The sequence below is a fragment of the Hyperoodon ampullatus genome (assembly GCF_949752795.1).
Source record: "Hyperoodon ampullatus genome assembly, chromosome: 3".
In the NCBI taxonomy this organism is placed as follows: Eukaryota; Metazoa; Chordata; class Mammalia; order Artiodactyla; family Ziphiidae; genus Hyperoodon; species Hyperoodon ampullatus.
Window position 1 is genome coordinate 105,780,265 of NC_136916.1, and position 68,392 is coordinate 105,848,656.

The following is a 68,392-nucleotide window of genomic DNA, read 5'->3' on the forward strand; positions in this document are numbered from 1 at the left end:
AGAAAGTGGGCCAGTGGGAGCGGGGTGATGTATTCCTGGCCTCAGTGCTCTTCCTAAGTGCCCCTGCTGTCTCAGCCACCACCTCTTAGCCCTCACCCCACCTCTACTTCCAGGCCCCTGCAAACTCACCAGAGCAGCTTCTCCCACTTCAGAATGACCCCGACCTCAGCACTCCTCTGCTTTGCCCTAAAGCATTCGAAGGATTCCTTCTCACTCTGCCATTTAAGTTATTCCTGGTTCCCTTTGTTTATTTCCTGAGTCCTTGGTTACCAGTGGGGTATTTTCTAAGGGAAAACACATGCAAATCAGGAAACATCATTCTAGAGACAATGTCTGTGTATGAGTGTGTTGAGGTGGAGCGGGGTGGCATTGTGGGTGTGCGGAATGAAGGGGGTTGATGGACAAGGATGAAGAGAAAAAGGTGGGAAGGAGGGAGGCAAAGAGCCCCCCAGATGGGGTGGCCCCTGGCTGACCTGAGTCTTCGGGGGCCAGGCCCAGCTGGAGCCTTGCCAGAGCGCACATACTCCCTCCTGGCCAACAGTGGTCCATGGAGCTGAGACTGAATGGGCTCACCCCCTGGCCTGAGAGTGGCAGCTCCCCCTGCCGTGGTCCTCATGCCCAAGGCCCAGTGAGTAGGGGTGGGGGCCAGCTGACCTGAGAGCTGGGTGTTCCCGTTGGCTCTTCGATGAGGCTGTCGCCTTGCCCCTCCTCTTCCTGGCTCTGCCTTCTCATTCATGCGATGGGAACAGTCACCCACCACTTCTTCCGTCAGGCCCTGCACATCCAGCCAACAAATTGATGGCTCCAGGCCTTCCTGGCAGCCTGTGGGGTTAGGCCTGTATCCCTAGCCTGAAGAGGGTCAGGGAACGTTCAGGTATGGGGGGCGGGGTGGCCCCCGGGGAGGGTGGGTAGAAGTTAGGGAGAAGGTAATGGATAATGAGAAGTCATAGATGATTGTGGTCATAGAAGTTGGGGTCATCGAAGATGAGGAAGCAGTCAGACAACAGAAGGGGTCAGAGAACAAAGAGATAGAGGGAAATGTTCACTAAGGTCGGTGACCAGGAGGACATCTGAGAAGAAAGGGAAGAGAAGAGACAAGGCCATGGGTGGGAGCAGCGGGGATCGTAGAAATGAGGCCTCTTGGAGAGAAACCAGGATGGTGTTCCCTAATTTTGGGTACCAAGCGAACCAGGGAAATTCCAATAATGCCTGTTCTCAAAGGCATAGAATAGCAGGATACTATTGCTTTGACCCATGCCCGGAAAAGTATAAAGAACAAAGTTTACCCAATAGGTTATTGGGCTTACAATGATGTGAATCACAACTTCCGTGAGTCTAGCATTTAAATTAGCTTTTGAAAACACTTGCAAGTTTTTTGCGTTTTTTGTTTTTGGTTTTTGTTGTTGTTGTTTTTGTGGTACGCGGGCCTCTCACTGTTGTGGCCTCTCCCGCTGCGGAGCACAGGCTCCGGACACACAGGCTCAGCGGCCATGGCTCACGGGCCCAGCCGCTCCACGGCATGTGGGATCTTCCCGGACTGGGGCACGAACCCATCGGCAGGCAGACTCTCAACCACTGCGCCACCAGGGAAGCCCTTGTTTTGTTTTTTAATCTCAGGTCACACCCTCCAAAAGGTAGTGGAAAAAAATTTGAATAAACAAAACAGGTTTGCTGCAGATAAAACTAGGACTCCTAAACTGCTCCAGTCAACCTGCTTCCACAAGGCCCTGCTGTCAGCCAGCGCAGCACCCAGGCTGGGCCAGCAGCATCCGGCACGTACCAAGTGAGTGCACAGGGGCCTGGCTGGGACGTGCTGAGCAGGGCAGGAGCAGAGATGTGGCTAGGGTGGAGGAAGCTCTCAGGTTTGGGGCTGGGGACCAGATGGGGCATGAATCCAGGAGCTCAGGGAACAGCTGGGGGAGGGGGCACCCAGACTAAGTGGAAGCAGTTTTCTCACTGACCTTTTCCTACAGGTGGTTGCATTTTTGGCAATGGTCTTGGGAACCCACACCCTCCATTTGTGGCCCCAGAAGGGCTGTACCCACTGGCCCAGCTGCTGCCCCAGCAAAGGACAGAACCCCACTGAGGAGTGGCTGAAGTGCAACACTGTGCTCATGCCTCCCCCAGAGACCACCAGCCTTGCCCACCACCCAGAATCCTGCAAGGCCAGTGAAGACGGACCCCTCAACAGCCGGTCCATTGCCCCCTGGAGATACGAGTGAGTCTGCTGGCCCCTGTCCCCTCCCGAACACCTGCTCATGTGCTGGTCAGCGTGTGTGTGAGGGACCAGGGGAGTTCCAGACAATTCCAGCCTACCTGCCCCCTTTTACCTCAGGGAGGTTATCAAGTTTGGGTGTTAGACAAGGCCTAGCTCTGACTCTTATTGGGTGACCTTGGGCCAATCACTCAAGCGTTCAAAGCTTAGTTTTTTTCATCTGTAAAATGAAATAATATTCCACAAGCTAATGATGCAGATCATAGGAAATAAGATACGAAAAATCTGTACTTAGTACAGAAAATGTTGGTTTCTTCCTTTCTTCTTCTTCCTCTACTTCTTCCCCGCCTCCTCCTCCTTCTTCTCCTTCTCCTTCCCCTACAATGGCTGTGTTTTTCTAACTAAAATATCAGAGAATAATGTACAATACAGGCACGAAGCAGCCCAATACCAAATGCTACTGCCCTGAGCCATGAATGGGTTATAATTATACCCTCCCTCTGCTCTGGGCGGGGCAGCTGGGTGGTTGGAGCCCCAGGCTGGTTATCTTTGATCATGAGCAGTCTTATTCTTTTGCTGTGTGCCACACACATAATCCTCTATTTGTGTCATGATGTAAAAAAATGTTAGGAAGCCCTGAAATCGGGACAATGAATAAAAATATTAAAAATTAGTGCCTTAGGGATCCCAAACATATTTCTCTTGCAGTCTTGCATCCTCACGGGGTGTCTGTGTTCCCATTCTCTGTAAGTCTAGTTCTGGCTTAGCCTTGTCTTTGGGGATGGATGGAGAAGGTCAGTGGGTAGGGAGGGGTCAGCTTTGATTGAGACTAGATCCAGGGTGGCGACTGTAGGTCACTATGCTTTGAAGTGGTCTCAGAAGGCTGGCTAGGTTCTGGGCTAAATCTAAAGAGGTGGGAGCCCCTTTGGGGAAGCTGGGTACCAGATGGCTGACTCGGCTAGGATCTAGACCCCTGGTTGGGAGGCCGTGAACCCCCGATAACCACTCTGCTGTTCTTCCCCAAAGCGTGTTCTTTGCCACTCTTGTCCCACAAGCTGTTCCTCAGAAAAAAAAAAATGATGATGTCAAGTAAGTGGGGGAAAAACTGCTGCAGGCCCCACTCCTTGGAGGTTCCCAGTGTGCCCAGCACCTTCACGGCAAGAAGTCCGCAGAGAAGAGACCATTAAACTCAGCGCTTCCCAGACTCATTTGGCCACAGACGCCTTCTGCTGCAGTGTATTTATTGGGGAATGCCACTCTGGGAAATGCCACACTAGCTGAGCCCCAGTTTGCGAAGTCCTGTCTATTTGGAGGATGGTTTTACAACCTAGGGACTGTTTCCCTCTGGGCTTCTGGGGTCCCAGACCTTTGGAGCACCTACTTTTCATGCCTTTTAGGGACCATGAAATCCTTTTAGAATAAGTCAATAAGCCTTACCACACAGTCTTATGTGTGCTTATAATACATGCACAGCCTGTGTCTGGAGGACGGGCAGGATATGGCAGATAGTGGCTTCCTCTGGGGAGGGGGACTGGGGAGACAGACTGTCAGCCTTCACTTGATGCTTTCTTATACTTGGATATAAGAGCAGTTTTTACTTTAAAAATTTAAAAAAAACCCTAAAAAATAATAACAGTTACAAAAAGGAACCTCAGGCTAGAGCCCAGTGTATGTATCAGATGGAACCAGTGCTGGTCTGGGGGAGCTGCTCACCTGCCCCGCCTCCCTTAGGGCTCTGGGACCAGCTGGAAAGTCACTCTTCTATGCCCGACCCTCACTGACAGTTGGGGGAAATAAAATCCAGGGAAGAGGGGGTGACTTGTTCAAAGCCACCTGACATGCTGGTGGGTACCAGAGCTGGAATAAGAAGCCAAGCCCCCAACAGTCCTGGCATTTCCACCCTGGGCCCTCGCTGCTCCTGGGCAGTCCCCTGTTTGCCGGCCAGCCTTACCCCCAGGACCTGACGCTTGCCACCCCTGCAGGTTGGACAGAGACTTGAACTGGCTGTAAGTGGCCTGTAAGATGGGAATAAAGACACAGACCTACTAGAGAATGGACTTGAGGATATGGGGAGGGGGAAGGGTAAGCTGTGACAAAGCGAGAGAGTGGCATGGACATATATACAGTACCAACGTAAGGTAGATAGATAGTGGGCAGCAGCCGCAGAGCACAGGGAGATCAGCTCGGTGCTTTGTGACCGCCTGGAGGGGTGGGATAGGGAGGGTGGGAGGGAGGGAGACACAAGAGGGAAGAGATATGGGAACAGATGTATATGTATAACTGATTCACTTTGTTATAAAGCAGAAACTAACACACCATTGTAAAGCAGTTATACTCCAATAAAGATGTTAAAAGCTAAATAAATAAATAAATAAATAAAAGTGGCCTAATTTGTCTTTGGCATTCCTGGTGCCTGAACATCTTGTGGTCCCCAGCCTGGTCCCTCTTCCTCCCCACTGTCAGTCCTCACCTACTGCTCTCTCCCTCTGCCCTCCAGAGTTTCCGCTGTGGCCCCCCATCCCTCCCCTTCCCTGGCTCCCTGGCCCAGCCCTAAACACTGGGGTGGGGGTCAGGCCGCCCTCCTGGCATGCTGGAGAGACAGAGGCCCATTGAGGTACTGCAGCAGGCACACAGCGCCCCCTTGTCCCCCAACAATCTGCCTTTGTCCTCAGTTCTGGCTGCTACTGCTTGGTTCTGGGGGGTGCTGCCTGGGTTGGGCTCCAGCTCCCACCCTCCCTAAAAGGAAAAGGGAGAAAGGATGGTGAGGAAGAGGGTTAAGGTTAGGGAAGAGGGCCACAGACTTCCTCACGCTTGGGTCCTTGGGGGCTCCTAGGCCGGCCCACTTCTCAGCTCACCTCCCGGCTCATCCTGGTTTCTCCGCGGACCTCTTCCTCCCTCCCTTCTCCCCTCTGTAGGCAGGCGGGGTTGGGCTCCAAGGAAGGGGAGGGTTGACCACTCCCCCCTTGCCCGCGCCTCCCCTCCCATGTGCTGCCTGGGGGGCAGTGCACGCACCAGCCGAGCACTCTGGGCAGCTGGGTGCAGGCCCTTCTGGGCAGCCGCCTTCTCCAGGGTCCCACAGCAGCCCTGCCCGCTTCACTCTCAGGTTTCTCGCAGTGCCTTCCTGCTCCTCTCTGCTTCCCCATCCTGTCAGTTTTCCATTTTCCTGTTTTCCTTCCTGGCTGGTGGCAGTGGGGGCTGTGCCCGGTGGGCCCCGTGGAGATGCTCAGTGCTTGGAATCGCCGGGACCGGCCCCCTGAAGAGGGGGCAGCTGCGGGGCTCCAGGGCTTCACCGTGGACAAGACGTTCCTCTCGTCCCTCAAAGGCATCCTGCTGGAAACTGAGCTGGTAACAGCTGCCTCCCTGACCTGCAGCCTCCATCTCCCAGCCCGCCCCCCCCCGCAGGGCTCAGCCCTCAGCAGCCTCCCTCCCCAGGCTCTCAGGACACCCCTCTGGCCCCAGCTGCCCCACTTCCCCACCCAGCCCCTCATCTCCCATCTGGAGGCAGTCACAGCAGGTTTCAGTTGCTGCAGGAAGGATTGAAGTTAAACAGAGGACAGCTCTCTGGGACATCGAGGGGGTGTGAGGCACAGGGACAGCGGGGACAGCGGTAACGCCAGCCGGTCTTTCCCCGGGCTTTAAGATGGCCACTTCTTGGCATGTCCAAGAAGTTCAACTGCCAAAAAGGGCAGACTTCCTGCAGCCTCACTTTATCTGCTGCCTGCTCCCCATGAATATCTGTCCTCAGGAAAGGAGCTTCCCTGAGTCACTTAGCAAGACCTACTAGTAAACTTAAGTCTTCTGCATATACGCCATCCTACATCACCAGAGCTGAGGGGACCCCAGAGTCCACCCTGGAGCATCTGCCTTCTAAACCTTGCCTCTTGGCATGGAACCAGAGGCTCTGGTCCTTGTCAGAAGAGTTTTAGGCATCCAGGAGTGGGGGAAGTGTTATGGGGCATGGGGTGCCTCCTGGGGGCACAGGCTGATGTGGGTGCCACTCCAGGGGCTGGCATTCCCATTGTACTCGGGGCTAAAGGGGGACCCACTATCTTGTGGATTTCACAGAGTGGCGGCTCCTGGAGCCGTGCAGCTTGGCCAAACTGCTGGGGCTGCTGGCATCCCGAGGCAGGGGGAGCATGGGCGGGCAGAGGTGGGGGGCCAGAGTCGGACCTCAATAGGTAAAGGCCCTGGATGTGGGTGGCTCCAGGGATGGCAAGACCTCCAAGGACAGGTGGTGGGGCCGGCTGGGGGAGCTCCGGGGAGGGAGAGGGCAAAGGCCTGGCTGTGCCTGTGTCCCCTTCCTGGCAAGCTTCCCACCCTCGGTCCCGCAGGCCCTGACCTTCATTATCTTCATCTGTTTCACGGCCTCCATCTCCGCCTACATGGCTGCTGCGCTACTGGAGTTCTTCGTCACGCTAGCCTTCCTCTTCCTCTACGCCACCCAGTACTACCAGCGCTTCGATCGGCTGAACTGGCCCTGTCTGGTGAGGGACCCTGCCTCCCCCACCCCGTTCTGGTCCCTTTCTTCTCTGCACGTTGAATTTTCCTTTCCTCTCCCAGCCTCTCTTCTTTTCCTGGTTTAACGAGGAGTCCGGCTCCCATACCCAGCACTCAAACACTCCTTTGACCCACATCCCTCAGATCTGCTCCCTTGTCCAGGTCCAGCCCCAGCCCAGGCCCCTGGCTTCTCGTCCTGGTCCTGGTCGCTCTGCATTTATCTTCATCCCTCCCCCGGGCAGCTGTGTGAGCTCTCTCTCTCTTTGTGTCTCAAGCATTTTATGTTGTGTCCAAGGGTATCTCCATGTAGGGATTCACAGTGCCTGAGGGTCAAGCTGCTGACTAGCCTGGAAAACCTCAGGGTGATGCTCCCTGCCCTCTGCTTCCCTTTGACCCTGCACCCCCAACCCCCAGGACTTCCTCCGCTGTGTCACCGCCAGCATCATCTTCCTGGTGGTCTCCTTTGCGGCTGTGACCTCCCGGAATGGAGCTGCCATTGCTGCTTTTGTGAGTCCAGCCCCACAGAGCTCTCTGGCTCCCCAAGGACCTTTGGCTGGTGGTTGCACACTTTGTGTGCCTCTCTCCACCCCAAGCTCAACCCAGTGCCCAGGGTCTGCCTCACACCTTGCCCCATATCACCCACCTTCCTCTCCCCAGTATCAATGGCCCGATGGTCTTTGTTGTGCCATCCCTGCTCCTACGCCCACAGGTTTTTGGCATCATCCTGGTTTCCGTCTTTGCCTACGATGCCTTCAAGATCTACCGGACTGAGATGGTGCCCAGGGCCACCCAGGGTGAGTGCCTGTGCTCTGGGGAGAGGAGATGTCCCCTCCACCCGCTGCCCCAGCTACCCCACCCTGCCATGCCCTACCCCACCTGGCTCCATCTTCACAGGGGACCAGTAGTGATACTGGGGCTACCTGGCTCCTGAGCCCAGCCAGAAAAGGGGGACAGCAGAGCCCAGACACGTCTCCTTTGGATTCACTAGCTCCCCAGCCTACTGTCCACCACCCCAGCCTACAGCGATGGAGCCAGGCCTGAGAAGTCACCGGGGATTTGTCTGTGGGGCCTGTGAGATCTGGCTTCTGATGAAGCTCGGCCAGGGAGGGGGTGTTATGGACGAAGGGGAGGGTACAGGAGGAAGCTGGTCATTCCCAAATTAAAAGACTTGAATCCTACTGGTGAATCTTTTTCTTCCCCCCAAATTAGGCAGACTAGGAATGCCAAAGAGTATTCATGGGAATGCTGCCTGGAGCAGGTCATGGTCCCTTCTCTGGGACCAGGTGTGAACAATGAGGAAGTGGGGGCTTAGACATCCTCCAACATAAAGCTTCCATGCCACAACTCTCGTGTGCAAGGCCACCTTGCGGTGTGCCTTGTGGCCGGGCACCCAGGCTTCTGTGTCTGAGAAGGCGCAAGCCTTCCGGATGTGAATGAGCGCCCACTTGCCAAGCTATTCACACCCCCGTCTTAGTGGGTTTGAGGTGAGGTGCTTGCCTGGGGCGTGTGTAGAGCTCCCCCTGGTGGTGTGGGGAGGACTTGGCCCGCAGGCTGCCAGGGAGAGGTCAGCATCAGATGAGGGCAGAGATTCCCACATTGCTGGAGCTGCATGAGCCCTCAGATATCAGCTGGTTCAATGCCCTCAATTCACATAAGAGAGGACACGCCCAATTAGGGGAAGTGACCTCTTTATTTGTGACAGAGTTAGGGCTGGAGCCCAGCTCTCCTAACACCTGAACAGGTGTTCTGGATATTGTACTGAGCCCCTGTAACTCATAAAAAATGGCCCAGCCTCATTTCCAGCTCCCTCCACCAGCAGGTCCACCTTCCCAGCTTGCCAGTGCCTCAGCAGGACATTTCCTGAGCATCCCATGTGCAGACCCCGTGCTGGGTCCCAGAGGTTCAGAGGTGCCCAGCAGGCCCATCCTTGAACGCTCACAGATGGGGAAGAAGACCAGCTAGTGAAAGGCAGTCATGGCTCAGGGGCACTTTGGAGTCGGCCCTGCCTGGCCCGTGACAGCTCAGTGTGGCCGGGACATCCTTGCCCAGCCCCGCAGAGCAGCGTGGCCTAGCTCGTCCAAGCTGACTTGCTAGCCCCTCTCCAGTGCTTCTGTGTCCCTGCCCTGAAGTGCCTTCCTTCTTCTAGGGCGCTCCTTCCAGAGGCAGGCCCCAGCACCCAAGCCCTGCCTGAACCTGAACTCTGGTAGAGTTTCTCTGCTCCCCTCGGCGCTAACCACCAGCCACTCTGGGTCTGGCTTTTCCTGCCTCTGGGTTCCCGTTCTCCTGACCTCATGTCCTGGCTCCTCACCGGAACTGGTAGCCTCTCCAGGGCTACAACCGACTGGCTTTTGTGTTTCTCTGGTCTCTGCTCACAGTTCTCAGGACTTTACCGACAGGCCATTCTCAAGACTGGTGACCAGCCTTGGGCAGGGGGCGGTCAAGGTCTCAGAAGAGGGAGCGGAAGGGCTTAGCCAGGGGAGTCCAGGAGATCGGGGTGGGGGCAATGAAGGGATGAGAAGGTGGTCAGGAGGGCCTGGCCATATTAAAGCCCAGCAGGGGGCAGGGATTTGCTAGGAGCAGAGTGGGGTAAGGACCCGCCTTGTCCCCTGAGCAGCCGTGTGACACGGGCCAGCCTGTCCCTGGTGGGAGCTCAAAGGGAGCAGTGTGTGCTCTGTGGTGCGCACCTGCGCGTGCCCTGCTCATCTGTGTCTGTGTGAGAGGTCAATATGAGACAAGCGGTACTTAGGTTTGGTCCACACTTTGGTTCAGTTTGGTGTCAGCTGGCTCCAGAGTCTCAGGATGCCCTCACGATGAGGTGTGGCCCACAGACCGAGCCGACTGTACCGGGGGCTGATGGGGAGCGGGACTCCCTGTGGGTTACTTCTAAGGGGCTGACCAGAAAGGGACCTGTGTCACCCTCTTTATCCACATCTCCATCCCCAGCCAGCTCTGAGCCTCTCCTGGCATCGGAGGAAACAGGTGTCCCAGGACAACTTTAACTCCTGTGGCCTCAGGGGTGGGGTAGGTGGAGGGTGGCTTCAGCTTCTGCAGTGCAATTCTGTCTCCTAGTGTCTAGAACTGGCTCACCCTCTGGTGCGTTTGTTTCCTCCACTTTTGGAATTTCTCCCTCTCGTCCCTTGTCTGGTTTGGCTGAGCAGTAGGGGGACTCACGGCTCTGGCACCTCAGGGAAGCCGCCTCACCTCCATGGGCCTCGGTTCCTCTTCTGTAGATGTGGGGTGTCTTGGCTCCCCCAGCTCTGACACAGGGGCAGGGCCCCCCTCCCCCAGGAGTCCAGGATGGCTCCTGGATGGTCGGCGGGGAAGGATAGGGGCTCAGGCAGAGTCTGGCACTCATGTTTATTGCAGGTCAGCAAGAGCGAGGTTCAGAGGTAGTGTCACTCCTCATCGTGCATTTTTTGCTGAGAAAGAATAAAAGGTGTGAGGGGGCAGCTGGCGGGAGGGAGGAAGGGTGTGGGGAGGAATCTCTAGGGCTTTGAGGGGCCTAAGGGAGATGCCCTTAGTGGGGAGAGGTTCAGGCCTCAGGGATCTTGGGGTCCCATTTAGGGGTCCTTGTGGTTCGGGGGGGGGGTGGGACTGGGCTTTCTAAGGAGGTTCCAGTCTGTGGGGGGCTTCTCTGAGCAGGAGGGGGGATGCTCAGGTGTGAGTGCTGTGGGACCCTCAGGGCTATCCAAATACAGGGGGAGGAGTGCCCACTAAGAGGGCACTGACATTGGGGCCGCGCTGCTAGGGGGGTGAGTAGCGGGGTCTGGGGAGGGACCCACCTTGGCGCCGATGTCGCGGCTCTTGGCCCGCAGTTTGTTGACCTGGGACTCGGCGATGTCCGCCCGCTCCTCTGCCTCATCCAGCTCGTGCTGCACCTTGCGGAACTTGGACAGGTTGGTGTTGGCCTGTTCCTCCTGCGGGGGTTTGGGGGGCGGGAGGATGAGGCGAGAAGGGGCCCAGCCTCCTAGTCTGTCCCTGACCAGGAGCTCAGTGCTCTCACCCCTCACCCGTGTTCCTGCAACAGCCTTGCCAAGGGTGTCCTGCTCCTGGCTTGGCCCCCTCCTCAAACTTGTCCAGCACTCAGACTCCCAGCCACTCACTGCCCAGGAGGAATCCCACGCTGCCTGGTCTCCCTGCCCTCAGAATCCAGCTTCACCTCACCTGTCCAAATGTGACTCTGACAGTGCTCCTGGACCGCCGGGGGTTCCTGCACAGGTGTGCTCATCAGCACGTGACATCCACACTTCTGTGCTCACCCGGATGTCCTCCCCACTGTGCTATGCCTGCTCAGGTCCTCTTCCAGGCCCAGTTCTCCTGCCACCTTCCAGCCTTCAGCACTGGCTGGCCCCCTGACCTGCATCAGCAGCTGCACTGCCTTCTCTTGGGCTTACCGGTATATGGATTATAAGCAGCTTGTGGGCAGGTCCTGGGCGGAATAAGCTTTGCTCTTATTAACTTAGAGTGCCTGACACAGCTCTGAGTTTGAGAGTTAAAGTGAACGGCAAACCCTCCATCCAGGTCTCATGCTGGGGTGGACACTTGTTGGTTCTGACACATAGGAGGGGTGTGTGGAGAAAACCATGAACTCACTGCCTCCTCGGCCTGGCGCTTGTAGGCCTTGACCTTCAGCTGCAGCTTGTCCACCAGGTCCTGCAGCCGCAGCAGGTTCTTCTTGTCCTCCTCTGTCTGGGGGCATATGGGCGGGAGAAGCCAGTTTTAGGGGCGGGGGCAGAAGCGATTATCTCTCCCTCCCTCACCACCCCATCTTCTCCTCACGCCTTAGCTGCTCTTCCCTCCAACAGGTCAGGTCAAAGAGGTGGTGGGGAGGGCTTCCCTGGTGGTGCAGTGGTTGGGAGTCCGCCTGCCGATGCAGGGGACACGGGTTCGTGCCCCAGTCTGGGAAGATCCCACATGCCGTGGAGCGGCTGGGCCTGTGAGCCATGGCCGCTGAGCCTGCGCGTCCGGAGCCTGTGCTCCGCAACGGGAGAGGCCACAACGGTGAGAGGCCCGCGTACCGCAAAAAAAAAAAAAAAAAAAAAGAGGTGGTGGGGAAACTTCATCTCTGACACTGCTTATAGGTCAAAGGGCACGGCAAGGTCCTCAGTCCAGGATCTAAAAAGCAAGGAGGGCTGTGGCCCTAAGGTGAGAAATGGGAGGAGGGGCTCGGAACCAAATGGGATTTCTTCATCTGATAATATGGAGACATCAGGGCTGTTCCAGCTCTAATCTGGAGCACTAGAGGTGCTCTTGGACAGTGGTTCTGGAGTGACCAGAGAGGACTAATGATGAAAGCAGAAAGAAGGGATTATCATAATCCAGATCATTCTAATCTATCATAACCCAATATACATTGTACTGGGTCAGGTATTGGGCACCAGGATCACTGGCTCCAATGTCGCGTGATCATTCCTGATCATTGCATGTGCTAGGATGCTACTGCCACTTATGCCCAAAATACACCTGAAGTTCTACATCTGTATCTCTTTCCTGTGCCTCTCATATCCAGCTGTCAAATGGACCAATACCCCCTTCCTCTGTCTCTCCTGCCCAGGCACACTGTGAAAATAACAGGTCAAAGGCATAAGCTCTGAGCTATACAGATGGAGGGCTTAGAACATTTTGGGATTTCTTTCTCTAAGGCCTTCTGTTTGTTGTCCCAGAAGTTCCATGGAAGATCTGAGCCTTTTCCCATCCTTGACTTTTATCACTGAAATGCCACACAATGCCCCTGCCTCTGAGACTGGTGGAAAGATTGCTTGGACTGTTCTGAAGCCTTCATGGTAGTGCTTCAGGTTATTAAAAAACTGGGGAGGGCTTCCCTGGTGGCGCAGTGGTTGAGAGTCCGCCTGCTGATGCAGAGAATGCGGGTTCATGCCCCGGTCCGGGAAGATCCCACATGCCGCGGAGCGGCTGGGCCCGTGAGCCATGGCCGCTGAGCCTGCGCGTCCGGAGCCTGTGCCCCGCAACGGGAGAGGCCACAACAGTGAGAGGCCCACATACCACAAAAAAACCAAAAACCAAAAAACAAAAAACTGGGGACATGCTGGTTCAAAGAGCTTTCAAGAAGTAGAAGTAGATTCTCCCTTCGCTAGAAACATTCATGGACTCAAGCCAAACAGTCTCCAGAGATTGTGAAAGAAAATTAATCTCAAGACAGCTTCTCAAGGAGCAGGTGGCAGGAGGGCTGGGTGGCTCTGTGTGGGGCCAGTGTGGGTCAGGATGGGGGGCGAGGGATGCGCTTTCATGTCCACTCCTAAGGGCCCGGCCCCAGAGCAGCGGCCGCGCCCACACCTGGTAGGTGAGCTCCTTGATGCGACGCTCGCTCTTCCTCATGCCCTTGATGGACTCTGCATTGCGCTTCTGCTCGGCTTCCAGCTCATTCTCCAGCTCCCGCACCCGCGCCTCCAGCTTCTGCAGCTGCTTCTTGCCGCCCTTGAGGGCGATCTGCTCGGCCTCGTCCAGCCGGTGCTGCAGGTCCTTGATGGTCTGCTCCATGTTCTTCTTCATGCGCTCCAGGTGCGCACTGGTGTCCTGCTCCTTCTTCAGCTCCTCCGCCATCATGGCGGCCTGTGCACGGCAGAGAGTGTAAAGGAACAGGGCCCCGGGGCCCCTTCTTTCCCATCAAGGATCACCTCTTTCCCATCCTGCCATTTGCTCCCCGAGGCCCTCAAACCCACAGAGTGGCAGAGTCACCGCTGTTACAGCACAGTGGCCTGGCCTGGACCCACAGCCCTGGTTCGAGTCTTTTGGGGAGGGCAAGGAGGGGAGCGGTCACTCACGTCCGTGATGGCCTTCTTGGCCTTCTCCTCGGCGTTCCTGCACTCCTGCACTGCCTCCTCCACTTCACTCTGAAGCTGGGACAGGTCTGCCTCCATCTTCTTCTTCTGGTTGATGAGGCTGGTGTTCTAGATAAAGGTAAAGAAAACTACTGAATGTATGCTTTGCTGCCTGATTCTACACTTTTACCCAGAGAAAATTAGAACGGGTCATTTTTAAAAAACATGTCTTGCTTTTAGTATTTTCCTTGCTTTGCACCTGCTTTCTCTTTTCCTATGAAAATAGATATATTCTACACAATATATCTAAAGGGACTCAGCTCTGAAGAAAGACTTCAAGCAGGAAAGGGTCTGTACTTCTACTCCTGAGCTCTGTAGTAACATGTCTGTGCAGGAGGATGAAAATATTCCAAGGAAAATGGGAAAAACTTGGTTAAAGGGACTGTATCCTGGAAGTGATTAGAGTTATAGAAAGAGTGGGGTAAGGAAGAGAGGACCACATCAGTGGGTGATGTCATTCCCATATGTACTAGATTATGGAACAAAACTCCACAGGGCAGTGCAGTGAGATGGACATAAAAACCGACTATAGCTGAAAACAGTGTGTATGGGATTGCAGAAAAATGGTGTTCTGTGGAGAATTTGGCTTGCAAGTAGATGCAGTTGTGCTTCTTTCAACTCCAAAAGTCCCATTTTAATACAGCAAGCTGCGGCTGGCTGTCTTCTAGATGTAGGATATCACATAACAGCATGCATTCCATGACTCCCAGATCTGTGATTTTGCCAGGCACCACCAATCCACCATGACACTCTTAGCTTTTAAGTGTAGACCCCTTTCTCAAGGTTGTGGTTCCGCAGCCATGACTAACAGAGGCGAGCTGGTCCAAGAGATGAAATAATTTATGATCCAGGTTGGACATATGCTTTCTCAGGGCATCTGATTCAGAGCATTGCTAGGTGTCCTGGCTCTGCTGCTCGGCAGGTTTCTCCTGGCCTCTCACCTGGGAGTGCAGCAGCTGCACCCGCTCACTGGTCTCGATCAGCTCCTGCTCGGCCAGCTTCCGGGACCGCTCCGTCTGCTCCACCACGGCCCGCAGCTCCTCCAGCTCAGCCTGCAGCAGGTTGTTGCGCCGCTCCACGATGGCGATGTTCTCCTTCAGGTCATCGTTGGCACGGACCGCGTCATCCAGCTGGATCTGGGTGTCCTGCACATCAGGAGAGTGGGCGTGAGAGAGGCGGCTGGGCTCTGGCCCATCAGAAGGCTGTCAGCTGAACTGGATGCTGTGGAGAGCCCCTGGCGGTGGCTCAGGTGGGACCTGTGGGAGGTGTCTGCGACGGCCCTGGGGCAGGAGGGATCTGGTGCTGTGATGGGACGCCACCCCCCAACTCGGCCACCACCCCTCTCTGGGTGAGGTGACTTCCTGTTTCCAAGAGTCACCAGGTACCTTCAGCAAGCTCTGGAGGCTCTTGACTTGCTTCTGGGCCTCGGCGGCCACGCGGTTGGCGTGGCTGAGCTGGATCTCCATCTCGTTGAGGTCGCCCTCCATCTTCTTCTTCACCCGCAGGGCCTCATTGCGGCTGCGCGTCTCCGCGTCCAGGGAGGTCTGCAGGGAGTCCACCACCCGCAGGTGGTTGCGCTTCGCCTGCTCCATCTCCTCGTCCTTCTCTGCCAGCTTCCGCTCCATCTCTGCCTTGATCTGGTTGAACTCCAGCTGGGCCCGCAGGATCTTGCCCTCCTCGTGTTCCAGGGAGGCCTGGAGGGGAGAGGGACCGAAGTTGACAGTCAGGGCACAGGGTACATTGGGGAGGGAGGCTGGGAGGATGCAAGGTGTCACCCAGGAGGGGAAGAGCTGAGAAGAGATGGGGAGGGGGGACCTGCATCCCAGGCCATCCGGGTGCTCTGGGGGAGGAAGTGCTGGATATCCCCAGTTTCCTCTGTCAAGGAAAGGGTTCTGAGCTCACAATTGTCAAGACCCTCCAGCACCAACACTGCATGATCCTGACCCATCTAAAATATCATAGAAAAGGGAAGGATTTTTACAACCACAAATTCAAACATTTCTCTTTGTTTCCCAGGCCCCTCACCCTGTAGTGAAAAAAGTTAGAAGCCCCAAATCTCAGGGCTATCGCTAGGTTCTTACAAATGAACAGTAACAATAGCTAATATATATTAAGCGCTTAAGCACGTTACCTCATTTAATCTTCATAATAGTCATGCGTAAAATCTCATGACGTATGTACAACTGATGCCATTTTACAGATGAGAAAACCGAGGTACAGATAGCTTAAGGAACTTACCTAATGACAAAATGGTGGTCCTGAAGCCAAGTTTCAAACTCAGGTCTGTTTGAGTCTGGAGCCCATGCTCCCACCCCCTGTCTGAGGGGTTGTTATGATGGCCAGGTTTCAACTTTATAAACCCAGTGGGAAACAAACCTATGATCAAGCTGTGTGTGGCATTTTCCTTTGCACAGACCTTGGCTTTGGAGGTAGTCATGGGTAGTGGGTATATGACCTTGGATTAAGAATAAGGAGCTGATAGATTTTGTCTTGGGTCAGCATCACCCCCAGGTGAGGGAGAGTGCCGAGTCAGAGACAGGAGGGCGGGGGTGGGTAGGAGAGGGTCGGAGGCAGGGGTGCAGGCAGAGCCAGGCCCTCACCTCGGCCTCCTCCAGGGCCGACTGCAGCTCCAGCTTCTCGGCCTCCAGCTGCTTGCGGACCTTCTCCAGCTCGTGGATGGTCTTTCCACTGGAGCCCAGCTGCTCAGTCAGGTCGGAGATCTCCTCTGTGGGAGGGGCGGGCCGCTCAGCTGGGGGCAGCCGGGGTCCAACGCGGGGCACGCCCCTAGGAGCCGCTGGGTGGCGCCACGTGCGGGCCCTCCCTGCCCCGCCCCCGCCCCCGCCCCCGGCCTGGGCCCCGCACCCTGCAGGTTCTTGTTCTCCCGCTTGAAGGTCTCCAGCTGCTCCAGGGACTCCTCGTAGGCGTTCTTGAGCTTGAAGAGCTCGGTGCTGAGGGAGCGCGCCTCCTTCTGCGAGGACTCCAGCTCCGACTGCGATTCCTCGTACTTCTGCTTCCACTCGGCCAGGATCTGCGGGGACAGGACGCGGCTCACCGGGCAGCCCCAGCCCCACCTCCAGGGGCGCCCAGGCCCCTCTCCTGGGCTCAGCCTCCTCCCAGCCTCTGTCTCCTGGGAGGACGTTCCTGACTCCCGCCTGCCCGCCTGCTCTGGCCCCTGGCTGCGAGCCCCCAGCCTGGGCCCACCTTGTCGAAGTTCCTCTGCTTCTTGTCCAGGGCCGCGGCGGCCGCGTTGGAGCGCTCCACGTCCACCATCAGGTCTTCGATCTCATTCTGCAGCCGGTGCTTGGTCTTCTCCAGCGAGGAGCACTTGGCGTTGACGGCCTCGACGGCCTCCTCCGCGTCCTGCAGCCTCTGGGCCAGCTTCTTCCTGCCCGGGGCGGTTGGGTGTATGTGTGTCACTCTACCTGGGAACCGTGGGGCCTTGGGACGGCCCCTCCCTGAACTGCCCGATGAGGAGGGCCCGGCCCTCCCACCCAGCTCCTTGGGACACTGAGCAGCCCTTCAGGCCCTGGAACCCCAGCCTCCCGGGAGCCAGGGCTTCGGGTGCTTAGAACAGAGGCTCTTCCCTACGGGGAGCGGCATCAGGGTGGCAGCCCTCACCTCTCCCCACCCAGGCTGATCGGCGGTAGCTCCTCTGACCAACAAGCTTTTTGCTCGTCTTATACGTGAGCATCAGGTATAACCCGGGCCAAAAGCTCGCCCGTCACAGGAAGTGAGTCAGGGCCAGCCAGGGTTCACTCAGAGCGCAGGACCCCAGCTCCCTCGCAAGCACCTGTATTGCCCACCACGTTTCTCCCTACCCCCTCTCTTCCACCTCAAATCTGCCTCCCGTGCCCACTCTGCCTGTCTCTACCCATGTCCTCTTGAGCCTTCCTCTCTTAGAAGCAGGGTGGGGGGCTGCCCAGGACTCACTTGGCCTCCTCCAGCTCCTCGGTCCTCTGGATGGCGTCCGTCTCATACTTGGTCCTCCACTGGGCCACCTCTGAGTTGGCCTTGGACAGGACGCGCTGCAGCTCGGCCTTGGCCTCCGTCTCCTCCTCGTATTGCTCCCGCAGCAGGTCACAGTCGTGCCGGGCTGACTGCAGCGCGTGGGCCAGGGCATTCTTTGCCTGAGAGGGGCCGCACCGGGAGGCGGGCTCAGCGTCTGGGAAGGTGGGAGGGAAGGCCCTCTTCCCATTCTCCAGATCCTTTTCATATCTATGAACTTCAACCAAGCCCCGGCCTCCTTCAGGGTGAGGGCTGGTGTGGAATCTCAACATCTTAAGGTACCTTCCCAGTTTGCCCATCCCTTCCAAATAAGAAAGGAGGCGCTCAGCGATGTTCGGGTGTGGCTTAGCAGAAGAGTAGAAGAACCTGGCCTGGAGGTTTTTTCATTATAGAGGCCTCTCTGCAGCTTCCAGGCTCCATTTCTGAGGTTGGTTGCCCCAGGGCTGCCATCAATCCTGTCCGCTGCCCCGTAGCCGGGCCTCACCTTGCCCTCCTCCTCCAGCTGCCTCTTGAGGTCCTCCAGCTGCTGGGTGTAGGAGAGCTTCCCTCGGGTCAGCTGGGAGATCAGAGCCTCCTTTTCCTCCAGTTGCCGGGACAGTTCACCTGCAGGTGGGAACAAGCGTTTGTGGGCCATGGAAGGGGGCAACTGATGCTCTTCCGTGAGGCAGGCGCAGGGCTGGTTAGGGGCACCCACCGTTCTCCGTCTGCAGCTTGGCTCGCTGGGTGGAGAAGTCATTGAGGGAGCGCTGGGCCTCTTCTAGCTTCGCCCGGTACTCGTTGGCCTGGTCCTCCAGTGTCCGGGACACCTTCTCCAGGTTTGCCTTCAGGCGGTAAGGGACAAGAGAAAGGTGAATGTGGGAGGGGCTGGGTTGACTGGAGGAAGGAAGGGAGGGCCCAGGTTGGGGAGAGCACAGAGGCAGGGGGTGGGGGGTGAAATGGGGCGGGGCTGGAGGGGCACAATCTGGAGAGGATGCATGAATTAAAGAAAGGAGAGATGGTGAGGAGATGGAGACACAGGTGGAGGGCAAGGCAGGTGCAAGGGAGAGAGGGAGAGAGACCAGAGGGTGACGAATGGAGTGAGAATAAAAGCGATGGCAGAGAGGAAGTGGAAGGAAGGCGCACTGCGAGGCTGTGAGGGAGGAGAGGGCGAGGAGAGGAGAGCAGAGGCCCACCTTGGCCTTGATGATCTGCTCCATGTTGGAGGTGACGTCGTCCAGCTCCAGCTTGAACTCGCTCTTCTCCTTCTCCAGCTTCTGCTTCACGCGCTGCAGGTTGTCGATCTGCTCGCCCAGCTCGGCCACGCTGTCGGCGTGCTTCTTGCGCAGGGCGGCCGCCGTGGCCTCGTGCTGCAGCGTGGCCTCCTCCAGGTCCCGCCTCATCTTCTGAAACTCAGCCTCGCGCTTCTTGTTCATCTCGATCTGCACGGACGTGGCCCCGCCGGCCTCCTCCAGCCGCTCACTGATCTCCTCCAGCTCCCGGGACAGGTCTGAGCGCAGCTTCTCCACCTTGGCCCGGGCAGTGCGCTCGGCCTCCAGCTCTTCCTCCAGCTCCTCGATGCGTGCCTGGGCAGGGTATAGGGGGCTCAGACCCACCGCCTGACCCCTCCATCAGAGCCCCCTCCCCAGGGCTCTAGAAGGCTCCTGGCCAAAGCACCCAGGTCCTGCAGAGCAGTGGTTCTCACCAGGGGACATTCTGTGCCCCAGGGGACAGTCAACGAGGTCTGTAGACATTTTTGATGGTCATGACTTGGGGAGGGGGTGTTGCTCCTGGCATCTAGTGGGCAGGGGCCAGGGAGGCTGCCAAACATCCTATAGTGCACGGACCGTCAGTGGGAATTTGGTTGAAGCCAAACCTTCAAGGCATTTCCTGGAGGGGCATCTCAGACCCAGTCTGAGCATCTGCAGCCCTGAATCCTGAGAATCTGTGTTCAGAGAGGGATCTTGAGATCCCGTGAGGTCTTGGGTCTCAAAGATTCCACAGATTCACTAGGCTCTGCTCTGCTAATGATAAGGCAGGAAAGCTGGTGCTTGTATTTTACAAATATTTGCAACAATGTGCGTCCAAATAATCAAAAACTTTTGTAATCTTCTGAATTAACCACAAACTCCAATCAACCATATTCCTCACTCTCCAGGGCTTACTTTATTTATGCCCAGGGCTGGGTTCCAGCTTAATTGTTCCCTTCCAGGCCAGGTGAGTGCTAGCAGGGTGCCCTCCTCTGTATCATGTGCTTACCTCATTATTTTCTGGCCTTAGCCTTGGCCTGACTAAATTGGCAGAATGTCCCATTTACAATTTTGATCTGTTGTCTGACTAGGAAGGAGCAAAGGGGAGGATTGGTGGGATCCCTTCATCTGTGGTTATGGAGGGTGTTGATGGGATGTGTGTGAGGGGGTCCTGGGAGCAGGAGAGAGAGGACCACCACACCCCTGCTCCCAGGATGGAGAATGGGGACTGAGTGCAAGAGCTTGGGCAGGAAGAAGGAGGAGCCACAGCCCATTGCCAAGACCTGGTGAGGATAACAGCACAGTTGTTCTGGGTTCAACAGTCAAAGAGGTTGCCCAGACCAGGGTAGGAGAACCTGGGGACGTCCTAATATTTGCGCTAAAACCCAGAAGGGGCACCCAAGAAGATGGGAGGGAAGAGTATCACTGAAGGCAGACCAGCTCCTGAGCAGCCCCCAGAGGAGGGGAATTGTGTTCATGTGTCACTTGCACCCTGGGCTATCGACCCTGAATGCTGAGGGGAGATCAGTTCTCTCCACTAGTGGTCTCATAAGAAAATGAGAGGATAAATAGCTGAGTCCCTGTGGCCTTGGAGTCACTATGTCCAGATGTGGCCGTATAGCTTCTGCAGCTATGAAATGGGAATGAGAGTACCTGCCTTCCTTGCTTCCAGGGCTCTTCTGACAAACTTGGGACTAAAAGCACATTAAAATTCAGGGTGCATTAAAGGCAAGGGAGACTCTGGCTGTGAATTCAGTCTCCTCCTGCAGAGGGATGAGAAAGCCATGCGAAAGACAAAAGAACATCTTCTTGCAAGTGGCTGGCTCACTTCTCTAGCCTGAGCTATATTAAAATAACATATATATGTTGCCTCCTGGTTGACAAAGTGGGCTCCTATACAATATCTCTCTGCAAGGCAGGGGTCATTAGTCCCATTTTACAGACGAGAGGAGAATCTGAGGCTCAGGAGGGGGAGTGACTTGCTCAAGTTTGCAGGAGTTGACTCCATATCACGGTGCTCTGTGGGGATCCAGCCTGAGTTAGTGGCTAGGGTAAATACCTGGGAAGAATTAGAACAGAGCTTCCCATGGGAAGGTGCTCCATGAAGGCCCTTCTCACCCCCGTGAAGCGGGGAGAAGCACCAAAAGTAAGGGTTAGAGGAGAACGGAGCCCTACCAATTGTCCCAGAGCAGAAAACCCATGAGGTGGAGCATAGCTCAGCAAGAGAAGCCCTTTTAGTAAGTATGATCCCCACCCTCTCCCCCAAATAGTCCTGCTGAAATAAGACATTATTGCTCTAATGGGGGAAGGCTGATGTTCCCGAGTGCCTGTGAGTCAGGGCTGTTGGGGCCTCCGGGCGGCTTGGAGTTCTAGATACTGTCTAGAACCCTAAGCAGCTCCTACAGCCTCAGCTGCCTCAGCGCCATTGAGCTCCCGGGTGGCTACACCCAGAAGAACTTCACCTGGTTTTCCTTCAGTTTCTTCTGCAGCTGAAGGGCCAGTGCCTGCTCATCCTCTATCTTACTGTTCAGCTGATTAACGTCAAACTCCTTCCTGGAGGAGAAGAGGGTGACAGGTGGTTTTCCTTTCTCTGTGCCCATCCTCTCCTTCTGCCTCGGCAGGCAAGGACCAGTCCCCTCCCCCTGGCCCCGAGGGTGAAGGTGGGGGGCGGGGGCTGTGTGCCCGGAGCAGCCTTGGCCAGAGGTGCTGCAGCACCTTGCACTCTAACCCTCAGACCAGACACCCTCAGTAGCCCTTCCTGGCCGCCGCAGGCTCCTACTTCTTGAGCTTTTCTTCCAACTGCAGCTTGTCATTCTCTAGGTCCATGTTGCTTTCCTGGGTCAGCTTCAGGTCACCCTCCAGCTTCCGCTTGGCTCGCTCCAGGTCCATGCGCACCTTCTTCTCCTGCTCCAGGGATCCCTCCAGCTGGTGGAGAAAAGAAAATGAACAGGATGTAGGAAACCTGAGATCCACAGTGCATCCTCTTCTGCTCCCTTCTAAACCCAAAGTCCAATGGGATTGGAAGTCAGACCAGCAGAGTTAGCCCTGCAAGCATGAAGGATTAGAGACCCAGCCTAGTGAGGCACTGCAGAAAGAAAAGGGCCCCAGGGGTCATGAAAGTTAGTTCTAGGGATTGGGAACCCCCTGGCCATTGGTGTTGCCTGAAAAATCCCAACCTGAGAGGGATGGAGCATGGTTGTTACTACTCACATCATCCACCTGCTGCTCCAGTTTGACCTTAGACTTGGTCAGGGTGTTGACCTTGTCTTCCTCAGCCTGAAGGTCATCCAGGGCTTGTTGGTGGGCCTCTTGCAGAGCTTTCTTCTCCTTGGTTAGCTTGGCAATGATCTCGTCCAGCCCAGCCATCTCCTCTGTCAGGTTCTTCACCTGTTGACCAAGAACCCCATCCCCTTTAGGGTCAAAGCTCACCAACCTGGAGACATCTGTGGAGACCTCCAATGCCAAGGACCGGGGCCACACTCAGGTCTGGGAATCCTGAGGAGACTTGGGCTGGAGCCAGAGGGAGCTGCCCTCACCTTGTTCTCTGTTGCGTGCTTCTCCTTCTCCACCTTGGCCAGCGTCAGCTCCAGGTCATCAATGTCCCTCTTGAGCTCAGAGCACTCGTCTTCCAGCTTGCGCTTCTTGGCCGTGAGCTCGGCGTTCATCTCCTCCTCGTCCTCCAGCCTCTCGGTCATCTCCTTCACCTTGGCCTCCAGCTGGATCTTGTTCTTGATCAGCTGGTCGCAGCGCTCTTCCGCATCGTTGAGGTTGTCTTGTTCCTGGGAGAAGAGGACAGAGAGGAGAGATGGTGATGAAAGAGAGAAGAGATCCAGGGTCTTAAAGAGAGCCAGAGCTCTGAGACTCATAGTCCCTGGTGATGAGACGGGCTATAATCCAGGGGAGGGGAGAGGAGAAATGGTCTCACCGCCTGCACTTGGAGCTGCAGGTCGTTCTTCTCCTGCAGCAGGGACACCATCTTCTCCTCCAGATCCTTGCGTCGAGCCTCCGACTTCTCCAGCGTCTCTTTGAGGCGCCCAAACTCCTCCTTCATGAGGGCTATTTCCTTCTCTGTCTCTGCGCTCTTCAGCAGCGGTTTGATCTTGAAGTAGAGCTTCATCCAGGGCCAGTTCTTGACCCCCATGAAGGCCCGAATGTTCCACTGGATTACCAGCAGGGCATCCCTGGCAAAGAAACATGGAGGCAGGGAAGGGCACTGTAAAAGAGCACTTTGCAATCATGGGGCCAGCAGCACTCGGCTCCCAGCACATCTAAGCAAGTTTGTAGGCACCTGAGGGCAGGAACCCTGTCTTGTAGCCTTGATAGGCAACCCCACCTCAGCATAACCACACTGAACATGGAGTTGCTCCATAAATATTTATTAATTGATCAATTCAACAAAAGGGCAGTTTTTATCTTCCTTACTGGAGTATTAGTAGCTATGGAAGCTACCACTTGTAGAATGTCTACTGTGTTCGGTGTTTCTAATCTCATAAGAACCTCAAGCATGTTAAAAATATGATATTTTCCATTTATGAATATCTATAATATATGTGTAAGTCATGAAGCATGAAACAAAATGACTGTCCGTGAACTCATCACCCAAACAAGAACTAGAGCATTGCCATCGCTGATTCTACCTGTGGGCTCCACCCCATCCCCTTTCCTGGTCCTTCCACCAGAAGCAGCCACTACCTTGAATCTTGTGTTTTTTGTTTCCTAACTTTTTCAAAAAATATTTTAACCATATATGTATGCATCTTTTAACAATATGCTATTTTAAAAATTATTTCTGACCTTTATAAAAATTGCATCACACAATAGGTATCCTTCTGTGACTTGCTTTTTTCACTCAGCAATATGCTCTTAAGGTTCAAACATATTGTACCATGTAGTTTTGGTTCCCTCCTTTTTCGTTTCTTTATAATATTCCCCTGAATGAGTATACTACTATTCACCCATTCTCCTGTGGATGAAAATTCAAGTTGTTTCCAGATCTTTGCTATTTCGACCAATGTTACTATAAAGTTTCTTTTTTGTCTCATGTTGAATATGTGCAGGAGTTACTCTGTGGGAATGCACTCAGGAGTGGAAAGGTATGTAACTGTTCAGCTTTAAAAGAAAATGATACGTTGTTTTCCAAAGAGATTGCACACATTTACACATCCATAAGCAGTGAGTCAGACTTTTTGATTTTTGTCAATCTAGTGTTTAAAAATGGTATCTCATTGGAGTCTTAATTTGTATTTCCCTAAGGGGAATTTTCTTTTTTAAAGAATTCAAAATGAGACCCAGAGTGGCAAAGTCACTTGCTCAGGCTGGCTAGTAAGTGGTGGAGCCAGGATTTGAATTTAGGTCTCCTGACCCACGCCACTTCGCTCTGCTTGTCTGCCTCTTACATCTCTGGGAGTGCCTCTCTCTTTCCCTCCAGCCTCACCTGCGCTCCAAGATCTTCTTGAACTCAATGCGCATGAGCTGACCCCGGGCTTGTGCCTGGATGCGGGTGATGATGCGGCTCAGCCTCTCATCCCGCATCTCCTCCAGCAGCCCCAGCAGCCCCGCCTTGAAGAACACCTGGCGGTGAGGGGTAGAGACAAGGGGGCCACAGCCTCAGAGAAGGGTAGCCAGGGTGGAGGGAGAGTGTGGGAGACCCTGGCTCAACTTCCCAGGGCCCTGTTATCCACACATCCTAGACCTGGGAGTGAAATGTGAAAAACAAGACAGAAAGGAAGCCTGGGTTCCAGCCCTTGGTTGATACGGGTAGCCAGGAATCAGGGGTCTGCCTTCCAAACTCCCAGCTGGTCCACTCAGCATGGTCACACATCTTGCAACGCCACCCTACTGGGCTCTGGACTCACCTTGGTGTGGCCGAACTTGTACTGGTTGTGGTCAATGTCCAGGGAGCCCAGCAGCTTCTCTGTCCCTTTCCTGCTGTCAATGAACTGGCCCTCGGGGATGGCTGCCGGGTTCAGGATGCGGTACCTGGGAGGGAGTTGCCCGTAGTTACCCACGTTCTGCACTGATCTTCTCTGCCCAGAGAATCTGAGGCCACCTGAAGACTCCCCTCCCACCCGAGGCTGCCCATGCTCCCCCTGTTCCCTGAGCCCTGGAGGGCCCTGGTACCCACCTCTGCCGGAAGTCCCCGTAGAGGATGCGGTTGGGGAAGCCCTTCCTGCAGATGCGGATGCCCTCCAGCACACCATTGCAGCGCAGCTGGTGCATGACCAGGGGATTGTCCATCACCCCTGTGGCAGGAAGGGAGAGGGAGGGCGTCAGCCTTAGGGCAAGTGGATGCCAAGTGCCCTCTCCAGACTAGACCCTTGTGCATCGCTCACCGGGAGCCTTCCGTTCATTGGGGATGATGCAGCGCACAAAGTGAGGGTGGGTGGTCCTCAGGTTGGTCATCAGCTTATTCAGATTCTCCTGGGGGTGGATGAGAGTTGGAGGTCAGGAGCCACAGGGACCATCCCTTTGGTCCCTGAGCCCTGGGACCCAGACAACCTGTCACCAGAACCCTCAAAGGGATAGGGAGCTGATACATAATTTATGATGTGAGTTCAGGCTTGTATAGAATTTACATGCCAAAAACGACCACATAACTCTAGCTTCTTTCCTCTCTAAACTCAGAGCATCAGGTTAGGGTGGTGCAGACAAAATGCTCTGGGCTGGGCCTGTCCACCACAAGTCTCTTGGCATCTCTGGGCCCTTCTTACCCGGTGGAGGGCTGATACTGTCTGAAATGATGAGCCCTTTTTCTTGCCTCCTTTGCCTTTACTGCTGTCCCCTAATAACAAGAGAAGGAATGATAAACAAGGGCTTGAAAACAGAGGAGCCCTCGGGTAGGGGCAAGGCTCTGCTGCTCACTAGGTGTGTGACTTTGGGCAAATAATTCTCTAAGTCTCAGTTTTCTCATGAGGAGGAGAAGAAGATTAGAAAAGATCAAGCATGGAGCGTGCCTTTCCGGTGCCTGGCACAAAGCAAGCATTGAAATAATATCAGTGCTTTCTCTTCCCATTCCCTTCTAACCCCTACCCATGCTTACATCTTTCCACTTTCTACTTTTCTTCTTGTACTTTACCCTCATCGTTTCAATTCACACCCTTTCTCTTCCTTCTCTGAACTGGAGGCTCGTTTGTTCTACTGTGTGTTCAGTGATCCTCTCAACATTTACTGTGACCTCCTGCAGGCACGGCTCCATGCCAGGCCTGCGGCAGTGATGTGCTGCCCCCCTCACTGATCTTCAGTTGCTCAGAGTCTTGAAGAGATGCACAGCATGTACAACAACGTCCGTAACCCAATGGGCAAAATGGCACTTCCACAGAAGGGGTAGAGGTGGGCCGTTGTGGGATCTCCTGACCCCCTCCCATGGCTCACGGGCTCCCTCCTGCCTTTAGAGTTGTGTGCTTTGAAGCAGCGGGAACCTGGCCCCTTGCACCTCCAAAACTGCTCTGGCAGTGCAGGGCTGCCCTCTTACCGACATCAGTGGAGGCATACGAGGAGAAGAGTGTGGCCATGAGCTTGAGGGAGGACTTCTGGTACAAGCCCACTACCGTCTCGTTGAGCGGGTCTTTGTTCTTCTCCAGCCAGCCTGTGATGTTGTAGTCCACGGTGCCAGCGTAGTGGATCAGGGAGAAGTGGGCTTCCGGCTTCCCCTTGATATTACGCGGCTTCTGGAAGTTGTTGGACTTGCCCAGGTGGTTGTCGTACAGCTTGGCCTTGAAGGTCATGTCAGTGGCCTTGGGGAACATGCACTCCTCCTCCAGGATGGACATGATGCCCATGGGCTGATGGCGGGGTGGGGAGGGGGAGAGCATCACCGAGTGCACTCCCAGGCTTGCAGAGTCCCATACCCCGACAGAGGAGAGACTGCAGCCCAGTGTAGCAGGCAGGCCACAGAGAGCCCGAGCTGGTACCTCGTGTCCCAATACAGGAAGCCAATATTCCTGGAGTTAACCTAAATCCGAATACGTTCAGATCTGGCCAATGTAACCTCTTTCTGCCCCAGTGGACCCAGAAAAGAGCCCTGTACTCCCAATCCCCAGCCCCCGGCCCCACCAGGGCTCAAGAACAGCCCCTTCTTCCTGAATGGCTCCCTGCGTGGGGTGAAGGCTGGGACAGAAGTGTGTCAGAGGTGCCAGACCACAGGGCAGGCCAGACTCGTGCCTATATGATGGGTAACAATCGTTCAAGGAACAGTTAGAGGGATCCGGGTTCTGCACAGTGTCCTGCACTTCAGAAAGTGTAGCAGCTCTTGACTTTTCTTGGGACAGGGATCCTACTGAGAATTTGGCGAATCCAAAGACTCCCTCCCCAGAAAAATGCACATACACACGCATACTTGCATATACACCTCGCCTACCACCAGTCCACACACACTTCTACATACAATTTCAGGGAAATCTGAGGCCTCTGGAAGAGCAGCACCCTGGATAACTATGCAAAGCTTGTGGGGAAGGCCCTGTTTTCTGACTGGCCGTGGCTGGGCTGGGGGAGGGGCAGTTGCTGCGGCCTCTGGCCTCCATCAGCAATGGAGCCCTGGGAGCAAGTCAGCACTGGGAGCCTCCCACCAGCTCCGTCCTGTCTCCTTTGAGGAACCTCCATAGATAAGAGGAGCTGAAAACAGGCTTATCCTCAGCCAACAGGGAGAGGATGGGAAGCCAACATGTCTAGTTTCAGCCTAGTTTCTTCCCATGAATGATGCTTCTCATGGGGTGTCAGAGGGGCCAGGAGCCCTCTCCTTCACTACATCCCCCTCTTAAGACCCTGGGAGGTGTCCACCAGACAGGACAAGGTCTTAGGTGCTGGGGAGAGAAGGAAGGGCTGGACCTGTGTATGCTTCTGATGTCACAGTGTGTGAAAGCAGGGCTTGGGATTCTGGGGACTAGTTTCCTGGGTGTAGAGGGACAGGGCTGCCACTTTGTCTGGGATGGCAGGTGAAGGGGACCGTGTGGAGGGGCCGAATCGGCACCTTCTCGATGAGGTCGATGCAGGCCTGCAGGTCCATGCCGAAGTCGATGAACTCCCACTCGATGCCCTCCTTCTTGTATTCCTCTTGTTCCAGCACGAACATGTGGTGGTTGAAGAACTGCTGCAGCTTCTCGTTGGTGAAGTTGATGCAGAGCTGCTCAAAGCTGTTGAACTACAGAGCGGGGGGTGGGGGAGGGGAGCGGGTCAGGCGGGCAGCAGTCCGTGGCCCATGGGGTGGGCCCAGGGCTGCGTCCAGCCCGGCAAGGGGTGCAGCTTGTCCCTCCCCTCCCCTGTCAGGGCGGGGAGGGAGAGCCCCCTGAAGACACATGACCGCCTCCACCACTGCGGAGCCCACCGCCATCCCCGCGCCTGGCCTGCAGCCAGCTCAGCCAGCAGTGGCTGCCTGTGCAAACCAGTGAGTTACGGTTCTCCCGGCCCCGGGGCTCCCCACTCACGTCGAAGATCTCGAAGCCGGCAATGTCCAGGACGCCTATGAAGTACTGGCGCGGCTGCTTGGTCTCCAGGGTGGCGTTGATCCGCGTCACCATCCAGTTGAACATCTTCTCGTACACGGCCTTGGCCAGCGCCCCGATGGAGTAGTACACCTGCTGGACATTCTGCCCCTTGGTGACGTACTCGTTGCCCACCTTCACTCGAGGGTGGCACAGCCCCTTGAGCAGGTCGGCTGAGTTCAGCCCCATGAGGTAGGCGGACTTATCAGCATCTGGTGGAGAAGGAAAGGGATAAGCAAGCACTTTCAGCAGACCCTCTTTCCCTGCCCAGGACCATCAGGTCCTACCTCTCTCGTTAAACAGTTGCAAATAGGGACTTCCCTGGTGGCACAGTGTTTAAGAATCCGCTTGCCAATGCAGGGGACACAGGTTCAATTCCTGGTCTGCGAAGATCCCACATGCCGTGGAGCAACTAAGCCTGCAAGCCACAACTACTGAGCCTGCGCTCTAGAGCCCACGAGCCACAACTACTGAGCCCACGTGCCGCAACTACTGAAGCCCACGCTCTTAGAGCCCGTGCTCCGCAACAAGAGAAGCCACCGCAATGAGAAGCCCGCACACCGCAACGAAGAGTAGGCCCCGCTCACCCCAACTAGAGAAAGCCCGCACGCAGCAACGAAGACCCAACGCAGCCAAAAAAAAAAAATCGTTGAAAGGCACCCCTTTTGGACACAGAATGGGAGACCGTGCTCCTAGAGGACTGTCTCTGCATGACGGGCAGACAGCCATCCCCTCAGGCCTTCTCAGCGCCTGCTCTCCTGTCCTCGAACCTTCAGTGCCGTCGGGCTCGGCCTGCTCCTCCCGCTGCTTCTGCTTGAACTTCATGTTTCCGTAGTGCATGATGGCGCCCGTCAGCTTGTAGACGCCGGCCTTTTCCTCAGGAGTGAAGCCCAGCACGTCGAAGGCGCTCTGGGGCAGGGCGAGAGAGGCAGGGTGAGTGACGGGGCGGGCGGCCCAGGAGCCCCGGGACCCTCCCGCTGCCTCCTCGCTCACATCCGTGGCCGCCAGCTCCTCGGAGTCGTCGATGGAGGCCACGGACACCTCCCCCTGAGACACGAAGGCGTAGTCGTAGGGGTTGTTGGTGACCAGCAGCATGTCTGTCCAGGCGAGGGACAGGGCAGGGGACAAGGGGGTGGGAGGGGGCACGGTGGGGGGGAGGGGTGGGGAGAAGGGAAGAGCGGGAGCAGGTAGAGAGGAGGACCGTCAGCAAGGACCAAGGGGAGGACCCAGAAGAAAAGGAAAAGTGGGCGGCGAGGACCCAGGGTAGAAGGATGGTGGGCGAATGACAGGTGGGAGAAGGGGAGGCAAATGCAGAGGAGAAGGAGTAAAGCAGCAAGGAAGGGTGGAAAGGGAGGCAAGAATTGACACAGGGGAGTCCAAGGTGAGGGAGGAAGAGAAAGGCAACGGGCAGATGGAAGGAGGGGGGGTGAGCAGGCTGGCGGGACGGGTGAGGAGGAGGAGGGATCTGCCCTGCACAGGCGGGCTTGCGGAGGGCGCTGGGGGCAGCAGGGCCATCGGGCTGGGCTCACCCAGCAGCTCTGGCTTCTTGTTGGACAGGATCTGGTAGAAGATGTGGTAGTTCCTCTCAGCCTTCAGCTGGAAGATCACCCGGGACTTCTCCAGGAGATCTGAAGTGAGGAGAGGGGAGGAAGGCAGGTAAGGAGGGAAAGAGCCAAGCCAGCAAAAGGGTGGAGGTCGGGGGAGAAGAGCTCTCCCGGCAAGTGGAGAGAGCCAGGGGAAAGATACGGTTGAAAGGAAGAAGAATTCTAAAGCCAAGAGGCAAATGTAGACAGAGACAGAAGATGGAGGGGAAATGTTGAGGTGGGGCATCCAGCGGGAATGAAGGCAGAGGTGGAGGACCCGGAGGTGTGGGCAGGGCTCCCCACGTACTCACAGGTTTCTATGTCTGCAGAAGCCAACTTTCCAGTGGCTCCAAAGTGGATCCTGATGAATTTCCCCTGGGGGCAGATGGGACAAAGAGTGAGAGAGCTGGCCACAAGAGACGCATGGACATCCTGGGCCTCATTGCAACCCAGAATGCCCTGGACGGTTCTGGAAATGTAAATGACTTCTTTGGAATCCCAGTTTAGTATCAGTAAAACAGGGAAGAGGATGCCCTTCCCCACATGCCACCCAGGGATCTCTGAGCAGAAACAACACAGGAGGGGACTTCCCTGGTGGTCCAGCTGTTAGGACTCTGCTCTCCCAATGCAGGGGGCCCAGGTTCAATCCCTGGTCAGGGAACTATCAATAGATCCTGCACGCCACAACTAAAGATCCCGCCTGCCACAGTGAAGATCCCACGTGCCACGACTAAAGACCCAGCTCAGCCAAATAAATAAATAAATAAATAAATATTTTTTTAAAAAAGAAAGAAATGACACAGGAATGAGCACTGATAGAATGTGTCCTGCTTATACCTCTGATATGATCTCTTGTAATCCTCCCAATAACCAGCAAGGTAGATACTACTACCTCTCTCTCACTGATGAAGGAACTGGGGCTCAGAGAGGTGTGGGGACTTGCTGGGCAGATGGAATGCTGGGGAATTGGCTCCAACACCCATGTTCTCTTCCCACCTCCAGTGTGGAAGAGCTTTGGAAACAGTCATAAGGAAAATCTAGAATGTGACCCAAATCAGCCCTGTTACTCGGCTCTGGAACAGCTGTGGTGGCTCTGGGCCTCTTTTCTTGAGTTCCCAGCACTTGGGGGGCCAGGCTGAGTGGGGAGGGTTTGGAGTGTGTGTGTGTGTGTGTGTGTGTGTGTGTGTGTTATTTGATATCCCCAAACCAAATGCAGGACAATCAACCAGGTGGGGTGACTGTTGGCAAAACTGCACCCCCCTTTTTTTTGTTGAGGCCGCATGAGGCCAGTTGGCAGTGGTCAGGTGCACTCACAAAGCGGGAGGAGTTGTCGTTCCGGACGGTCTTGGCGTTGCCGAAGGCCTCCAGGGCGGGGTTGGCCTGGATGATCTGGTCCTCCAGGGTGCCCTGCAGAGGGAGCAGAGTGCAGGGCTGCATCTCCAGTCCACCTCCAGGTGGTGGTGGGGAGGGCGGGTGTGTGGCTGGATGAACTGCTGGGGGGTCTGCCGCTCCAACGGGTCATATTCAGACCTCAGAGTGTGTGTCTCCTGCCAGGTAGGTCTTGAGCACTGGGCTCAGGGGTGCAGTCTTCACTGTTTCCCAGGGCAGGGCTAGGGGTCCCCTGGTCAGCCCGCCCCCAGTCCCCCTCTGCCGAGCCCGTGGCCCACCCGGCACCTTGGTTGCATTGACGTCCTTCTTGCCTCGGTCACCTATGGCTGCGATGCTGGCAAAGTACTGGATGACACGTTTCGTGTTCACAGTCTTCCCTGCCCCAGATTCTCCACTGGGGGCAACAGGGACCCATCAGAACCCAGATTCCCACCACCCTCCATTCGAAGTTCAGCACTGCACACCCCTCTCTCAGAGTCCCAGCCATCTAATCTCCTCCCCCGAGGCCCAGCTCCCTGCAGAGTCTGCCCAGCACTGTAGGTCACTCCGGCACTCCTCGGAGAGCCCAGTTCCTTGCAGTCTCCGCCTTAAACCTTTCCTCCCCACCCCATCACCCCCAGGAATCAGCCTGGGTCCCCCCGCAGCCCACGCCCCTCTGTGGGTGGATGGTGTTTGCTCACGTGATGAGGATTGACTGGTTCTCCCGATCTGGAAGAGAAAAGAGCAGAGGCAATGGGGTCAGGGCTGAGGGCCCAGGTCCATGGGTGTGGGGCTGAGGGGCCACAGGTCAGAGCAGCCGGCTCACCTGTCAGCATGTACTGGTAGGCGTTGTCGGAGATGGAGAAGATATGGGGCGGCGCCTCGCTCCTCTTCTTGCCCCGGTAGGCGGCCACCACCTCAGCGTTGTACACCGGCAGCCACTTGTAGGGGTTGATGGTGACGCAGAAGAGGCCCGAGTAGGTCTGAAGCAGAAGATAGGGCAGTCATGAGAAGTTGGAAGGGAGAGCCTGGGATGGGCAGTGGTGACAGGCAGAGGAGTCCCTGGTCAGCCCAGCTGGCTCCTCTCTTCCTGCAGCTGACCAGGGATGGGATGGGGGCAGAGAGCCGTTTGGGAGAGTTCCAACCTCCTCCCAGTGGGAGAATCGCCCCGGCCTACTTTGGACTCTGTGCAGGACAGGCTGCCCGCCATGTGCAGGACACACTCACGTAGATCATCCAGGCTGCGTAGCGCTCCTTGAGGTTGAAAAGCACCGCAGGCTCGTGCAGGAAGGTCAGCATGGCCATGTCCTCGATCTTGTCGAACTTGGGCGGGTTCTGCTGCAACACCTGGTCCTCCTTCACGGTCACCGTCTGGGGAGGGGGTGGGGCAGTAGGACAGGGGTGACCACACTCCCACCAGGACCCTTGCCAGCCTCGCCCACTTACCTCCTCCCAGAATACAGGCTGTGACCTGGCCTCGTTCCCCTAGCTCTTCTCTCACCAGTGCCTGGGCCCTAGCCCATAGCTCCCCATGACACCAGATAATCTACCTGCCCACTGTCTCTCCCTTCCTAGGAACTGTCCTAGAGTCCCTGTGTCTTGCCAGTTCCCCAGACCCTGTGCCCATGAGCATCACCTTTCAGTCCCTGCTTAATTGTCTAAGGCTGGCCACTCTCTGACCTGTGCACACACACCTTACCCTGACTCTTGGGGGCAGTACTTCAGGGCATCAATTGCTCAGGGCAAACCTTGCCACTAACGGAAAAACATCTCACCCATCTACCCTACACTCTTCACTGGTCACTGTCAAATGGTTTGATCGCCACTGGTCAGTTTGCCGTGCCCTGACGTCAGGAGATCCTGCAAGTAGGTATTCCAACATTTTTTTACAGTGGAGAAAGCTGTGGATCAATAACTAAATGATTTGCCAGCATGGTGGCTGCTAGTGGCAGAGCGGGGTTCAGGGTCAAAGTCCCCAGAGGTTGTGGCCTGTTATTACACACCTCAGTGGGACGCAACAGTCAGCCAGCATGTCTGCGAGGCACACGGTTCTGAGCCACTGCTGCTGAGCAGTGGCAGTTCTCGTGGCTGGCATGAGGGACCAGGACTGTGGATTTCTGAGTGTCAGTTGTCAGCCCTGGACTGAGCATTCCACTTAAGAGTTCCTGCTCTTTGCGTTCATCGGTAAAAGTTTGCTCTTTGTATGGCTGGGGAGGACTGGGGAGACTCGGTTCATGGAGGAAGCTGAGGCAGAGTGGAGGGATGCAGGTTTGAGAAGGGAGCTTCATTTGATGCTGTGTCTATGCCCTCTTTATCTAAAAGTCCCCTCTGAGGAGGAAACCAGCTGAGGTTTTCAGCCGCCAACATCCTCTCTGGTAACGGGCTGGCGTGGGGCCTTGTTACAGCTGCTCAGACCTAACAAGAAAGGTCAGTTCTCACTCAGAGGCTGGGCTTCTCGAGGGGGGCTCATCCAGCACCCCCCCTGGCTTTGGCTCTTCTCCAGAGCCCCTCAGGTCCCACTGCATGTGGCTCCACCCCTGCACCCACCACCCTGTGCTGTGCCCCACGCACCTTGCCATTCTCTGTCTCGGCAGTGACCTTGCCTCCCTCCCGGGACAAGATCTTGGCCTTGACAAACTCTTCCTTGTCATCCGGCACGAAGCACTCAGTGCGGATGTCGAAAGGCCGGGTCTGGGCCTCTAGACGCTCCTTCTCTGACTTGCGGAGGTACTGGGCCGCCGCCCCAAAATCGGCCATCTGGGCATCGGTCATCTTGTCCCTCCTCTGTGGCTGAGACAGGAGGGCCCAGGCCTCAGTGGGTGGCATTGCCCTCTGCCCCCGACTCTCTGCTCCACCTCCTCACCACCTGGGTCCTATCACTCTCACCTCTCTACCTGGCCTGGGTCCAGCCCTCCCCAACTGGGGTTCTGCTTCCCTTGCCCTCTGATGTGAAGCTGAAGGAGAATCTGTCAGGGGTCTGCGTGGGGTGGAATTGGCTAGAGTTTGCTAAGGCGAAGTGCTGAGCTGCTCAGAGGAGAGACAGGGGGCCCCTGGTGCAGCAACCTGGCTTCCAGGAGAAAATTGAGGTGGTTCTCACCCGGCGATCTCTTCACAGAGAATCCTGGAGACTCTGGACCATGGGCGGAGCCACAGAGGTACAGCCAGGCAGAGGGAAGAACAGACAAGGAGAATGAGGAACAACGGAGGCAGGCCCGTGGGGAGAAGTAAGCCGGGAGGCTAAACCGAGAGCCAGCCGAGTGGGACAGACCGACATGGGCAGTCAGGGGCAGATGAGAGGCAGAGAGACAGGAAAGAAAGGATGCGGAGCCAGTAAAAGTGAGAGGAGTGGGATGTGGAATCCGAGATGGAAACAGAGAGGCAAGGAGATTAGAACACGCAGCTGTGAAGGGCAGGAGGAGAGACAGACAAAGAAGTATGATAGCGACAAGTACTGACAAAGACCAAGAGGCAGAATAAAATTGGACAAAGAGAGGGAAGCCATCCAAGGAGGGGCAAAGGTGGAGAACGCACACGCAGGACACAGAAAGCAGGAGAGGACAGATGCAGGGAAAGAAATGCAGATAGGAGAAGCAAAGAGGTTTCTGGTTTTCCCCTTGGAACCTCCCCTCTGTCAGTGGAAACTTCCCAGGGCTGGAGAACGTCAGTTTTAGCAGGACCCTTGGGCCTCCAACTGACCTGCACCCCCGTTCCCCTCAAGTTGGGGGCTCTGAGGGCTAGCTACGGAGCTCCCACCCAAACCCCATCTTACCTGGTTCAGAGGAGTGTCACTCTGTCCCTAGAGCGCGATCCTTTATATCCCGCTGCACCCACCCACTGCCTAAATTTGGAGTCCTTCCCTAGGGACCCTCCCTCCCACCTCTCTCCCCTCCCAGCCCCTCCTCCCTTGATCCCTTGGCTCTGGAGGTGACAAGAGGACAAGAGGACCTCCAGATTTGCCCATGAAAGGTCTGTCGCCCTAGCCCCTCTGGCTCCAGGGCCTTTTTTTAGTCCTTGGGCACATTCCTCCCCTCCAAAGGACTGATGGGCAGATAGTGGGAAGACAGGACTTCTCACACGACTGCCCCCGCACCACCAGGCCCTTACCTTGGTTATTTTTAACCTGAAGGGTGAGATGAGCACTCTGGGTGAGGGCCACCTTCTTCTGCAGGCCGGATGCTTGTCCCCTGCCCCCAACCACGGGCTCCCCTCCCTCCTTTCCTCCCGGGGCCTGTCCTCACACAGCCCAGGCTGGGAGCAACTCCCCACTCTCTCTGGACCTGGAGTCCCATGGTGCTGGGGACTGGCAGCTGGAGCCAGGATGCCCAGGGAGGGGCTTTACTTCCCAGCAACTTGACTCAGTTTCCTTTTGTCAGGAAAAGAATTGCCATGCTGGCCTCTCTGTGCGGTCCTGGTTTCCTTCTGGTCCCCAAGTCTGCAGGCAGGTGTCCTCCTGGGAACGTGAGGCTGCATTACTCTGGGGACACATCTGGAGCCCCCAACCCCTTCCCTGCTGCTCCTGATACAGTGACCACCGTCTAACCGCTCAAACAGGGGAAGGGATTCCCCCATGCCACCAAAGCAGATTCGCACCCAGACCCACAGTCCAGCACCCTCACACATGGCCTTGGCCACCACGGGTCCGTGCCCATTCTTAAACACATGCATACAGATATTTCACACTTACACACTTAAGTTTGCAGATTTTCCTTCTTGCTTTTATGCACACTGAAACACACATTTGCACAAATAAGCTTTTACCCCTCCTCTTCCACCCTCTGCTCCCAGTGAGGGGCGGGGTAGGGTGGGGAGGAGCAAGGGGCCAGAGGCGTTAATCCCAGGGCCTGAGGGCGGGGGTGTTGGGGGGTGGCGGGCGCTGCTCCCTTCCGCCTCTCTGGGCTGCCAGAGGGTGCAGGTGCTGCTGAGGCTGGCTGGGGTCCTGGCCGCCCCGGGGATTTACACGAGCTGGGCCCCAAGCTCTGCATTCTGCAGGGGTGGGGCGGGGCTCTGCCGTCTGATCCCCCTCCCCAGGTAGAACCCCAGCGCTCCCTCCCGACCCTCGTGGGGCTCATACTCACATGTTTGTCTTCGTGGGTGTCCCCCAGCGCCCCAGGCCCTCAGGGCCCCCCTCCCCAGCCTCCAGTGATGCCGCCTCTCAGAGGCGGTAGGTGTCAGGTCTTCAACAGGCCATGCCTGTTATGACTAAGTGGACATTGTGTGCAGGAAACAAAGCCAGACTCCCCTGCCCTGGCTTGCCCTACACCCTCACACCCAGGAACGCTCTCCCAGCTGCCCCTCCCAAACCATCTCCTGTCACCTCTCAATATAGCTCTAGAGTGGGGAGGTGGGTAGGATGGACAGGGGTCAACTTCTCTGCTTTCCACCAAATATGTGTTCTCTCCCCCAAGGCGCCAACTCCTTAGGACCCTCCACTGCCCCATTAATGGACTCAGGAATACATCTGTCTGCAGGGAACCTGTACTCCATATCCAGTGTCCTTGGGGGGACCAACCCCACATTCCCATCTCCAGCAGGTGCATATGCCAAATTGTTCCCCCAGGGGATGCAAGCTACTTGTCCCCAGCTCTAGGTCACTGGAGGACCTAGTGTGCAAGCTGGGGGTCAGTCCGTGGCCCAGTACGCCACTGCCTGGTTCCCACTGTCATGGCGACGTGATAAGGGGCTGAGAACACCAGGTCAAGCTGGGTCAGGCCCAGATGACAAAGACTAGGCTTTGTCCTCAGGGAGCCCTATGTCCTAAGCAGGCCAGACTGGGTACAGGTGGAGTGGGGGTGAGGGGTAGGCAGGAAGTTCCCACTGTCTCCTGTGGAAGGAGGAGGAGGGGAGGGGTTAAATTGGTCCCAGGGCTCCGCCCCCCGTCTGGCCTGGTTTGCCCGTCTCTCCCTTTCCTAGGCCCCCTTCTCTCCCCAGCTCCACATCCATCCCTGCTCTCCATCCTCCCGCAACTGCCTCCTAAAGCAACTCCTCATTCTGCTAGAAGTCCTGGACAGTGAGGGCACGGGATGGAGACTCCTGCCACAGGAAAGGGGATGAGGAGGCAGGGCTAGCCTTGGCACCAGGTTGCCCCTCTTTTGCCTGGCTCCCTGTATGCCTGCCTCCCTTTCCCTCTGCCTGGTTCCCTGTCTCAAAGTTGGGCCTGGGGCTTCCCTGGTGGCGCAGTGGTTGAGAGTCTGCCTGCTGATGCAGGGGACATGGGTTCGTACCCCGGTCCGGGAAGATCCCACATGCCGCGGAGCGGCTGGGCCCGTGAGCCATGGCCGTTGAGTCTGCGCGTCTGGAGCCTGTGCTCCGCAATGGGAGAGGCCACAGCAGGGAGAGGCCCGCGTACCGAAAAAAAAAAAAAAAAAAAAAAAAAATTGGGCCTGGCCTCTGATTCTCCCTGACACCATGTTTCTGCCCATCGCGGGGTCTGCCATGCCTGCATTTCCGTGAGTCTCTGACTTCTCCAGGCCCACCCTCGGCTCGCTCTCTGCCTGTCCCATCTCTGCCTCCACACCCTGCTCCAGGGTCTTCATCCACTTCTCTCTAACCTGAATGCTCTCCACTTTCCCGATTTTGCTTGCATCTGAAGGGGACCCAGGATTCTCTCCTTTGCCCAGTACTGCCCCACCTCGCTCTCCCAGCTTCTCGATCCAAGGCTCACCCTCCCTCTCTCCGCTCCCATCCTCTCTCAGCACCTTCCTTCTGTGGCTCGGCTGCCAGCCCTGTCAACCGCCCCCCCATCCCCGGGTCTGCTGCCCAGTCTCTGGTTGTTCCTCAGCCTCTCTCCTCTGCTCTGGGAGCTTGGATTCTCTGGGCCTCCCCTGCGTCTCCTTTTTCAAGTGTGTCCCTCTCTTTCCTTCACTTATCTCTTCATTGCTCTCCGAGTCCTTCCTAGGAAGAGAAGAAGTGCTAGGCAAGGAGAGTGGAGGAGGATGTGAGGAGAGAGATGGGACAGGCTGTGGGACTTTCCAAGGGAGGGCACAGCCCTTCCTCTAACTTTTCTCTCTGTTGGTTTCCCTGGTCACCGTCCTCCGGGTTTTTGAGCCCTCTGCCTCTCTCTCCACTGCCCCGCTCCTCAGGTCTTGCCTTTTTCCTTCCCTATTCCCCTTCTCCCCTCTCCCTCTCCTCCCGTCCTCTAACACTGGCATTCCCTCCTTCCTGGCTGCTGCACTGAGAGCTCAGAGCCCAGAATGGCTGTGTGTGGTGCATGGGGGAGATTGAGGCCAGGGCCTCCCAAGCCCCTGCCCTCTGTGGCCCATAGTCCCAGGCCTTCCCTGAGCAGCCCAGGTGTGGCAGCGACTCCAGGGGGGCTAGGCTTGTTTAGTTGGAGGGGAGCCTGCTCCTTCCTCCACTTTCCAGCCCTCCGGCAACCCATCCCCTCCCCTCCCTTCCCCAGGGTCCTGCTCACATGTGACTCTCCCCAATCCCTCCTCTGCCTGCCTTCCCTCCAGATGGCCTGCTCTAAATGGGCGAAAGGACCCCTGTCTTCCAGCAAGACCAGACGAGGAGGGTCTCGGGAACGGAAGCTACCGTGGGAAGTAACGAGGGAGAAGGATGGAGTGCCTTGGACCAAGGGCCAGGCCCCGGGAGGAGGTGAGGAGGAGAGGAAGGTGGGCTAGGGTACAGTTCTCCTGGTCGTGGTGGGGAGGTGGTTGGAGACCATGGAGGCCGTGTCTGGAAGGGGGTGGGCTATAGTTGCAAGTCCTTGTTCCCCCTCAGATACCTGCCTCAGACCGGGGCTGGGGGCCTACCTGCCCAAGTGGGTCACGCCTCAGGGGGCACGCTTACATACCAAACCTCCTCCCCCCAGCCCAACTTCAGTATTGTCAGAGGTGAGGGTAGTGTTGATCAGATCTGGGGCGTAGGTCCATGCAGGTGGGCTCACTTGCTCTAGGAGAGCCTTAAGGGCTTCCCTAAATCTCCTTTAACTCCCAGGGTCTCTGGGTCAGGGAGAGGGCTGGCAGGAGAGCTGTCCCCTGCTGAGGAGGAGGTGAAGGGGGACACCTGGCAGGGCAGCACCGAGGATGCTCAGAGCCTCACAGGCTCCCTAGGGAGGCCTCCTGGGTCTGGACTCCTCCTCTGGAGCACCCACCCCCACCCCGTGTCCATGTCCTTGTGTTCCTGTGGCTGGCAGACTGTGAAGAAGAGTCTAGAGGCAGGATCTCGCTTCAAGGAAAATTGCTTTATTCTGCTTCCTCCAAAGGGGCTGCTCTCCAGGCTCCAGGACTGGGAGCTTCGTTGCACCCTCAGGATGGGGCAGATCAAGGAGATGTGGCACAGCTACTCCTCGTTCAAGCCCTTTGGAAAGGAAACAAAGTCCAAACTAGCTCCGGAGAGGTGGGTGTTGGGCAGGAATGGGCACAGGCAACAAAGGCGAGATGGGCACCGATGGGGGGAGGACCACTGTGTGGCCTGAGGGAGGCCCCCTGGTGGTGGGAGATGGGTCCTAGGGGTCAGTGTGGAGGGCAAGTTCTGGAGGGTAGGGCTCTGGGGTCAGCTGGAGTGATGCTTCCTGGGTGAGGACAAGGGGTCCTCTGGGAGGTGCATCTTAGGTTGGAATTACAAGGTTGAAGGCCTAAACTAGGTGGAAGAGAAGTAGAAATAGCAGCTGGGGGAAATTGGGACACACTAGGTGTCTATCAGTTGGGGTCTTTGCTGACCACCCTAGGGCTGGGATTCACAAAATCATTGGTAGTCAGAACGGGAAGAACCCTAGAAATCATGGAGGACTGAGTTACCCCGCCTCTGGGGTCGTGGGGTTCAGCTGTGGGGGTGAATGAAGGGGAGGGATGCTGGTGCGAGGGGCTCTGTCTGAGGGGGACCGATGTGTGTGTGGGTGCTGCCGTGCGGGAAACCCACCTTGGCGCCGATGTCGCGGCTCTTGGCCCGCAGCTTGTTGACCTGGGACTCGGCGATGTCCGCCCGCTCCTCTGCCTCATCCAGCTCGTGCTGCACCTTGCGGAACTTGGACAGGTTGGTGTTGGCCTGTTCCTCCTGCGGGGGTTCGGGGGGGTGGGAGGATGAGGCGAGAGGGGCCAGGGGTTATTAGACTCCCAGCCTGGGGGCCGGCTCCTTGTCCCCTCCTCCAGGCCTGGGCCCCATCAGGGTCACTCACCGCCTCCTCGGCCTGGCGCTTGTAGGCCTTGACCTTCAGCTGCAGCTTGTCTACCAGGTCCTGTAGCCGCAGCAGGTTCTTCCTGTCCTCCTCCGTCTGGGGGTCGGGCAGAAGTGAGCATGGCATAGTCATGGGGAAGCACTGCAGCCCCTTCCCCACTCATCAGCTTTACCCTGAATGCAATATCCTGACCCAGTTCAACTTCTGGATCCTCACCAAACACGTGAGTTCTCCTTACAATTTCTTATCAAAAAAGGTACGAATACTTTTAATGGTTTGTACCAAGAAAGAGTCTAGGGAGTGGATGGGCTCCCGGAAACTGCACACAAAACTGTGTGTGTGTGCACAGGCCCTGGGGGGTCCTGGGGGGTCCTGGAGGCCCATGGAGAGTAAGCCCCCTGTTTCTAGAACCCAGCGTGTGCTGGCAGGAACTCTGGGACTGCAGGCCTGACGGGATTTCCTGGGCTGCTGGGAAATGACATTGACTTGATCTAGGTTAAGGACAGTATGCATAGAGGGATGGTGACTCTCTGGATTGGAATGGAAAGAAAATCTAATTGACAGTCTGATTCTAGAAAACACCATAAGAGCTAAAGTCTACACTTCCCTGAGTAACCGAAAAGTTCTGAGATTCGTTTTAATGGTTTGGTGTTTTTTGGTGGTGATGACGCCAGGCTAAGGTTTGGCTACATATTTGCTTTCTGGTAATCTGTGCTGGGTGAGCTCTGCTCAAGCTCTGGTGTCTGCAGGGGAAAGGCTGAGGGGGAATGCTGAGGTGGAACTTGAAGGCCAGGAGGCTCAGAGACTGCCCTCTGAGCCAGGGGACACTCAGGGTAGAACAGGGCCAGGCAGAGGAGAAACAGGGCAGCCAGGGCCTGTACTCTCACTCCTTGACCTGTAAGAGGCTAAGAGAGAACACTTCATCCCTCTGGGGTGGCTGTCACCCTGGCTTCATGCCATGATGCAGAGGCCCCGGCCCCAGAGCAGCGGCCGCGCCCACACCTGGTAGGTGAGCTCCTTGATGCGACGCTCGCTCTTCCTCATGCCCTTGATGGACTCTGCGTTGCGCTTCTGCTCGCCTTCCAGCTCATTCTCCAGCTCCCGCACCCGCGCCTCCAGCTTCTGCAGCTGCTTCTTGCCGCCCTTGAGGGCGATCTGCTCGGCCTCGTCCAGCCGGTGCTGCAGGTCCTTGATGGTCTGCTCCATGTTCTTCTTCATGCGCTCCAGGTGCGCACTGGTGTCCTGCTCCTTCTTCAGCTCCTCCGCCATCATGGCGGCCTGTGCACGGCAGAGAGTGTAAAGGAACAGGGCCCCGGGGCCCCTTCTTTCCCATCAAGGATCACCTCTTTCCCATCCTGCCATTTGCTCCCCGAGGCCCTCAAACCCACAGAGTGGCAGAGTCACCGCTGTTACAGCACAGTGGCCTGGCCTGGACCCACAGCCCTGGTTCGAGTCTTTTGGGGAGGGCAAGGAGGGGAGCGGTCACTCACGTCCGTGATGGCCTTCTTGGCCTTCTCCTCGGCGTTCCTGCACTCCTGCACTGCCTCCTCCACTTCACTCTGAAGCTGGGACAGGTCTGCCTCCATCTTCTTCTTCTGGTTGATGAGGCTGGTGTTCTAGATAAAGGTAAAGAAAACTACTGAATGTATGCTTTGCTGCCTGATTCTACACTTTTACCCAGAGAAAATTAGAACGGGTCATTTTTAAAAAACATGTCTTGCTTTTAGTATTTTCCTTGCTTTGCACCTGCTTTCTCTTTTCCTATGAAAATAGATATATTCTACACAATATATCTAAAGGGACTCAGCTCTGAAGAAAGACTTCAAGCAGGAAAGGGTCTGTACTTCTACTCCTGAGCTCTGTAGTAACATGTCTGTGCAGGAGGATGAAAATATTCCAAGGAAAATGGGAAAAACTTGGTTAAAGGGACTGTATCCTGGAAGTGATTAGAGTTATAGAAAGAGTGGGGTAAGGAAGAGAGGACCACATCAGTGGGTGATGTCATTCCCATATGTACTAGATTATGGAACAAAACTCCACAGGGCAGTGCAGTGAGATGGACATAAAAACCGACTATAGCTGAAAACAGTGTGTATGGGATTGCAGAAAAATGGTGTTCTGTGGAGAATTTGGCTTGCAAGTAGATGCAGTTGTGCTTCTTTCAACTCCAAAAGTCCCATTTTAATACAGCAAGCTGCGGCTGGCTGTCTTCTAGATGTAGGATATCACATAACAGCATGCATTCCACGACTCCCAGATCTGTGATTTTGCCAGGCACCACCAATCCACCATGACACTCTTAGCTTTTAAGTGTAGACCCCTTTCTCAAGGTTGTGGTTCCGCAGCCATGACTAACAGAGGCGAGCTGGTCCAAGAGATGAAATAATTTATGATCCAGGTTGGACATATGCTTTCTCAGGGCATCTGATTCAGAGCATTGCTAGGTGTCCTGGCTCTGCTGCTCGGCAGGTTTCTCCTGGCCTCTCACCTGGGAGTGCAGCAGCTGCACCCGCTCACTGGTCTCGATCAGCTCCTGCTCGGCCAGCTTCCGGGACCGCTCCGTCTGCTCCACCACGGCCCGCAGCTCCTCCAGCTCGGCCTGCAGCAGGTTGTTGCGCCGCTCCACGATGGCGATGTTCTCCTTCAGGTCATCGTTGGCACGGACCGCGTCATCCAGCTGGATCTGGGTGTCCTGCGCATCAGGAGAGTGGGCGTGAGAGAGGCGGCTGGGCTCTGGCCCATCAGAAGGCTGTCAGCTGAACTGGATGCTGTGGAGAGCCCCTGGCAGTGGCTCAGGTGGGACCTGTGGGAGGTGTCTGCGACGGCCCTGGGGCAGGAGGGATCTGGTGCTGTGATGGGACGCCACCCCCCAACTCGGCCACCACCCCTCTCTGGGTGAGGTGACTTCCTGCTTCCAAGAGTCACCAGGTACCTTCAGCAAGCTCTGGAGGCTCTTGACTTGCTTCTGGGCCTCGGCGGCCACGCGGTTGGCGTGGCTGAGCTGGATCTCCATCTCGTTGAGGTCGCCCTCCATCTTCTTCTTCACCCGCAGGGCCTCATTGCGGCTGCGCGTCTCCGCGTCCAGGGAGGTCTGCAGGGAGTCCACCACCCGCAGGTGGTTGCGCTTCGCCTGCTCCATCTCCTCGTCCTTCTCTGCCAGCTTCCGCTCCATCTCTGCCTTGATCTGGTTGAACTCCAGCTGGGCCCGCAGGATCTTGCCCTCCTCGTGCTCCAGGGAGGCCTGGAGGGGGGTGGGGAGAGAGGGTCCGAGGAAGTCAGGACACAGGGTTGGGGCAGGGGTCTGTCCATGAATCGTGGATACAAAGTGAGTTCAAGAGTGGTGTAAGTGGTTCAGTCAAAGAAGCAGAAGGAGGAAGAAGAAAAGAGAATTTGAAAGAAAGAAAAAAAAAGTCCTAAGAGAAGGTGATTCAGGCTCTCACAGAGGAGAGCAAGCTATGAAGACAAAGAGGAAAATGAAGAGAGCGGTGTTGCCAAGGAAACCGAGGCAATCAGGCACAGAATGTAAAAACCCGAAGAGGGAGGCAGAGATGGAAGCGGGGTGGGGGAGTGAAACAGGAAATGTTGTCTAAGATGTAACAGGTAAAATGTTTGTGTGAAGGGAAGTGAGTGACCGGTTCATTCGTTCATTCCACAATATTTGTTGAGTGCCTACTATGTGCCAGGCACTGTTCTAGGCTCTGAGAATGAAGCAGTGAACAAAACAAAGGGAGATGAGAACAGGGACCATAGTCTAGAGCTCAGCTTCTCCTCCCACCCCCTGCACCCCCTCTACCCCTGTGCGCACACCTCGGCCTCCTCCAGGGCCGACTGCAGCTCCAGCTTCTCGGCCTCCAGCTGCTTGCGGACCTTCTCCAGCTCGTGGATGGTCTTTCCACTGGAGCCCAGCTGCTCAGTCAGGTCGGAGATCTCCTCTGTGGGAGGGGCGGGCCGCTCAGCTGGGGGCAGCCGGGGTCCAACGCGGGGCACGCCCCTAGGAGCCGCTGGGTGGCGCCACGTGCGGGCCCTCCCTGCCCCGCCCCCGCCCCCGGCCTGGGCCCCGCACCCTGCAGGTTCTTGTTCTCCCGCTTGAAGGTCTCCAGCTGCTCCAGGGACTCCTCGTAGGCGTTCTTGAGCTTGAAGAGCTCGGTGCTGAGGGAGCGCGCCTCCTTCTGCGAGGACTCCAGCTCCGACTGCGACTCCTCGTACTTCTGCTTCCACTCGGCCAGGATCTGCGGGGACAGGACGCGGCTCACCGGGCAGCCCCAGCCCCACCTCCAGGGGCGCCCAGGCCCCTCTCCTGGGCTCAGCCTCCTCCCAGCCTCTGTCTCCTGGGAGGACGTTCCTGACTCCCGCCTGCCCGCCTGCTCTGGCCCCTGGCTGCGAGCCCCCAGCCTGGGCCCACCTTGTCGAAGTTCCTCTGCTTCTTGTCCAGGGCCGCGGCGGCCGCGTTGGAGCGCTCCACGTCCACCATCAGGTCTTCGATCTCATTCTGCAGCCGGTGCTTGGTCTTCTCCAGCGAGGAGCACTTGGCGTTGACGGCCTCGACGGCCTCCTCCGCGTCCTGCAGCCTCTGGGCCAGCTTCTTCCTGCCCGTGTTGGGGGAAGGGGGGTAGTGGTGGGAGAGGGTGGGGAGGACGGAGGGTGTGGATTTGGACAAGGGTACACATTGTGAGTCTCGTAGAAAACAGTCTTTGAAAACTCAGAAGCATAGTTGGAGAAACCTGAGGACAGGCCCAGGGGCTGAGAATGGGGCAGGCAGAGGTTCTGGGAGGTGTGAAGACCCACAGCACCCGGAGGGCCCTTTGCGAGGCCTCCCTAGTCTCTAGGCTGCAGACACGGAGGACACGTGGGCTCTGAGCACCCCCATCTCCCCTGCCATGGCACCCTGCCCCAGGTGGGAGCACTCTGCCCTCAGACAAACCTTTTGTTCGTCTTATATTCGGATGAGAAACATAACGCGAGCAAAAAGCTTCCCTGAGAGGAGAAGGAGGTGGGGCCAGGGCGGGGTCCTCTGTGTGGTCAAAACGCAGCTAAGCATCCATCCCCTGTGCCGGACCCACTGAGGAGTGGGCTGGGCTGCATCCTACCCTCACAGGGGCCTCAGCCAGAGGCAGGCCTCCCGGGACTCACTTGGCCTCCTCCAGCTCCTCGGTCCTCTGGATGGCGTCCGTCTCATACTTGGTCCTCCACTGGGCCACCTCCGAGTTGGCCTTGGACAGGACGCGCTGCAGCTCGGCCTTGGCCTCCGTCTCCTCCTCGTATTGCTCCCGCAGCAGGTCACAGTCGTGCCGGGCTGACTGCAGCGCGTGGGCCAGGGCGTTCTTTGCCTGGGAGGGGCGGCACCGGGAGGCGGGCTCAGCTTTCCCTGTGATGCAACTCCAGTTCCTGCCAGTCTCCTCACCCTAAATTTCAGTATCCTCGCATGGCCTCACCTATCTCTAAATCCCTAGTGGACCTGGAACGGTTTACTAAGTACTAAAAGCAAAAAAAGTCCATACAGCACTGCACTATTTACAGAACGCTTCCTGCCTGTCCCCCCGTGCTACTCACTGCAGCAGGCGTTATCATCCTCACCCCTGTTTTACAGGGAAGGAGACGGAGGCTCAGAGAGGTTAGTTGATTTCCCCAAGATCACCAAGCTCTAAGAGGCAGGTTAGGATTTGAGCCCTGGCCTTTTTAAAAAGTCATAGTCGTTTCCCTTTTTCATGAGCCCAGCAAAGTGTGAAGAATTTCAGGAAGCAGTGGAGTTTCTTTCTGCAGTTTTCAGCTTGCCCTGCTAATCCCAGGACCACCTGTACAGTTTCTGCATCCCATACCTATACCCAATGAAGGCCATCACACTTCCCTAGTTTATTTCCTCACCTCACTCCCTCCGACCTGGGCACCCTTACTTCATGCCCTCCAGAGACAGCAGCAGAAAGACAGAGGGCCTCCGCATGGGGAATAGATTAAGGAGGCGCGTGGTAGAGTCTGGGCTATTATCCCTTTTGGAAAATGGGAAAATACTGGGTAGACGGCAAGCCTCATTCTTAGGGAAGAAAGTGATGTGGATGCGAGGCCAGCCAGTATGCTGGACCAAGTGCCCTGAGTCCAGGCCTCACCTTAACCTCCTCCTCCAGCTGCCTCTTGAGGTCCTCCAGCTGCTGCGTATAGGTGAGCTTGCCTCGGGTCAGCTGGGAGATCAGCGCCTCCTTCTCATCCAGCTGCCGGGACAGCTCACCTGGAGAGGCACCGAGGCACGCTCAACTCTCAAAGGTCAGTCAGTCCTCTCTCCCCCAACCCCTCCCCTAACCCTCAGGTCCCATTCTCTGGAGAGATATGTGTGTGCATCCAAGCCTGGGGTGGCTCAGGAAGCTGGGAGACTAGGGTGGGGCTCACCGTTCTCGGTCTGCAGCTTCGCCCGCTGGCTGGTGAGGTCGTTGACAGAACGCTGGGTCTCCTCGGCCTTGCTTCGGTGCTCATTCATCTGGTCCTCCAGGGTCCGGCACATCTTCTCCAGGTTAGCCTGAGACAGGAAGGGGAGTCATACGATCTATGTAGGGGGTGCTGAAGGGGTGTGAGCGGTGCAATTAAAGGAGAAGGGAAGAGAAAGGCATGGAGGAACGAAAGGGTCCAAGAGCTGGGTCGAAGAAGGGAAGCGGGAAGCTGAACCATCAAAGAAGAGAGAGGAGACACGGACAGAAAGTGGAGGCAGGTGGAGGGAATTGGAGGAGGGGAGAGGAGAGCAGAGGCCCACCTTGGCCTTGATGATCTGCTCCATGTTGGAGGTGACGTCGTCCAGCTCCAGCTTGAACTCGCTCTTCTCCTTCTCCAGCTTCTGCTTCACGCGCTGCAGGTTGTCGATCTGCTCGCCCAGCTCGGCCACGCTGTCGGCGTGCTTCTTGCGCAGGGCGGCCGCCGTGGCCTCGTGCTGCAGCGTGGCCTCCTCCAGGTCCCGCCTCATCTTCTGAAACTCAGCCTCGCGCTTCTTGTTCATCTCGATCTGCACGGACGTGGCCCCGCCGGCCTCCTCCAGCCGCTCACTGATCTCCTCCAGCTCCCGGGACAGGTCTGAGCGCAGCTTCTCCACCTTGGCCCGGGCAGTGCGCTCGGCCTCCAGCTCTTCCTCCAGCTCCTCGATGCGTGCCTGGGCAGGGTATAGGGGGCTCAGACCCACCGCCTGACCCCTCCATCAGAGCCCCCTCCCCAGGGCTCTAGAAGGCTCCTGGCCTGTCTGGAACAGCAGGCAGCTTAGTTCCACCAGTGGACAGGTAGAAATAAAAGGATTTTGGTGAGATGGTTTGGACAGCTGAGTTTGGGCCAGAACATTGTACATTCTCTTTATTGGAAGGAAAGTGGTTGAAGCTTGCTCTTGAAGAAGGACAAAGAGACCTGTGTTCCAAGGATAGTTTAAGCAGTTTTGTGGCAAAAATAATAGAAGTTGGAATGAGAGAGCCAGGTTCGTCTGACCAGACAACTAAAGACCCACTCTAGAGGTAAGAACTGAAGTCACAGACCATCAGGGCTGAAGGGGCCTTAAAAGCCACAGGGAACAAGGGAGGACATATAGACCCAGAGATTGGCAGTGGACTCCCATAGTCACCAGCTGAACCACAGCTGATATAGGAAGCTGGGATTTCTGTCCCCAGACCCGTGAGTGTTTCAAGATCTCTTCCTATGTCATCCTTGGATCAGCCAGCCCTCCTCGAGGTGCTCCACAGTGGAACTGTGATGGCCCAGCACCTCCCTTCACAGACACAGAGCCAGTGCCTGTGATGCTGGGCGAGAACGGCCTGGAGGAGGGCTGGGGGGCTGAGGACCAGCCCAGGGACCTTACCTGAAGCTCTTTGAGCTTCTTCTGCAGCTGGCTGCCCAGGGCCTGCTCATCCTCAATCCTCGCATTGAGGGCGTTCAGCTCAAAGTCCTTCCTGTGGGGAAGGAGGGAGGGTGAGGCAAGGGAGGCTGGTTGGGCTCCAGGAGGGCCTGCCAGTGGTTGGAGAAGGTAATGAAACAAACGAGGAGCAAAATTTCATCAAAAAACCCCCAGCTTCCAGGGCTGTTGTAAGGTCCCTGAAAGTGTAACACCTGCTGAAGGATTGAAGTTCAATAGGAAATATAACAGGAAGAGCACTGTAGGTGGAGTGACAGGACCTGGGCTCCGAGATGCTCCCTTCTTTGGTCTGTAAAATGAAGGCGTTGGACTAGGTCGACTCAAAGGCCCCTTTTAGCTCTGATGGTCTTTAATTCTGTCACTGTTACTTTGGGCAACTTGGTAACCTTTCTGAGCCTTCCTTTCCTCTTTAGTAAGTGGGATTCAAGTACCATTCTTAAAAGGTGGTTTGAGGATCACTGGGATCATATATTTATTCATTCATTCAGCAAGTACTGTGCCTGGGGAAGTGTGAAGACTTCCTGGTGAGACTGTAGACCAGGATGAGTTTCACGGCCTTTCATAGTCCTGACCCTAAAGCACCATAAGATCTTTGATCATCCAAAAATGCCCCACAGACTCACTGTTTACCAAGTGTGAAAGCGGATCTACACATTTTGGAAGATCTTGCAATAAGAATTGGAACCACAAGATCACTGAACAAAGAAGTAGCCAGACCGTGCACTGCTCATACGTGGTGGCTGAGCCATTTCTCTGTGGTCCTCTGAGCTCTCTGTGAAGGACCTGAAAGGATTTACCTGAGAGGCTTTTGTGTGGAGCTTTCCTCCATGTTAAGCAACTGGTCTCCAAAGAGACTTGTGTATAAAGGGGGTGAGCTGTTATTTTCCATCCCTTTTGAGTGCCCAGCAGGAAGAGAGGGCTTGAGGGATCCGGGTTAGACTTTTGGCAGGGAGGCCTGCCGGGCACTGATGTGCGTGTCTGGGGGAGGAAAGCCCTCTTCCTGGAGGTTTTGCCCACAGTCTTGCACCTACTTATGGAGGCTGCATGAGGCTGTTGCCTCTTAGGATGGATGTCTTGGCTCAGCTAATATTGCCGTGGGCAGAACAGTCTGCTGGGCGGGGAGGAAGGGCGATGGGGCGGGGAACACGCTACTTTTTTAGCCGCTCATCCAGCTGCTGCTTGTCGTTCTCCAGATCCATGATGCTCTCCTGGGTCAGCTTCAGGTCTCCCTCGAGCTTCCGCTTGGCTCGTTCCAGGTCCATGCGCACCTTCTTCTCCTGCTCCAGGGATCCCTCCAGCTGGTGGAGAAAAGGACCAATGTGCCCTGTTAGGCCAAACATCCTTATTTGGTGATTTGGGAGCTTAGTCCCTCTGTGGTTGAGGAATCCTGAGAGGTGTCAAGACTTGGGAAAGCTTCTCCAGAATGGGCCGGTTGTTGCCAGGGGACTGTGAGAGCACCTAGCATGGAGGGTTGCTCAGTAACTATTTGATAAATGACTGAATGAATGACTGTGGGATGAAATCCCAAAGCTATGTTCATTCATTCTGCATCCTATAAGCACCTACTGGATACCAGGCCCCATATTAGGCACTGTAGACACAAAATTGAATAAATCCAAGTTCCCACCTAAAGGCAGCTTCCGGTCTATGGCTGGGACCAATACTTCAGTAATGATAACACAGAGTGATAAAGAGTGATTCAGTAGAGATATGCTCAAAGGACTACCTGTGGGAACAGTGATCACTGAGGATCAGATCCTGGCTAAAATATTAGAAATCCAAAGATCATTCTTGAGGAGCTTCACAAAATTCCCAAGAAAATGTTTCATGTTCTTAAGAGATAACCCTCTAAATCCTGTGGTTGAAGGGAGAGACATATAGGCTTGGACATAAAGTTAAATAAGGAAGCCCACCTCTACTGTTGATCACATCAGCAAGATGAGATATATAAATCAGAATTGATCACCCCTCCCCTTTTCTATTCCCCAGCTCCCTTCTAGAAAGGTGTCAGGAGAGGGAGCACTCTCCAACCCCACCCCACCAAATATACACACACACACAAGCACAGATGGACATGGTATACCTAGGTCCTTGTGACAATCTACTTACATCGTCCACATGCTGTTCCAGCTTGACCTTGGCCTTGGTCAGGGTGTTGACCTTGTCCTCCTCAGCCTGAAGGTCATCCAGGGCCTGTTGGTGGGCCTCTTGCAGAGCTTTCTTCTCCTTGGTCAGCTTGGCAATGATCTCGTCCAGCCCAGCCATCTCCTCTGTCAGGTTCTTCACCTGTTGACCAAGAACCCCATCCCCTTTAGGGTCAAAGGTCACCAACCTGGAGACATCTGGGGAGACCTCTAATGCCAAGGACCGGGGCCACACTCAGGTCTGGGAATCCTGAGGAGACTTGGGCTGGAGCCAGAGGGAGCTGCCCTCACCTTGTTCTCTGTTGCGTGCTTCTCCTTCTCCACCTTGGCCAGCGTCAGCTCCAGGTCATCAATGTCCCTCTTGAGCTCAGAGCACTCGTCTTCCAGCTTGCGCTTCTTGGCCGTGAGCTCGGCGTTCATCTCCTCCTCGTCCTCCAGCCTCTCGGTCATCTCCTTCACCTTGGCCTCCAGCTGGATCTTGTTCTTGATCAGCTGGTCGCAGCGTTCTTCTGCATCAGCCAGGTTGTCTTGTTCCTGAGGGCAAGGTACAGAGGGGAGACTGTTTGGTGGGTGGGGTCCTCGCCCTGGCAAGTGCATGGAGGGACAGGCTCCCCCATCACAATAGGAGGGGAGCTCTAGGATCTCCCCAGCTGAGAAGAACCTCAGAAGGATGGGGAGAGGAAGAGTTTTAGGGCAATGTGACGGGAGCTCTGGGGGATGAGAGCCGAGAGGAAGGGAACCAGAAGTCTTTTTATCTGGCCCTCTTCCTCTGTTCCTCCATCAAAGGGAGGGAACTGCATCTGTTGATGCCAGCACTTTACATATTTACAACCTAGTGAGATGGGTGGCTTTGTTTCCCATCTAGAGATGAGGACATTGAGACTAAAAGATAATGCATTGTTCGCCCAAGTTTGCAAAATTATTAAGCTGTGGATCCAGGTTGAACCCTAGTGGAAAGCCCATGTTTTTAAGTTAGTTCTTTCTCCCTTTCCCTTTCTTTCCCTCGAGAGACCTCTTTGGAGGTCTTTGGAAGTGTTGATTCCAGAATCCTCTGCCTATGACGGCACAAGATGGTGAGCCCCTGGGTGGGGAAGTGCAGGGTGTGTGGGGGATGTGGGCAGGGTAGGGCAGAAGAGCCAGCAGAGGCCCGGGAGCCTCACCGTCTGCACTTGGAGCTGCAGGTCATTCTTCTCCTGCAGCAGGGACACCATCTTCTCCTCCAGCTCCTTGCGTCTAGCCTCCGACTTCTCCAGAGCCTCTTTGAGGCGCCCAAACTCCTCCTTCATGAGGGCTATTTCCTTCTCTGTCTCTGCGCTCTTCAGCAGCGGTTTGATCTTGAAGTAGAGCTTCATCCAGGGCCAGTTCTTGACCCCCATGAAGGCCCGAATGTTCCACTGGATTACCAGCAGGGAGTCTCTGTGGGGGCACAGCAAGAAGGTTGGTGAGAGAGCTTCCTCCCTCCTTCCCGTCCTGAGGCCTTGGCTCCTGGGTCATGGCCCTGTCCTCCATCCATCCCACACTCCGACAGCAAGGCCCACCCTGTGTCTGTATGTGTGTCGTGCCCCCTTTGTCATTTGAAGACCTGGTGTGCTCTTTCTCCTTATACTGCCCTGAACCAACCTGGGCTTTAGAGACCTGAGAACCTCCTTTTGAGATCTCTCACCTGCGTTCCAACAGCTTCTTGAACTCCATTCTGGAGAGCACACCCCGGGACTGAGCCTGGATGCGGGTGATGATGCGGCTCAGCCTCTCGTCCCGCATCTCCTCTAGCAGCCCCAGCAGCCCCGCCTTGAAGAACACCTGTGGAGAAGGTGTGTGTGGACATGACTAGGACAGGCAGGAGGGAAAAGGGGGGGTGCTTATCTTAGGGAGGCTAACAAGGCAGGAAAGAACTGGAGGAAGGAGGTCAATGGCAGCTGGAGCTGGCATGGGGGAGCAGTGCTGTCTGGTCCATGGGGAGGGCTAGCACGTGGTTCAGTAATGTTCCTGAGATGGTTGGTAAAAGGAAAGGAGCCGTGAGGTGAGGAGTCAAAGGACAAGACAGGTCTTCCTGTAATCAGTTTGTTTCCTCCCTTTCCTCACCTTGGTGTGGCCGAACTTGTACTGGTTGTGGTCAATGTCCAGGGAGCCCAGCAGCTTCTCTGTCCCTTTCCTGCTGTCAATGAACTGGCCCTCGGGGATGGCTGCCGGGTTCAGGATGCGGTACCTGGGAGGGAGGTGCCCGTAGTTACCCACGTTCTGCACTGATCTGCCCTGCCCAGAGAATCTGAGGCCACCTGAAGACACCCCTCCCACCCGAGGCTGCCCATGCTCCCCCTGTTCCCTGAGCCCTGGAGGGCCCTGGTACCCACCTCTGCCGGAAGTCCCCGTAGAGGATGCGGTTGGGGAAGCCCTTCCTGCAGATGCGGATGCCCTCCAGCACGCCATTGCAGCGCAGCTGGTGCATGACCAGGGGGTTGTCTATCAGCCCTGTGGCAGGAGGGGAAGAGAGAGGAGTGTGTGGAGAGAGCACGGGACTAAGAGCCCAGGCTTCTGGGTTCTGATCCTGGCTCTGCCACGTACTGGCCTATAAACTTAGCAAGTCAGTATTTTTTCCTAGCCATATTTTGAGAGTAACCGAAAGGCTTTCACAGTCCTTATTTTATATGGTTTATGCCTATTATCATAGGTGATAGCCAGGGCAAATATAGCCCATTTTCTAGAGAATAAAATAAGCCCAGACAGGTTAAGGGACTTGACCGAGGTCACTGAACTGATCAGAAGAGAGCCAGGCCTTGAACCCAGGTACCTGAACTCCTCCATCTCCTTACGATTCATTCAGAAAGGGATAAACAATCCTTACACGTGTCACCAGCGGTTGTAAGGCACTCATGAGGTAATGTCCATCAAAGCGCCTTGCACGTTACTCTGAGCTACACATTCCAAATGTAAGGCAGCACTGTGGCCAGGGTGGGAAGTAGTGTGTGAGACTCCATGGGCAATGTGATAAGAGTGTGATTTGGAAAGCTCCATGGTGGGAGCTCAGGAGGTGACCTAGAAGGCCCTGACCCCGGGGCAATGCGTCTCAGCCTTGGGCTGGGCCCGACTTCTTGGGCTCACCTGGAGACTTTGTCTCATTGGGGATGATGCACCGCACGAAGTGGGGGTGCGTGGAGCGCAAGTTGGTCATCAGCTTGTTCAGATTCTCCTGTGGCCCAAAACCCAAGAGGAAAAAGTAAACAAAGGGAAAGAAAGAGAAGTGAGCGGAGAGGAAGGAAGGGAAAGAGAGACAGAGAGAACGCGAGGAGCTAGAGGATAAAGGAGGGCTAGGGGAGACGTGGAGGGGGAGAGGATGCGAGGCAGGAGGGACAGTGAGCGAGGTGAGATGAGAAAGGAGTGGGAGACGAGGCCAGCAGATGAAGGGGAGAGAAGACAGTGTGGACAGGATCTGGAAGGGCCTGAAGAGACTGAGAGGGAGGAGCTGGGGATGAACCAGGCAGGGGGCGAGCGGGGCTGGGGTGGCGCTGGGTCACACGCTCACCCTGTGCAGAGCTGACACGGTCTGAAAAGATGAGCCTTTCTTGGCCTTGCCTTTGCCCTTTTCCATAGCTGTGGGAAGGAGAGTCGAGAAAACGGGACGAGTGTGCATGTGGGGAGTCTGGACAGGGGGTGAGGAATCACAACCTCCCTTCATATTTAACCTGCAGGCGAGGGTCTTCACTGTGGGTGCCTCAGCTTCTCCACCCAATTCTATCTCACTGAACCTGTAAAGCTTGGGGCCCAGCCTGACATGGAAGTGGTGGGGTGTAGCACGTGACCTGCCTCAGAACCACGGCAGAAATCCTGCTCCCAGTCCCCTGGGTCCCAGTCTCCACTCACGTGTGTCAAACCCAGCATAGTTGGCAAACAGGGTGCCGAGCATCTTGAGCGAGGATTTCTTGTACAACTCCACCACCGTCTCGTTGAGTGGGTCTTTGTTTTTCTGTAGCCAGCCTATGATGTTGTAGTCCACGGTGCCGGCGTAGTGGATCAGGGAGAAGTGGGCTTCCGGCTTCCCCTTGATGTTGCGTGGCTTCTGGAAGTTGGCGGACTTGCCCAGGTGGTTGTCAAACAGCTTAGCCTTGAAGGTCATGTCAGTGGCCTTGGGGAACATGCACTCCTCCTCCAGGATGGACATGATGCCCATGGGCTGAGGGTGGAGGGGAGAGCATCACTGAGCCTGCTTTAAGCAGATGGAGATGGATCCTGCTCTAGGGTCAATATTTGCAAATGGAGATGCTCCTTTGGGTATTAGGTATCAGTGTCAGCTCTGAGTACAGTTATCTATTGACTGGCACCTGTTCAAGCCTTCCCAAGGTGGGACTTTGATTTCGGAGGGACCTTTGTGAAAGTCTGGGAATGTGGATGCTACAGGTGCTTTACATACCACTCCATCGCCCAGATCCCTGAGATGATGGGGTTGAAAATAGGTGTTCTCTTATGCTCCCCTGTGCCACCCTCAAACTTCCTGCTCCTTGATGGGTAAACCAGGGCCGCAAACACACTGGTGTGGGAGGCCATCCTTGAAGTGCCCGTCCTCCGTGTGTCCACTCTCAAGCCTCTGGAAACTCAGCTCTCCCAGGCACCACCCTCTCCTCGGTGATCAGGATAATGCAAGGTTCTGTGAACTAGGGCTTGGGTTTCGTCTGCTGTCTGGATCGTGATCCCCAGAAGGGAGAGGGGTCTGCCACTTTTCTGGGCCGTTCATGCATGTGGGGTGTGAGTGGAGAGTTCAGGCGGAGGGGCTGAAGCGGCACCTTCTCGATGAGGTCGATGCAGGCCTGCAGGTCCATGCCGAAGTCGATGAACTCCCACTCGATGCCCTCCTTCTTGTATTCCTCCTGTTCCAGCACGAACATGTGGTGGTTGAAGAACTGCTGCAGCTTCTCGTTGGTGAAGTTGATGCAGAGCTGCTCAAAGCTGTTGAACTACAGAGCGGGGGGTGGGGGAGGGGAGCGGGTCAGGCGGGCAGCAGTCCGTGGCCCATGGGGTGGGCCCAGGGCTGCGTCCAGCCCGGCAAGGGGTGCAGCTGGTCCCTCCCCTCCCCTGTCAGGGCGGGGAGGGAGAGCCCCCTGAAGACACATGACCGTCTCCACCACTGCGGAGCCCACAGCCGTCCCCGCGCCTGGCCTGCAGCCAGCTCAGCCAACAGTGGCTGCCTGTGCGAACCAGTGAGTTACTGTTCTCCCGGCCCCCGGGCTCCCCACTCACGTCGAAGATCTCGAAGCCGGCAATGTCCAGGACGCCTATGAAGTACTGGCGCGGCTGCCTGGTCTCCAAGGTGGCGTTGATCCGCGTCACCATCCAGCTGAACATCTTCTCGTACACGGCCTTGGCCAGCGCCCCAGTGGCATACGCCACCTGGAAGGTGGAGGAGAGGCCCGGATAAGAGAGTGGTAGGAAAGAGTGAGTTGCAAAGCTCCCACTGCACCATGCTAGCCCCCCATTTAACTTCTGAAGATGACCCACCTGCTGGACATTCTGCCCCTTGGTGACGTACTCGTTGCCCACCTTCACCCGAGGGTGGCACAGCCCCTTGAGCAGGTCAGCTGAGTTCAGCCCCATGAGGTAGGCAGACTTGTCGGCCTCTGGAAGGAAAGGGCAGGTAGCAAAGTTGGTAAAGGATGAGATGACTCCTCTGCAGATGTAGGCTTCAGTGGCTCCACAGCTGCTCCCCGCATCCCTGACTCCCACCTTCGGTGCCATCTGGCTCAGCCTGCTCCTCTCGCGGCTTGAGTTTGAACTTCATGTTTCCAAAGTGCATGATGGCTCCCGTCAGCTTGTACATGGAGTTCTTCTCCTCTGCACTGAAGCCCAGCACATCAAAGGCATTCTGTAGGCAGGCCCCATATTGGTGGAAGCCAGAAATGGGAGTATGGCAGGTAAGTGAGACTCCTCTTTAGCTGGAGAGAGATCTTGTCTCCCGAATCCCTGTGAGTTCTGAGACCCCCATCCCCAGTGGGGAACTCCAAAACTAAGACGGGAGGTACAAGAGCCGGGTGGGGTGTAGACTGCCTCAGCCCCAGCATCAGTGGTCAGGCTGTTCGCTGGAGGTGCTGTGGGTTGTCCACTCATGTTTCCTACTGTTACCCCTCTTCTAGGCCCTACCCTTGCTTCCCTGCCTGGACTTTTCATATGTGTCTATACCTGTTCTTTACCTAACAGCCTGCCCCATGCCCACGGCTTCTGCATGACCACCACTACCCCGTTTCCCTTGCTAACGCCTTGTTCTTTGGCTTGTCTGCTTCTCTGTCCCATGGCTTTCAACCCTCTCTGCTTTGATTAAAAACACCAAGTACTGGCCTGCCCTGTCTTACCACACCCGTACCCCAGCACACCCTGGTTATAGGGCACATTCTGGTCCTCAGGGAGCGCCATACCACTTTGAACAACAGACAGCCAGTGTCTTAGCTCTATTCCTGGGCCAGTGAACTGGCCCCATTTACCCCTGACCGCCAATCCCCTCGCCTCTCAGCTGGGTCCTCACGCACTTACATCAGTGGCCATAAGCTCCTCTGCATCATCAATTGATTCCACAGTAGTCTCTCCTTGGGAGATGAATGCATAGTCATAGGGGTTGTTGGTGATCAACAGCATGTCTGGGGGGAGAAAGACATGGTTAGAATGTGGGTGCAAACCCCTGGCCCTCCCTGGGGCTATCTGCCACATGACCTGCAGAGCACATGAACAGGGCTTAACAGGGTCCTACATCCCACAGAACTGAATCCAGCAGTGCCATAAACCCAGGGCCTGTCAACAAGCAGCTGCAAGCCCAGGTGACCAGGTTGCCATGGAGATAGTTGGTCTCGGTTGGTAGCTGTGACTCACCCAGCAGCTCAGGCTTTTTGTTAGACAAGATTTGGTAGAAAATGTGATAATCTCTCTCTGCTTTCAGCTGGAAAATAACTCTGGATTTTTCCAGAAGGTCTGTGAATAGTAGGGGAGAAGAAAGAGAGGAAGAAAAGGTTGGGATTTAAGTATAAGGAAATAGAGAAAAAGGAATGATAAATGTAGTGAGAAAAGGACAGAGGGAGAGGGAGACAAGAGAGGGAGAGAGACGCATACACAGACACACAGAGATGGAGATGGAGTCCCAGAAGGAGAGAAATTATCTCCAAGAAAAGTCCCAGAGAAAGACACACAGATGTGCAGAGACAGAGACGGAGAAAGATCAGAGGAAGTCTCAGAAGGAGACGAATATATAGACCTAGAGACACAGAGATGGAGAGAGGGAGAGAGCCTGAGGGGCAGGGTCCTAGAGAAAGACAAAGAGGGAGGTTGAAACAGAGATGGTTGGAATGAGGGTGAGCTCAGGCTGAGCCCTAGCAGATCCATGGCACTCACAGGTCTCTATGTCTGCAGATGCCAACTTTCCGGTGGCCCCAAAATGGATTCGAATGAATTTCCCCTGGAGAGGTGGAGAAGAGTGGTGATGAGTTGAGGGAAGGCTCATACTTGACCCCATCCTTTGACCAGCCCAAATCCCAAGTCCAAAGTCAGGGACCACTCACAAAGCGGGAGGAGTTGTCATTCCTGACGGTCTTGGCGTTGCCAAAGGCCTCCAGGGCGGGGTTGGCCTGGATGATCTGGTCCTCCAGGGTGCCCTGCAGAGGTCAAGAAGGGTAGCAGGTGAGAGGCCTCCTCCTCCCTTTTTGTGGTGCAGGCCCCTGGAGGACAGTAGGCCTACCTTGCCTGAGGTCTGCTCTTTCTTGCTGCGATCGCCAATGGCGGCAATGACAGCAAAGTACTGGATGACCCTCTTGGTGTTGACCGTCTTCCCGGCCCCGGATTCTCCGCTGTCGGGACAGTTGGGCTTATTAGGCAGTGAACAAACATTGTTTGAGACCAACAAGCCTAAAGTCAGGAGAGATTGCCTAGTTTTACTTGGCAGGGGGAGCCCTGAAGCAGGAAGCCACCAGGTAATATGCATCTCAAACACACAGCTGTACTCTGACGTACATATGGTAAAGGGTAGCAACCAGGAAGGATGCCACAAGAAGGTGTGGATTTGGGCAGGTGGAACCTTGTCTTAGCTGGGCAAAGTCAATCAGAGGGGATGGGCCTGGGCTGTTTGGAAAAGAATGGGTGGGGTTGGAAGAATGCGGAAGGTTTACGAAGGGAACGATGAAAGAAAATGAAGAGGTGAAGAAGACGTGGTGTTACTGGGATTACGGATAAATGAGTGATGAGCTGGAGGGGCGTGAGTGAAGGAGGTGGGAGAGGAAAAATAAGAGAGGGATGGGAAGCAGAAAGGAAGGGGGGAGAGCAAGGAGAGGTCAGGGTGAAGGCCAGAGAAGAAATCAGAGCTGCTGTGACGGTGGAGGGAAAGAGAACCGTGGGTCTATGCACAGGGCCTGGGGTCCTGATAGGGGCTGGGCTCAGGGAGATTCTGGAAGGGAACAGGTAGGAGCCACACTCACGTGATCAGGATGGACTGGTTTTCTCTATCTGGGGGAGGAAAATGGGGAGGAAAAGTCAGGAGCCACACAAGATGCTCCATCTGGCTTCCCCCCAACACCCCGCCCCAGCTCCCTGCCTCTCTTCGGCAACTCCCAGAGGCCTGAACCCCTCCGGAGGAGGAAGGGCCCTCAGGAAACCCTTTGCTTGGGGCCTGTCACCTGTCAGCATGTACTGGTAGGCGTTGTCGGAGATGGAGAAGATATGGGGCGGCGCCTCGCTCCTCTTCTTGCCCCGGTAGGCGGCCACGACCTCAGCGTTGTACACCGGCAGCCACTTGTAGGGGTTGATGGTGACGCAGAAGAGGCCCGAGTAGGTCTAGGGGAGGCAAACAAGGAGTGAGTTGCCAGTGATGAAGGGGGAGGGTTGGCAGTTTTCGGAGTTAGAGAAAGGTCTTAGGAGAGGAAGAGAAAGGAAAACGTATGAAGGCGCGCTCAATCTGAGGAATCCCAGCCCTCAGGGTATTAGAATTGCACCAAGGATGCAGGGATTGGGACAGAGTGCAATACTGCCTGGGCACAAAAGACAGAAACTCTCGGGACTCCAGGAGGTGGAAATACATGGAGCAGGAAGCCACTAGATTCAGAGGGATGTCCCGGGGTGCACTCACATAGATCATCCAGGCTGCGTAGCGCTCCTTGAGGTTGTAGAGCACCGCGGGCTCGTGCAGGAAGGTCAGCATGGCCATGTCCTCGATCTTGTCGAACTTGGGTGGGTTCTGCTGCAACACCTGGTCCTCCTTCACGGTCACCGTCTGCAACAGCCCATGTGCAGGCCCTGCTGTCAGCCCCCTCAGCAGGGATAGGATTTGGGCAAGTTACAGGACAACGATGCTCATGAGATAAGGACCCAGGGTCCCAGAGAAGAAAGACCGGATGCTGGGGATGAGAAGGGCTATTTGGAAGGAGTAGGTCCCTACCCAGAGGAAGGGCAATCCTGGTGGCACCCCTCTCCGGCCACCCAGGTGTGGGGGGCATCTATGGTGGCCTCTCACACCGGCCCTGCCACCCACCTTGCCATACTCCGTCTCGGCGGTGATTTTGCCACCCTCTCGAGACGAAATCTTGGCCTTGACGAACTCCTCTTTGACATCAGGCACGAAGACATCCTTCTTGAGGTCGAAAGGCCTGGTCTGGGCTTCCAGCCGCTCCTTCTCCGACTTGCGCAGATAGGGGGCGGCCTCCCCAAACGCAGACATCTCTGCATCCCCCATGGCTGCGCCTGCAGCGGGAGGGAAAAGGAGCTGGCTGCCCTCCCCTCCACTCCCCTCTCGGGGCTCTCCCCTTCAGCAGGAGCCCCGAAGCCTAGCACTGTGCTCAGGGCTCAGGAGGGGTCACCGAGAGTCCCTCGTTCCTTGAGCTCATCCTCTAGCCCGAGAACGCCCTAGCAAACCTGTCGGGGCAGAGCGGGGAGGCTAACTTCTGTCCCCGATGGGGCTCTCCTAGAGGAGGGAGGAGTGTCCCCGGCTTCTGGGAGCAGGAAGCTAACTATACCCACTGTACCCGTCTCTGAGCCTCATCCCTCCCTGGCCCCCTCACTAGTCACAGGTAAGAACTCCTGGCCACCAAGCCATGCTCCCAAGGCAAGGCAGAAACTAGAGTTGTGTGTCTTCCCAGATCCCCCCACACCCCATCTTCAGCTCTCCTTACCTTGGCTTCTCGAATGTGCCTTTGAGAGGAAAGGGGCTCAAGCTGGCTGGGGCCTGGAGAGAAGGAAGGCTGGTCAGGACTACTTCCCTGCCTCGCCCTGGCCCCGCCCTTCATCTTCCCTCCGTCTCAGGCCTGAACATGGGTGGGCGGTGGTGGTGGCTTCTCTGGTCGTGTCCTCTCTCTTGCTTTCCCCGCCCAGGTTCCTGATGTCGACTCAATGAGCCCCTGACTCCTCACTCCTGGCACATGGCCCCACCCTTGCCTATCCCCATCTGGTGAAGCTTGCCTTTTTGAGCCACCTGACGTACAACCAGTGGTCACATTTTGGGGCTTTACAGCCTACAGAGCGCTTTTATGCACGTACTGCTACTCAGTCCTCACTCCATTCTACAGAGGAGGAAATCTAGGTTAACCGGCTTGCTTGTCCAAGAACACGTAACAATAAGTGGTGGAGCCAGGACTTGAACCCCAGTCTCAGGACTCCAAAGCCAGTTCTCATCCTTCCTGTCCCCGTTTTATCGTCAGTTGTGGCGAACGCCATCAGAGAGGAGCCCCTGTGGGTCTCTTCTCGTAGACAGACCCATGGCACAGCCGAACGCTCTCCACAACAGACGTGCACATTCAGTATGTATACAGCACAAGTACAATGTCAAGGGTACGAAGACAGGAATAGCCACACCACGTGCCTGTGCCTGGGGGCAACTTTTACAGGGGGCACACAGACGGCAGTGGGCTCGACTCCTGGTTGCGCACACGAGCCCTTCCGCCTGCGTGGACGTGGGTAGTTACACATCGCAAGCCTCACAAGGCTAGCATTTATGCGCACACTTCTTAAATAATCGTCCTCCACCTTCCTCTTGCCCCTCCCCACAGATGGACCTACCTGTCCTCGGGCCTGATCATAAACATGTCTCCCAGTTGATATTTTTGTGTCTTAGGCAGTGAGGTACATAGCCTCCCTCACCATGCATTCAGACACCACACACGCGCGCGCACACACACACACACACACACACACTCCCCTCTTGTGCATTCTGGTCCCACATGCTCAGATACAGAAATCTCCCCCTGTAACACATGAGCCCCCCCACTCCCCTGGCACATACATGCATGTTTAGACCTTCCCATGTGTGCTCAGTGACCGGACCTGGTACTCTGCATGAAGCCCTGCATACAGCTTGCTGTTTCTAGGGAGCCCCTTTTGAAACCTGGGGTCCCTTTTCCCAGAGAAAGGCCCCCAGCTCTACTCTCTTACCTGAGAGCAGCAAGGAAAGAAGACAGAGTGCAGGACAGAGCTGTGGAAGTGACCTGGTCAGGGGCTGTATATATGGGGCAGCAGGGCGCCCCCCACCCCCACCTGCACCCAGTCCCCAGCCAGATTTAGAAAGGACTGTTGTCACTAGAAGCATTTCCCCCAGGCTCCCCCCCCTTCCCAAACCGTGCTCCCCTCCCCGCCACCTCCAGCTAGGAAACAATTGGAAGTGGTTGTCATTGTTATGGCATGGAGTGAGCAGGGTCTGATTCCAGGGGGCGGGGATGGCTCCAAGTACAGCCAAAATACCTCCCAGGCCAGGCCTCACATTCCACAGCTGGCGGGAGAGGGAACTGACCACGACCACCATGACCTCAGGCAGGCAGGGCCCTGGCCCTCTGTTCCCCGTCTCCCCCCGGCTCCGTGCTCTCCTGGCCCCTGACACTGATGCCCTCAGGGCCCCTGCCCCCCAGGACCAGCCTGGTTCCTCTTGCACAGTGTCCTTCCTGCTCCTTGGCCTGGGTCCTGCATCCAACTGTGAGATAGGACGGGGCTGAGTGTCAGCAGCAGAGGGGTAGGGCAGAGTTGGGCCCAGGGTAGGGGCTGGATGGGGGCAGCTAGAAGGAGGTTTCCCAGCCAAATGGCAGGAACGACGACCAGGGAGCTTAGAGATGGGGACTCTGGCTCGGGCACTGATTTCTTTGGATGGCTGGGCAATGTGTTGAGGTCACCAAGCCTCAGAGCCAGACAGGTCTTAGTGATGGGTCCAAGTCCTTCACTTTGTGGAGAGAGGAAATGCCTTCTTTAAGGTCATGCAGCCAGTCAGGGCAGCAAGATTCAAGGGCGGTGGGGAGGAGCTCAGCAGATGGAGATGGAGCCCAGCCTGTGGAGGGAGGCCTGGGAAGGAGGGCTGGGAGTCCAAGAATTCGAGGACCCACTTTGCGCAGAGGGCAGGACCCGGCTGCCTGATGGTCCTAGTTTGGAGCCTTTTGCCCGTTTTCCTAGCTCTGCCCACGGGTACATAATGCCCTAGCCCAGGGCCATAGATAATACAGCTGCCCTGATCTAGAAGGAGATGCCTAACCAAGACAGCTGTGCCTGCCCACACCCCTCTTGTGTTCTGTGGGGTGATATCTCTCCGGCTCTGGTGAGACTGGTATTCGGGCAAGTTGGGCAGAGGGACAGGAAAGATCTCCCACTTCCCTGGGGGCCTGAGGAGAAGCCACAGAGGAGGGGAGGAAAGGAAGCTGGGGCTCAGCCTGTGAGCACAGAACGTAGACGATGCCACTCCTCCTGCAACTGGGTGTGCAAGCTTCACTGGCTCCGTGTCCAGGCAACCACTGCGTGGTTTGGTTTGAAATTTCCCCTCCTTCCCAATCACAGCTCTTCAGCGCACGTGGGTTACTCCATCTGATTAGCTGTCTGCTTGGAAGGAGAGCTGCAGGCTGGGGGATGGGGCGCAGCACAGGTACACTTTGAAGGGGGGGGTGCAGCAGGGTAGGGCCAGTCCAGGTGGGGGCCTCGGTGAGGGCTGCTTGGTAACCAAGACACAGTGTGAGGGTGCTGAGCGGCATTAGGGGCAGGGAGCAGGCAAGTGGGAGGCGGACCATGAACCGCAGGGGCTGCGCGTGCAATGCAGCCGCAGCTCCGCAGTGTCAAGGTATGCAGCTGCTGGGTAGTCCCCACAGGCCCTGCCCAGCAGATCAAATTCTGGGGGTTCCCGACCAGGCCCTGCCAGGTGCTGAGCGATGAGGCCCACTGGTAGGGACCTCAGGACTGGTGATGAAGCGCAAAATCTCTTTTCATCCACCCCTCCATCTTTCCAAGCTAAAGCTGCCGCCCCTCCCTGGTTTCCCAGGGCTCAGACACAGATGCAGGTAATTGAGATGCACAAAGAGTGTTTGGGAGATAGCTGAGCCATTTCAAAGGCAGTATCTTCATCATGGGCCAGCCTCTGTGGCGTGGAAACGAAAGCCTTTTCTACAGTTAGTAATAGTAAATCAATCGTACTTCGTTTCCCTCCCGTTGGGTTTGAGGGGTGCTGGCCTACTGGTGTTATGGTGTTACTGTTCTCCACACCCCACTTCAGAATAGTACTCGTCTGTCTGCCTCTAGGCTCCCTGCCTCAGTGCCCCAATTTGGAGACAGACTGGAGGGTCTGAGGTCCTAAGGATCCCCACTCTTTCTCCAGCCCTCCGGCACCTACTCTTGGCTCCATTATGATTCTCTTCCTTCTGCTCGCTACTGTTTGAAGACTGAGCAGCTTTGCTGATTCCTTCATTCAACGAGTATTTATGGAACAGCGATGTGCCAGGCATTGTTCTAGTCAATAAGGATCTAACAGTGACCGATACAAAGATCCTCCCTCCAGACAGCTCTGTTCAACTGTTTGTAGAAGTGAAATCCAGGCCTGAGCTTAGAGCCAGTGCCTTTGCTCACATGCCCGTTCCTGGTGGGAGGAGCGAGGGGCCAGGGGCCCCTCGTGTGGCGGGTGTGTGGGGAGAGTGCAGAGTGTACTGGAGTGATAGCAGACAAGACAAAGGAAAGAGGAGCGAAATGCTATAAATAAAGAGGGGCCCGAGGGAGGGCCGCTTCACCAAGGTAGACCAAATAAGGCCTGGAGTGGAAGGAAGGTAATCTGTCTCCCCTGCTCTCCCCTCCCCAGCATTGTGACTGCTTTGTCTGGGCTCTGTCACCACCCCGATCAAGTGTCAGGCCCAAACAGGGGCCATTTGCTATGAACATGCCAGCGGGAGTTCAGAGGAAAAGTTGCTAAAATTACTACCAGGAATGGGAGGAGGAGGGGTGCATTAGGGCAAATCAGAGGAGACCTCAGCATGAAAAGAGGGAAATCAGAAAGGAGCTCCCAAACCCAAAGGGATGGGAGCAGGAGACGGGGAGAAAGAGGCAGGGGTCTCGGCCCAGGAAGAGGAAGGAGGCGCGGGTTGTTTGTGCACATGGGAGACGGGACCCACCCTGGAGTGGCCCAGCACTCCTATCTGCCTGCCCCCAGAGTCCCTGACCTTGGGGGGATCCCTACCCTGGCTCCACACGAGCCTGGGCTTAGGGCCTGAGCTTTGTGCCTGTCTCAGGTTTCCCTTTAGAGACAGCTGTTCCTTCTTGTCATTCTTTTGTCTTCCGGCTGGCTTCCAAATCTTTGACCCCCTGCGCTCTGCCCCCACTCCCTTGTCCAGTCTCTGCTTTCCGACAGACAGTGGACAGCTGGATGGAGGGGCCTGGGGGGCTGGGGCTGGCCCAGTTTACTTTGGGGTGCTGGGGAAGGTAGATCTTGCCTTCAGGGAGTGTTTAGAGGGGGCACAACTCACTAAAAGAGAGGCTTGGGGGTGTGTGACTAGTCTGGATCTAGGCTGGAGGCCTCAGAGAGCATTCGCGGGGCAACCTGGCAAGCTTTGGAGTCGGTCACAAAGATCCACTTTGAAACCCAGCCCCTCCATTTCCCAGCTGTGTGGTCGATGTCAGTCATGGAACCTCTCTGAGTCAGTGTCATCATCTGTAACACGGGGATAGTCACGGGCAATTAAGGCCATTAGAGTTTGCACAGATAAAGGTTCCAACACAGTTCCAACACACTATATGTCCCTAGACATATTAAATGGCCCTTTGGGCATTAGGAACACAGACCTGACTGCAGGCAGGTAAGGTGGTTTCCCTGCCATAGGTTCTGTGCCCCACATCTCCCTCAGTCCCACTAAGTCCACTTGGTTCAAGGGATGGTCTGGGCCAAGGTAGGTCAGAGATCCAGCAGGCCCATGGTCTCTTTCGCCCAGATTGTGGCCGCCCTTGGGAGCAGCATGACCAAGAGGCAGTCCTCAGGATGTCCTAGGTCCAGTCTAGGCCCACAGCCCAGCCCTGAGGCCAGGAGAGACACCACTGCATGACTGACAGGCCACTGTGCTGAGTCCCACCAGGAGTCACTCAGACTAAGTGGTGACATTGGCCAAGGACACCTGATGGGAGCAGATGCCCTGAGGTGGAAGCTGCTTGACCATTAGAACCAACCATCGGTTAGATTTTGTGTGTGTGTCCAGGCCTGAAGCTCTTAGTGATCCTGGGTGGAGCTGCCTAATGGAGCTGGGCTGGCCCTAGGGAATGGGAGTTGGGGTGTGGAGGGGGGCAGATAAAACCGAGGCCCTCAGCGAGGGGACTGACTGAGGTTCCTTCAGCGGTTCTAACCATCCCTGGGCTTGAGCCAGACTTAGCATGTAGAGGGCCTAGGGACCTCCAGAAGGAGAATGGCCAGGGTGTTTTGCTATGAAATAATCGGGCAAACTGAAAACCAGCACCCTGGAGTCACCTGGGCACTTCGGTGTTACACCTTGAGCCCTGCACACTGCTCTCTCTGTGCTGGGCTCTAGCTGGGGACCCAGCCCAGGTCCCCGGCTCCGCCACCCAAGGACCTCTGGTCTGTTCATAGGCATCCCTGGGGCAGTATCCTGGCTGCCAAGCCTGGATCAGTCCAGGATATAGAGAGACCATGGGATTTAATAGGAGTGGCTGGTAATTGCTCAGTGAGGAACCAAAAGGTTGAGTAATCAGCTGCCCCTTCCCAAGGGGAGAAGGGGTTCTCTATTTTTGTTTAGTCAGAGACCCCCTTTTCCTTTTTTTGGAGGGGGTGTGGTACGCGGGCCTCTCACTGCTGTGGCCTCTCCCGTTGCAGAGCACAGGCTCCGGACGCGCAGGCTCAGTGGCCATGGCTCACGGGCCCAGCCACTCCACGGCATGTGTGATCTTCCCGGACCAGGGCACGAACCCGTGTCCCCTGCATCGGCAGGCAGACTCTCAACCACTGCGCCACCAGGGAAGTCCAGAGACCCCCTTTTCTTAAACAAGCCTCCCTGGTACCATCGCCTGTCTCCGCACCCCTACTCCTACCATAAATTCAGGCGAGTGGCCATGAGCACATGTGCCTACACACTTTACACATACATGGGTATGTATACATCTCTGCAAAACACCTGTGGTACAGAGCCGTATCTGTAGCCAGTCTCAAGACAGAGCATTAGTGTTTGATGAACTCGCCAGGAATGCCTCTCTTCCAGCTGCCAGCCTGTCTCATTCTTCCTTCCACCCTCCATCTGGGTCCCAGTCAGTCACTTAATCAGGCACCTTGCTGAGCCTGCTGCATGCCCAGGTCTGTGGGAGCCACAGGAAGATCACATGGCCTCTGACTCACAGGCATCCCCATCAGGAAGCCACAGGTAGCACACTGGAAACCAAGTGAGGATGGCTCAGGGCTACACAGTGTTGTCCACATCCAGGACAACCCCAAGGCAGAGAAGCTCTTGTTCAGTGTGGGCTGGAACAAAGGTTTCTAGGTGGGGCTTGAAGGGAAGGTAGGACTTTGAGAAGCACCGGGAGCAGGGATGTGGTCTAGGTGGTAGGAATCCCAGCATGACCAAAGGCATGGCAGAGGAATGGCATGGTGAGGTAGTAAGGACTCAGAGGACATACGCCTGGCCAGACTCTGGGCTCTGGAGATTTCAGGTGGGCTCACATTGTAGAAGAGGGGGAAAGGGCTGTTTGTACGTGGAGTGCCTATCTGTGCCAAGCACCACGCCTGGTGTTAGATGCACATCATCTCCCTTAATGCTCACATTTGCCAATCAATTAAATTGCATTTTATGGTTCAGCAGTGGGGTCCAGAGAGCTAAGAGGTTTGTTCAAGATAAAGCAGAGGGACTTCCCTGGTGGTGCAGTGGTTAAGAGTCCGCCTGCTAATGCAGGGGACATGGCTTCAAGCCCTGGTTCGGGAAGATCCCACATGCCGCAGACCAACTAAGCCCGTGCACCGCAACTACTGAGCCTGTACTCTAGAGCCTGCGAGCCACAACTACTGAGCCCGCGTGCCATGACTACTGAAGCCCGTGTACCTAGAGCCCGTGCTCTGCAACAAGAGAAGGCACTGCAGTGAGAAGCCCACACAACGCAAAGAAGAGTAGCCCCCGCTCGCCACAACTAGAGAAAGCCCGCGTGCAGCAACAAAGACCCAACACAGCCAAAAATAAATAAATGAATACATTTATTAAAAAAAAATCAAGCAGCAAGTGGGGTGCTGGGATTCAAGCCCCATTCTGTCTTACTCCAAGGTGCTTTCTGCTGACTCTGCCATGTGTCCCAGACTAGCAAAACGGACAGTGTCCTAGAGGCAGCGAAGAATGACTAAAGCTCTGTAGACCTGGGAGCAGTCACTGTGATGTCATGACAGCAGAGTTCGAGGGCCCAGCACATGTATTACTGGGCACTTTGAGGGAGAAGACGCTGGAGGCGGGGAGATTGGAGAGGAGGGTAGGGTAACAATCAAGGTCAGGAGAACAGCGGGGCCAGCAGATGCAAAGGGGAAAGGGCGAGGCTGGAAGGATTTCTCAGGTAGAAATAAAATGCCTTGCTGACAGACTGGACGCAGGAGATGAGGAAGGCAGACTCATGACTGTGTGATGTTGGCAAGGATGGGGGTAGCAGCAAAAGGGAACAAGCTCTTAGGTGGGCAGGAAGAGGACAACGTGTTTGGTTCAGGGGAGTTGGAGGTCACAGTGGGGCACCTGATGAAGATGGTCTGCATCCCTGTAGGAAGTTGGAATTAATGGAACTGGCGGGCAGGGCTGGTACATGAGACCGACTGCCTCGGGGGATGGCCGTGAGATCGGAGAGCTTGGAGAA

The 68,392-nt window shown here is 56.0% G+C and overlaps 3 protein-coding genes across 4 annotated transcripts; 1 reads left to right on the forward strand and 2 right to left on the reverse strand.

Annotated features, from left to right (window-relative positions):
* Positions 1-5,434: 5,434 nt before the first annotated feature.
* CMTM5 (CKLF like MARVEL transmembrane domain containing 5) lies at positions 5,435-7,718 on the forward strand (the record flags this gene model as incomplete). The annotated part of the gene is made up of 5 exons (XM_079700888.1): positions 5,435-5,560; positions 6,547-6,699; positions 7,127-7,219; positions 7,422-7,506; positions 7,607-7,718. The coding sequence occupies 5 exons, from the start codon at positions 5,435-5,437 to the stop codon at positions 7,615-7,617; spliced, it is 468 nt and encodes a 155-aa protein (XP_079557014.1). The 3' UTR covers positions 7,618-7,718.
* Positions 7,719-10,107: 2,389 nt separating this feature from the next.
* MYH6 (myosin heavy chain 6) lies at positions 10,108-33,981 on the reverse strand (the record flags this gene model as incomplete). 2 transcript variants are annotated; one of them, XM_079698819.1, is made up of 37 exons in its annotated part: positions 10,108-10,128; positions 10,495-10,629; positions 11,306-11,401; positions 13,007-13,282; positions 13,495-13,620; positions 14,493-14,696; positions 14,937-15,245; positions 16,152-16,276; positions 16,414-16,579; positions 16,753-16,936; positions 17,482-17,678; positions 18,041-18,159; positions 18,251-18,377; positions 18,729-19,118; positions 21,245-21,335; positions 21,562-21,707; positions 21,993-22,169; positions 22,319-22,561; positions 22,708-22,963; positions 24,217-24,353; positions 24,638-24,761; positions 24,907-25,024; positions 25,115-25,202; positions 25,493-25,563; positions 26,254-26,563; positions 27,748-27,918; positions 28,202-28,470; positions 29,029-29,167; positions 29,252-29,355; positions 29,788-29,886; positions 30,153-30,216; positions 31,156-31,248; positions 31,516-31,624; positions 31,911-31,938; positions 32,036-32,192; positions 32,437-32,580; positions 33,781-33,981. In XM_079698819.1, the coding sequence occupies 37 exons, from the start codon at positions 33,979-33,981 to the stop codon at positions 10,108-10,110; spliced, it is 5,814 nt and encodes a 1,937-aa protein (XP_079554945.1). The 2 variants fall into 2 exon arrangements, with proteins under 2 accessions (XP_079554945.1, XP_079554944.1); XM_079698818.1 differs by having other exon boundaries at positions 10,108-10,131.
* Positions 33,982-39,371: 5,390 nt separating this feature from the next.
* LOC307049331 (myosin-7) lies at positions 39,372-60,026 on the reverse strand (the record flags this gene model as incomplete). The annotated part of the gene is made up of 38 exons (XM_079698817.1): positions 39,372-39,507; positions 40,069-40,203; positions 40,325-40,420; positions 41,327-41,602; positions 41,815-41,940; positions 42,813-43,016; positions 43,257-43,565; positions 44,132-44,256; positions 44,388-44,553; positions 44,727-44,910; positions 45,455-45,651; positions 46,426-46,544; positions 46,703-46,829; positions 47,061-47,450; positions 48,141-48,231; positions 49,347-49,492; positions 50,304-50,480; positions 50,630-50,872; positions 51,499-51,754; positions 52,002-52,138; positions 52,421-52,544; positions 52,690-52,807; positions 53,438-53,525; positions 53,859-53,926; positions 54,197-54,506; positions 55,114-55,284; positions 55,568-55,717; positions 55,826-55,944; positions 56,051-56,189; positions 56,852-56,955; positions 57,185-57,283; positions 57,701-57,764; positions 57,868-57,960; positions 58,044-58,152; positions 58,777-58,804; positions 58,975-59,131; positions 59,424-59,567; positions 59,826-60,026. 38 exons carry the CDS (start codon positions 60,024-60,026, stop codon positions 39,490-39,492), a joined length of 5,808 nt encoding a protein of 1,935 aa, XP_079554943.1. The 3' UTR covers positions 39,372-39,489.
* Positions 60,027-68,392: the final 8,366 nt, after the last annotated feature.